Source organism: Triticum urartu, chromosome 4 (assembly GCF_003073215.2).
Source record: "Triticum urartu cultivar G1812 chromosome 4, Tu2.1, whole genome shotgun sequence".
Taxonomy (NCBI): Eukaryota; Viridiplantae; Streptophyta; class Magnoliopsida; order Poales; family Poaceae; genus Triticum; species Triticum urartu.
In genome coordinates, this window is record NC_053025.1 from 529,057,017 (window position 1) to 529,129,105 (window position 72,089).

General features: G+C 45.6%; 2 protein-coding genes across 2 annotated transcripts; one reads left to right on the plus strand and one right to left on the minus strand.

Moving 5' to 3' along the window:
- Positions 1-16,688: 16,688 nt before the first annotated feature.
- On the minus strand, positions 16,689-19,384 carry LOC125552465 (peroxygenase-like). Its single transcript, XM_048716025.1, has 7 exons — positions 19,241-19,384; positions 18,902-19,041; positions 18,165-18,314; positions 17,844-17,929; positions 17,561-17,655; positions 17,306-17,431; positions 16,689-17,095 (listed from the first exon to the last, which is right to left on the minus strand). The coding sequence occupies exons 1-7, from the start codon at positions 19,324-19,326 to the stop codon at positions 16,957-16,959; spliced, it is 822 nt and encodes a 273-aa protein (XP_048571982.1). The 5' UTR covers positions 19,327-19,384; the 3' UTR covers positions 16,689-16,956.
- Positions 19,385-57,284: 37,900 nt separating this feature from the next.
- Positions 57,285-65,059, plus strand: LOC125554844 (MA3 DOMAIN-CONTAINING TRANSLATION REGULATORY FACTOR 2-like). Its single transcript, XM_048718244.1, is given in 4 exon segments — positions 57,285-57,515; positions 62,688-62,771; positions 62,773-62,847; positions 62,936-65,059. Coding segments are annotated over 4 exon segments (2,256 nt in total). The 3' UTR covers positions 64,802-65,059.
- The last annotated feature ends 7,030 nt before the right edge of the window (positions 65,060-72,089 follow it).

Consider the following 72,089-nt stretch of genomic DNA (forward strand, 5'->3'; position numbering starts at 1 on the left):
TAATACTTCTGTTGTAGTTGCGGATGCTTGCAATAGGGGTTAATCATAAGTGGGATGCTTGTCCAAGTAAGGGTAGTACCCAAGCACCGGTCCACCCACATATCAAATTATCAAAGCACCGAACGCGAATCATATGAGCGGGATGAAAACTAGCTTGACGATAATTCACATGTGTCCTCGGGAGTGCTTTACTTCATATAAGAGTTTGCCCAGGCTTGTCCTTTTCCACAAAAAGGATTGGGCCATCTTGCTGCACCTTATTTACTTGCATTAATTGTTACTCGTTAGAAATTACCTTATCACAAAACTATCTGTTACCGATAATTTCAATGCTTGCAGAGAATACCTTGCTGAAAACCGCTTATCATTTCCATCTGCTCCTCCTTGGGTTCGACACTCTTACTTATCAAAAAGGCTATGATAGATCCCCTACACTTGTGGGTCATCAGATGCAAGGGTGCATATGAATAAATTGTCTTTCAAGTTCAACTATGAGCAAAGATATAGCATCCGCAAAACTACTAGTTCTATGAAGAGTAGACCCTCCCATAGTGGGTAAAGCACCGGCACAAGTAAAGAAACCTTGAATAACTCCTTTTCCAATAATATTACCACTACCGATTCAAAACTTTTTAGTGTGCAAAATAGTAGGTTCTTCATGAGGATAATCAAAAGCATCAACGTTTTCCATGTTATTACCACTATCCTTATCAACGATAACCTCCCCAATTTCAAACATGATGGAAACAAATTGAAAAAGAACGGGCACACAAAAATCAAGAAGAAGAGGCGAACGGAAAAGAGGCGAACAGAAAAGAGGGTGAATAAAATGGCAAGGGTGAAGTGGGGAAGAGGAAAACGAGAGGCAAATGGCTAATAATGTAATGCGAGGGGTAAGAGTTTGTGATGGGTACTTGGTATGTCTTGACTTGTGTGTAGATCTTCCCGACAATGGCGCCAGAAATGGCTTGTTGACGGGAGATCAAATCTTGACTTGACTTGGTGCAACCTCCCCGGCAACGGTGCCATAAATCCTTCTTTCTACCTCTTGAGCATGCGTTGGTTTTCCCTTGAAGAGGAAAGGGTGATGAAGCAAAGTAGCGTAAGTATTTCCCTCAGTTTTTTAGAACCAAGGTATCAATCTAGTAGGAGGTAACATGCAAGTCCCTAGTACCTGCACAAACAAACAAGAACCACGCAACCAAGGCGATAAAGGGGTTGCCAATCCCTTCACGGTGACTTACGAAAGTGAGATCTGACAGAGATAATAAGATAAATATTTTTGGTATTTTTATTGTATAGATTGGAAAATAAAGATCACAAAATAAACAACGAGAGAAATAGCAAGTAGATAGGAAAATAATATAATGGAAAATAGACCCGGGGGCCATAGGTTTCACTAGTGGCTTCTCTCAAGATAGAAAATTCTATGGTGGGTGAACAAATTACTGTCGAGCAATTGATAGAAAAGCGCATAGTTATGAGAATATCTAGGCATGATCATGTATATAGGCATCACGTCCACGACAAGTAGACCGAAACGATTCTGCATCTACTACTATTACTCCACACATCGACCGCTATCCAGCATGCATCTAGAGTATTAAGTTCATAAGAACAAAGTAACGCATTAGGCAAGATGATATGATGTAGAGGGATAAACTCAAGCAATATGACATAAACCACATCTTTTTATCCTCGATGGCAACAATACAATACGTGCCTTGCCGCCCCTGCTGTCACTGGGAAAGGACACCGCAAGATTGAACCCAAAGGTAAGCACTTCTCCCATTGCAAGAAAGATCAATCTAGTAGGTCAAACCAAACTGATAATTCAAAGAGACTTGCAAAGATATTAAATCATGCATAAAAGAATTTAGAGAAGAATCAAATATTTTTCATAGATAATCTTGATCATAAACCCACAATTCATCGGATCTCGACAAACACAACGCAAAAAGAATTACATCAAATAGATCTCCAAGGGAATCGAGGAGAACTTTGTATTGAGATCCAAAGAGAGAGAAGAAGCCATCTAGCTAATAACTATGGACCCGAAGGTCTGCGGTAAACTACTCACACATCATCGGAGAGGCTATGGTGTTGATGTAGAAGCCCTCCGTGATCGATTCCCCCTCCGGCGGAGCGCCGGAAAAGGCCCCAAGATGGGATATCATGGGTACAGAAGGTTGCGGCGGTGGAAATAGGGTTTCGTGGTGCTCTCGGATGTTTTGGGGTATATGAGTATATATAGGCGAAAGAAGTAGATCGGCAGAGCCAGAAGGGGCCCACGAGGGTGGGAGGCGCGCCTACCCCCTGGGCGCGCCCTCCTACCTCGTGGTCGCCTCGTTTCTTCCTTGACGTCCACTCCAAGTCTCCTGGATTGCGTTTGTTCCTAAAATAGCTCTCCCGGAGGTTTCATTCCGTTTGGATTCTGTTTGGTATTCCTTTTCTGCAGAACACTAAAATAGGCAAAAAACAGCAATTTGCACTGGGCCTTTGGTTAGTATGTTAGTCCCAAAAATAATATGAAAGTGCATAACAAAGCCCATTGAACATCCAGAACAGATAATATAATAGCATGGAACAATCAAAAATTATAGATACGTTGGAGACATATCAATCCGCGATCATGTCAAGGAGGGAGACATAGAGATTTGCAAGATACATACTGATCTGAATGTTGCAGACCCGTTGACTAAGCCTCTCTCACGAGCAGAACATGATCAGCACCAAGACTCCATGGGTGTTAGAATCATTACAATGTAATCTAGATTATTGACTCTAGTGCAAGTGGGAGACTGAAGGAAATATGCCCTAGAGGCAATAATAAAGTTGTTATTTATATTTCCTTATATCATGATAAATGTTTATTATTCATGCTAGAATTGTATTAACCAGAAACTTAGTACATGTGTGAATACATAGACAAACATAGTGTCACTAGTATGCCTCTAGTTGACTAGCTCGCTAATCAAAGATGGTTAAGTTTCCTAGCCATAGACATGAGTTGTCATTTGATGAACGGGATCACATCATTAGAGAATGATGTGATTGACTTGACCCATCCGTTAGCTTAGCACTATGATCGTTTAGTTTATTGTTATTGCTTTCTCCATAACTTATACATGTTTCTATGACTATGAGATTATGCAACTCCCGAATACCGGAGGAACACTTAGTGTGCTATCAAACAACACAATGTAACTAGGTGACTATAAAGATGCTCTACAGGTGTCTCCGATGGTGTTTGTTGAGTTGGCGTAGATCGAGATTAGAATTTGTCACTCCGATTGTCGGAGAGGTATCTCTGGGCCCTCTCGGTAATGCACATCACTATAAGCCTTGCAAGCAATGTGACTAATGAGTTACTTGCGGGATGTTGCATTACGGAACGAGTAAAGAGACTTGTCGGTGACGAGATTGAACTAGGTATGATGATACCGACGATCGAATCTCGGGCAAGTAACATACTGATGGCAAAGTGAACAGCGTATGTTGTTATGCGGTTTGACCGATAAAGATCTTTGTAGAATATGTAGGAACCAATATGAGCATCCAGGTTCCGCTATTGGTTATTGATTGGAGATGAGTCTCGGTCATGTCTACATAGTTCTCAAACCCGTAGGGTCCGCACGCTTAACGTTCGATGATGATCGGTATTGTGAGTTTATGTGTTTTGATGTATCAAAGGTAGTTCAGAGTCTCGGATGTGATCACGAACATGACGAGGAGTATCGAAATGGTCGAGACATGAAGATTGATATATTGGAAGGTTATGTTTGGACACCGGAATGGTTTCGGATGAGTTCGGGCATATACCGGAGTACCGGGGGGTTACCGGAACCCCCCGGGGGCTTAATGGGCCTACATGGGCTTTAGTGGAAGAGAGAGGAGGCGGCCAAGAGGTGGGGGCGCGCCCCCCAAGCCCAATCCAAATTGGGAAGGGGGTCGCCCCCCTTTCCTTCTTCTTCTCTCCCCCTTCCTTCCCCCTCCTATTAGGACTAGGAAAGGGGGAAACCTACTCCTAGTAGGAGTAGGAATCCCCCCTTGGGGCGCACCATGTGCGCCGGCCGGCCCCCTCCTACCCTCCTTTATATACGGGGGGAGGGCACGCCATAGACACAAGTTGACAATTGTTTTAGCTGTGTGCGGTGCCCCCCTCCACAGATACATACCTCAGTCATATCGTCGTAGTGCTTGGGCGAAGCCCTACGCCGGTAACTTCATCATCACCGTCAACACACCGTCGTGCTGACGAAACTCTCCCTCGGCCTCAACTTGATCAAGAGTACGAGGGACGTCACCGAGCTGAACGTGTGCAGATCATGGAGGTGTCGTGCGTTCGGTACTTGATCGGTTGGATCGCGAAGACGTTCGACTACATCAACCGCATTTCTTAATGCTTCCGCTTTTGGTCTATGAGGTTACATAGACATGCTCTCCCTCCTTGTTGCTATGCATCCCAAGATAGATCTTGGGTGATCGTAGGAATTTTTTTGAAATACTGTGTTCCCCGACAATATCATGTCACATATTTTGATTGCATGTGATGTTTATGTTTTTATGCATCTTGTTTTGCTTAGTACGACGGTAGCATTATAAGATGATCCCTCACTAAAATTTCAAGGTATAAGTGTTCTCCCTAAGTATGCACCGTTGCGACAGTTTGTCGTGCTGAGACACCACGTGATGATTGGGTGTGATAATCTCTACGTTCACATACAACGGGTGCAAGACGGTTTTGCACATGCGGAATACTCGGGTTACACTTGACGAGCCTAGCATGTACAGACATGGCCTCGGAACACTGGAGACCGAAAGGTCAACGTGAATCATATAGTATATATGATCAACATAGAGATGTTCACCACTGAAAACTACTACATCTCACGTGATGATCGGGCATGGTTTAGTTGATATGGATCATGTGATCATTTAGATGACTCGAGGGATGTCTATCTAAGTGGGAGTTCTTAAGTAATGTGATTAATTGAACCTTAATTTATCATGAACTTAGTCCTGATAGTATTTGCATATCTATTTTATAGATCAATAGCTCGTGTTGTAGCTCCCCTATATGTTTTTGATATGTTCCTAGAGAAAACTAAGTTGAAAGATGATAGTAGCAATGATGCGGACTGGGTCCGTGATATGAGGATTATCCTCATTGTTGCACAAAAGAATTATGTCCTTGATGCACCGCTAGGTGACAGACCTATTGCAGGAGCAAATGCAGACATTATGAACGTTTGACAAGCTCGGTATGATGACTACTTGATAGTTTAGTGCACCATGCTTTACGGCTTAGCAGCGGGACTTCAAAAGCGTTTTGAATGCCACGGAGCATATGAGATGTTCCAAGAGCTGAAATTGGTATTTCAGACTCATGCCCCTGTCGGGAGGTATGAGACCTCTGACAAGTACTTTGCCTACAAGATGGAGGAGAATAGCTCAGCCGGTGATCACGTGATTAGAATGTTTGGGTACTACAATCACTTGAATCAAGTGGGAGTTAATCTTCCAGATAATATAGTGATTGATAGAGTTCTCTAGTCAACATCACCAAGTTACTAGAACTTCGTGATGAACTATAATATGCAAGTGATGACAAAAACGATTCCCAAGCTCTTCGCGATGCTGAAATCGGCAAAGGTAGAAATCAAGAAAGAACATCAAGTGTGGATGATTAACAAGGCCACTAGTTTCGAGTAAAAGGGCAAGGGAAAGAAAGGGAACTTCAAGAAGAATGACAAGCAAGTTGTCACTCCCATGAAGATGCCCAAAGCTAGACCCAAGCCTGAAACTGAGTGCTTCCACTGCAAATGAAATGGTCACTGGAAGCGAAACTGCCCCAAATACGTGGCGGATAAGAAGGATAGCAAAGTGAACAAAGGTATATTTGGTGTACATGTTATTGATGTGTACTTTACTAGTATTCTTAGTAGCCCCTGGGTATTTGATACCGGTTCAGTTGCTGAGATTAGTAGCTCGAAACAGGAGTTACAAAATGAACAGAGACTAGTTGAGGGCGAAGTGATGATGTGTGTTGGAAGAAATTCCAAGGTTGATAAGATCACCATCACATACTCCCTCTACCTTCGGGATTAGTGTTGAACCTAAATAAATATTGTTTGATGTTTGCATTGAGCATGAATATGATTGGATCATGTTTATTGCAATACGATTATTCATTTAAATCAGAGAATAATTGTTGTTTTGTTTACATGAATAAAACCTTCTATGGTCATACACCCAATGTAAATGGTTTATTGAATCTAGATCATAGTAATACACATATTCATAATATTGATGCCAAAAGATGCAAAGTTGATAATGATAGTGTTGGAAATATGCCCTAGAGGCAATAATAAAAGGATTATTATTATATTTCCTTGTTCATGATAATTGTCTTTTATTCATGCTATAATTGTGTTATCCGGAAATCGTAATACATGTGTGAATACATAGACACCAACATGTCCCTAGTAAGCCTCTAGTTGACTAGCTCGTTGATCAACAGATAGTCATGGTTTCCTGACTATGGACATTGGATGTCATTGATAACAAGATCACATCATTAGGAGAATGATGTGATGGACAAGACCCAATCCTAAACATAGCACAAGATCGTATAGTTCGTTTGCTAGAGTTTTCCCAATGTCAAGTATCTTTCCCTTAGACCATGAGACCGTGTAACTCCCGGATACCGTAGGAGTGCTTTGGGTGTACCAAACGTCACAACGTAACTGGGTGACTATAAAGGTATACTACAGGTATCTCCAAAAGTGTCTGTTGGGTTGACACGGATCAAGACTGGGATTTGTCACTCCATATGACGAAGAGGTATCTCTGGGCCCACTCGGTAATGCATCATCATAATGAGCTCAAAGTGACCAAGTGTCTGGTCAAGGGATCATGCATTACGGTAAGAGTAAAGTGACTTGCCGGTAACGAGATTGAACAAGGTATTGGGATACCGACGATTGAATCTCGGGCAAGTAACGTACCGATTGACAAAGGGAATTGTATACGGGGTTGCTTGAATCCTCGACATCGTGGTTCATCCGATGAGATCATCGAGGAGCATGTGGGAGCCAACATGGGTATCCAGATCCCGCTGTTGGTTATTGACCGGAGAGCCGTCTCGGTCATGTCTACATGTCTCCCGAACCCGTAGGGTCTACACACTTAAGGTTCGGTGACGCTAGGGTTGTATGGATATGAGTATGCAGTAACCCGAAAGTTGTTCAGAGTCCCGGATGAGATCCCGGACGTCACGAGGAGTTCCGGAATGGTTTGGAGGTGAAGAATTATATATAGGAAGTGCAGTTTCGGCCATCGGGAGAGTTTCGGGGGTCACCGGTATTGTACCGGGACCACCGGAAGGGTCCCGGGGGTCCACCGGGTGGGGCCACCCATCCCGGAGGGCCCCATGGGCTAAAGTGGGGAGGGGAACCAGCCCATAGTGGGCTGGTGCGCCCCCCTTGGCCCATCCCATGCGCCTAGGGTTGGGAACCCTAGGGTGGGGGGGCGCCCCACCTGGCTTGGGGGGCACTCCACCCCTTGGCCGCCCCCTCCCCCCTAGGAGATCCCATCTCCTAGGGCCGGCGCACCCCCTAGGGGGCCTATATAAAGGGGGGAGGGAGGGGCAGCCGCACCCTTGAGTCTTGGCGCCTCCCTCTCCCCTGCTACACCTCTCCCTCTCACAGAAGAACGGCGAAGCCCTGCTGCGGTGACTGCTGCATCCACCACCACGCCGTCGTGCTACTGGATCTTCATCAACCTCTCCTTCCCCCTTGCTGGATCAAGAAGGAGGAGACGTCACGCTGACCGTACGTGTGTTGAACATGGAGGTGCCGTCCGTTCGGCGCTAGGATCTCCGATGATTTGGATCACGTCGAGTACGACTTCCTCATCCCCGTTCTTTGAACGCTTCCGCGCGTGATCTACAAAGGTATGTAGATGCAATCCGATCACTCGTTGCTAGATGAACTCATAGATGGATCTTGGTGAAACCGTAGGAAAAATTTTGTTTTCTGCAACGTTCCCCAACAGATAGTGCAACATATTTGTGGCACCATTGTTTAGGTCATATTGGTGTAAAGCGCATGAAGAAACTCCATGCGGATGGACTTTTGGAATCACTTGATTATGAATCATTTGATGCTTGCGAACCATACCTCATGGACAAGATGACTAAGACTGTGTTCTCCGGAACAATGGAGCGAGCCACTGACTTATTGGAAATAATACATACCGATGTATGCAGTCCGATGAGTGTTCAGGCTTGTGGCGGGTATCGTTATTTTCTAACCTTCATAGATGATTTGAGCAGATATGGGTATATCTACTTAATGAAAGTCTAAAACATTTGAAAAGTTTAAAGAATTTCAGAGTGAAGTGGAAAATCATCATAACAAGAAAATAAAGTTTCGATGACCTGGTCATGGATGCGAATATTTGAGTTACGAGTTTGGCCTTCATTTAAAACAATGTGGAATAGTTTTACAACTCACGCCACCTAGAACACCATAGTGAAATGGTGTGTCCGAACGTCGTAACCATACTTTATTAGATATGGTGCGATCTATGATGTCTCTTGCCGATTTACCACTATCATTTTGGGGTTATGCATTAGAGACAAGTGCATTCACTTTAAATAGGGCACCGTCTAAATCCGTTGAGATGACATCGTATGAACTATGGTTTGGCAAGAAACCTAAGTTGTCGTTTCTTAAAGTTTGGGGTTGCGATGCTTATGTGAAAAAGGTTTATCCTGATAAGCTCGAACCCAAATCGGAGAAGTGTGTCTTCATAGGATACCCAAAAAGAAACTGTTGGGTACACCTTCTACCACAGATCCGAAGGCAAGATCTTTGTTGCTAAGAATGGATCCTTTCTAGAGAAGTTTCTCTCCAAAGAAGTGAGTGGGAGGAAAGTAGAACTTGATGAGATAATTGTACCTTCTCTTGAATTGGAAAGTATCTCATCATACAAAACCGTTCTCATGATGCCTACACCAACTAGAGAGGAAGCTAATGATAATGATCATGAAACTTCAGATCAAGTTACTACCGAACCTCGTAGGTCAACCAGAGCACGATCCGCACCAGAGTAGGACGGTAATTCAGTTCTGGAAGTCATGTTACTAGACCATGACGAACCTGTGAACTATGAGGAAGCGATGATGAGCCCAGATTCCGATAAATGGCTTGAGGCCATGAAATCTAAGATAGTATCCATGTATGAGAACAAAGCGTGGACTTTGGTGGACTTGCCCGATGATCGGCAAGCCATTGAGAATAAATGGATCTTCAAGAGGAAGATGGACGCTGATGGAAGTGTTACTATCTACAAAGCTCGACTTGTCGCAAAAAGTTTTTCGACAAGTTCAAGGTGTTGACTACGACGAAATTTTCTCACTCGTAGCGATGCTTAAGTCTGACTGAATCATGTTAGCAATTGCCACAGTTTATGAAATTTGGCAAATGGATATCAAAACTGCATTCCTTAATGGATTTCTTAAAGAAGATTTGCATATGATGCAACCAAAAGGTTTTCTCGATCCTAAAGGTGCTAACAAAGTGTGCAAACTCCAGCGATCCATCTATGGACTGGTGCAAGCATCTCAGAGTTGGAATATATGCTTTGATAAGGTGATCAAAGCATATGGTTTTATACATACTTATGGTGAAGCCTGTATTTACAAGAAAGTGAGTGGGAGCTCTGTAGCATTTCTGATAGTATATGTGGATGACATATTGTTGATCAAAATTGATATAGAATTTCTGGATAGCATAAAAGGATACTTGAATAAGAATTTTTCAATAAAAGACCTCGGTAAATCTACTTATGTATTGGGCATCAAGATCTATAGAGATAGATCGAGACGCTTAATAATACTTCCACGAAGCACACACCTTGACAAGATTTTGAAGGAGTTCAAAATGGAACAGTCAAAGAAGGAGTTCTAGCCTGTAGTATAAAGTGTGAAGTTGAGTAAGACTCAAAACTCGACCACGGCAGAAAATAGAAAGAGAATGAAAGTCATTCCCTATGCCTCAGCCATAGGTTCTATAAAGTATGCTATTGTAGGGGAACATAGTAATTTCAAAAAAATTCCTACGCACATGCACAATCATGGTGATGCATAGCAACAAGAGGGGAGAGTGTGTCCACGTACCCTCGTAGACCGAAAGCGGAAGCGTTAGCACAACGTGGTTGATGTATTCGTACGTCTTCATGATCCGACCGATCAAGTACCGAACGCACTGCACCTCCGAGTTCTGCACACGTTCAACTAGATGACGTCCCTCGAACTGCGATCCAGCCGAGCTTTGAGGGAGAGTTCCTTCAGCACGACGGCGTGGTGACGATGTTGATGTTCTACTGTCGCAGGGCTTCGCCTAAGCACCGCTACAATATTATCGAGGTGGACTATGGTGGAGAGGGGCACCGTACACGGCTAAAAGATCCAAGAGATCAATTGTTGTATCTATGGGGTGCCCCTCTCCTCCGTATATAAAGGACGGGAGGAGAGGGCCGGCCAAGGGGAGGAGGCGCGCCAAAGGGGGGAGTCCTACTCCCACCGGGAGTAGGACTCCTCCTTTTCCTATTTGGAGAGAGAGAGGGAAGGAAGAGGAAGGAGGGAGGAAGGAAAGGGGGGCTCCCAATTCGGATTGGGCTTGGGGGGCGCCCCCTCCCTTGCTCCTTTCCCCTCCTTTCCACTAAAGCCCATTAAGGCCCATATACCTCCCAGGGGTTCCGATAACCTCCCGGTGCTCCGGTATTATCCCGATCTCACCCGGAACCATTCCGGTATCCAAATATAGTCGTCCAATATATCGATCTTTATCTCTCGAACATTTCGAGACTCCTCGTCATGTCCATGATCACATCCGGGACTCTAAACTACCTTCGGTAAATCAAAAACCATAAACTCATAATATAACCGTCATCGAACTTTAAGCGTGCGGACCCTACGGGTTCGAGAACTATGTAGACATGACCGAGACACGTCTCCGGTTAATAACCAATAGCGAAACCTGGATGCTCATATTGGCTCCTACATATTCTACGAAGATCTTTATCGGTCAAACCGCATAACAACATACGTTGTTCCTTTTGTCATCGGTATGTTACTTGCTCGAGATTCGATCGTCGGTATCTCAATACCTAGTTCAATCTCGTTACCGGAAAGTCTCTTTACTCGTTCGGTAACACATCATCACGCAACTAACTCATTAGTTGCAATGCTTGCAAGGCTTAAGTGATGTGTATTACCGAATGGGCCCAGAGATACCTCTCCGACAATCGGAGTGACAAATCCTAATCTCGAAATACGCCAACCCAACAAGTACCTTCGGAGACACCTATAGAGCACCTTTATAATCACCCAGTTATGTTGTGACGTTTAGTAGCACACAAAGTGTTCCTCCGGTAAACGGGAGTTGCATAATCTCATAGTCATAGGAACATGTATAAGTCATAAAGAAAGCAATAGCAACAAACTAAACTAGTGCTAAGCTAATGGAATGGGTCAAGTCAATCACATCATTCTCCTAATGATGTGACCCCGTTAATCAAATGACAACTCTTTGTATATGGCTAGGAAACATAACCATCTTTGATTAACGAGCTAGTCAAGTAGAGGCATACTAGTGACGCTCTGTTTGTCTATGTATTCACACATGTATCATGTTTCTGGTTAATACAATTCTAGCATGAATAATAAACATTTATCATGATATAAGGAAATAAATAATAACTTTATTATTGCCTCTAGGGCATATTTCCTTCAGCTATGTTATGTACCAGACCTATTGTGCACCTTCCCGTGAGTTTAGCAAGGGGGTACGATAGTGATACAGGAGTGGATCACTGGACAGCGATCAAAGTTATCCTTAGTTACCTAAGAGGACTAAGGAAATATTTCTCGGTTATGGAGGTGATAAAGAGTTCATCGTAAAGAGTTACATCAATGCAAGATTTTACACCGATCCAGATGACTCTGAGTCTCAATCTGGATACATATTGAATGTGGGAGCAATTAGCTAGAGTAGCTCCATGCAGAGCATTGTAGACATAGAAATTTGCGAAATACATAAGGATCTGAATGTGGCAGACCTGTTGACTAAATTTCTCTCACAAGCAAAACATGATCACACCTTAGTACTCTTTGGTGTTAATCACATAGCGATGTGAACTAGATTATTGACTCTAGTAAACCCTTTGGGTGTTGGTCACATGGCGATGTGAACTATGGGTGTTAATCACATAAAGATGTGAACTATTAGTGTTAAATCACATGGCGATGTGAACTAGATTATTGACTCTAGTGCAAGTGGGAGACTCAAGGAAATATGCCCTACAGGCAATAATAAAGTTGTTATTTTATATTTCCTTATATCATGATAAATGTTTATTATTCATGCTAGAATTGTATTAATCGGAAACTTGATACATGTGTGGATACATAGACAAAACACCATGTCCCTAGTAAGCCTCTACTAAACTAGCTCGTTAATCAAAGATGGTTAAGTTTCCTAACCATGGGCATGTGTTGTCATTTGATGAACGTGATCACATCATTAGGAGAATGATGTGATGGACAAGAACCATCCGTTAGCTTAGCATATTGATCGTTCAGTTTTATTGCTATTGCTTTCTTCATGTCATATACATATTCCTTTGACTATGAGATTATGCAAGTCCCGAATACCGGAGGAATACCTTGTGTGCTATCAAACGTCACAATGTAACTAGGTGATTATAAAGATGCTCTACAGGTATCTCCAAAGGTGTTTGTTGGGTTGGCATAGATCGAGATTACGATTTGTCACTCTGAGTATAGGAGAGGTATCTCTAGGCCCTCTCGGTAATGGACATCATAATAAGCCTTGCAAGCAATGTGACTAATGAGTTAGTTACGGGATGATGCATTACAGAACGAGTAAAGAGACTTGCCAGTAACGAGATTGAACTAGGTATGAAGATACCGACGATCGAATCTCGGGCAAGTAACATACCGATAGACAAAGGGAATTACGTATGTTGTCATAAGGCTCGACCGATAAAGATCTTCGTAGAATATGTAGGAGCCAATATGGGCATCCAGGTCCCTCTATTGGTTATTGATCAGAGAGGTGTCTTGGTCATGTCTACATAGTTCTCGAACCCATAGGGTCCGCACGCTTAACGTTCGTTGACGATATAGTACTATATGAGTTATGTATGTTGGTGACGGAATGTTGTTTGGAGTCTCGGATGAGATCACGGACATGAAGAGGAGCTCTGAAATGGTCCGGAGGTAAAGATTGATATATATGATGATATGGTTCGGCCAAGGGGTGAAGCCCACGGGGCTTTAGGTCGGTGCAAAAGGAGTTTTGCGGAGGCCAGGGGCCAAACGCCGGAGACCCTGGTGTCTGGACCTGGGCGAGAAGCCGAGGCCCATGGCGTCTGGGCCAGACGCCAAGGACCGTGGCGTGTAGTCCTGGAAGTCCGAGAAGGACTCTTCCTTGCGGGCAAAACCGACTTTGAGGAGTCTTTTACTCCAAGTTTCGACCCCAGGGCTCAACATATAAATAGAGGGGCAGGGCTAGCACCTGGAACACATCAAGAAACACCAAGTCGTGTGTCGGCAACCCCGTCCCTCTAGTTTATCCTCCATCATAGTTTCCGTTGTGCTTGGCGAAGCCCTGCGGAGATTGTTCTTCACCAACACCGTCACCACACTGTCGTGCTGCTGGAACTCATCTACTACTTCGCCCTTCTTGCTGGATCAAGAAGGCGAGGAAGTTATCGAGCTGAACGTGTACTGAACACGGAGGTGCCGTACTTTCGGTACTTGATCGGGACGGGTCGTGAAGGTGTACGACTACATCAACCGCGTTGATAAACGCTTCTGCTTTACGATCTTCAAGGGTATGAAGATGCTCTCCCCCTCTCGTTGCTATGCATCTCCTAGATAGATCTTGCATGAGCGTAGGAAATTTTTTGAAATTGCATGCAACGTTCCCCTATAGGGAGGAGGAGGCCGACCCTAGGGGGCGCTCCATGGGGGGAAACCGAATAGGACTCCAAGTCCTATTCGGCCCCCTTCCTTTCTTACAGAGGGGAAGAGAAGAAGGGAGAGGGAGGAGGAGAAGGAAAGGGGAGGGCGCCCCCTCCCCTAGTCCAATTCGGACTCCCCATGGGAGGGGGCGCGACCACCCCTTGTGGGCCGCCTCTTCTCTCCCCTATGGCCCATGTAGGCCCATTACTTCCCCGGGGGGTTCCGGTAACCCCTCGGTGCTCCGAAAAATACTCGAACCATTCTAAAACCATTTCGGTGTCCCAATACCATCTTCCAATATATCAATCTTTACCTCTTGACCATTTCAAGACTCCTCGTCATGTCTGTGATCTCATTCGGGACTCCGAACAATCTTCGGTCACCAAAACACATAACTCATAATACAAATCGTCATCGAACGTTAAGCGTGCAGACCCTACGGGTTCAAGAACTATGTAGACATGACCGAGACACATCTGCGGTCAATAACCAATAGCGGAACATGGATGCTCATATTGGTTCCTACATATTCTACGAAGATCTTTATCGGTCAAACCACAATGACAACATACGTAATTCCCTTTGTCATCGGTATGTTACTTGCCCGAGATTCGATCGTCGGTATCCTCATACCTAGTTCAATCTCGTTATTGGCAAGTCTCTTTACTCGTTTACGTAATGCATCATCCCGCAACTAACTCATTAGTCACATTACTTGCAAGGCTTATCATGATGTGCATTACCGAGAGGGCCCAGAGATACCTCTCCGATATTCGGAGTGATAAATCCTAATCTCGATCTATGCCAACCCAATAAATACCTTCGGAGACACATGTAGAGCATCTTTATAATAACCCAGTTACGTTGTGATGTTTGATATCACACAAGGTGTTCCTCCGATATTCAGGAGTTGCACAATCTCATAGTCAAAGGAATATGTATAAGTCGTGAATAAAGCAATAGCAATAAAACTTAACGATCATTATGCTAAGCTAACGGATGGGTCTTGTCAATCACATCATTCTCCTAATAATGTGATCCCGTTCATCAAATGACAACACATGTCTATGGTCAGGAAACTTAACCATCTTTGATTAACGAGCTAGTCAAGTAGAGGTATACTAGGGACACTTTGTTTTGTCTATGTATTCACACATTTATCAAGTTTTCGGTTAATACAATTCTAGCATGAATAATAAACATTTATCGTGATATAAGGAAATATAAATAACAACTTTATTATTGCCTCTAGGGCATATTTCGTTCACTTGCTAGATCGAGAAGGCGAGGACGTCATCGAGCTGAACGTGTATTGAACACGGAGGTGCCGTACGTTTGGTTCTTGATCGGGACGGATCATGAAGGTGTACGACTACATCAACCGCGTTGATAAACGCTTCCGCTTAGCGATCTACAAGGGTATGTAGATGCTCTCCCCCTCTCGTAGCTATGCATCTCCATGGATAGATCTTGCATGTGCGTAGAAATATTTTTGTTTTCCATGCAACGTTCCCCAACAGGGGCCCCACCACGGCTTAGGATCCTCGCCATGACAGTGGGCCTCCTCCTGAAGGAGACCTCTTACTTGTACTATTAAGACATGTATTAGTACAAAAGTTGGGCAACAAGCCATGTAACCATACCCCTCATTTACCTATATCAGGGGAGGTAAGGGCCTCCCAAGGAGGCATCCAACAAATCTAATCTCTCAAACAAGACCAACACATCAATACAATAAGACATGCATGATGTAGAGTATTACCTTATCATGAGGGCATGAACCTGGGTAAAATCCGTGTTTTGTGTATACCCTATTCTGATCCTCTATGCATGCTCCGCCCCATGAGTAACACTATGTAGGAATTTATCGGTTTCTGCACCGACAAATAATTAGTTTCCTCCGAATCTCCCATTGAATTGATGGTTCTCTCGAATGTTGTTTTTGGGTTTGGGAAGCGGTGCATGCGTCGTCTCAGGTTATTCAGACATGATGGGCAATTCACGTGAATGGTCCATGGTCAGCCCTTGGGGATCGGGACGATGTTCCCCCGGTTGTTTTTCCGATGCTGACGATGTTGTCAAATCTTTTCCCCCCCTTGGGTGACTCCTTGACTCGATAGAACACTCCTTGGTGGTTCATTCCTCCTCTTTGTGACAACAACGTTATCTCCTCGTCGTTGCGAACCTTGCCGATGTTTTATACCGAAGATGGCTCGATTTTGAATCTTGGATCTACTCAAAGCTTCTATGATGGCTTGTTCTAGAGGGCATTGGTCCATCCGGACCTTAGCACGAGAACTTCCCGTCGCGGTGGCGCATGTTTGGCTCATGCTAGAGGTTGAGTTTGTTTGGCTCTCTGAAGTCACGGCTGTAATTTTTTTGCTTTCTTTGATGTTATATATCATTGAATACCTTTAATACAAAATAGACATAGGGCCTTATTTGCAGAAAAAAAACAATTACTACCCTTGTTCCTAGGATATTTTAGCGTATCAAATTTGAGGGCAATCCAAGAAATCACATCTCTCAAAGTTGAACCGGAAATGATTAAGTTTCTTACAATAGTGATGGCCCCAGTTTAAGAAAGTCTTCACACGATCCCTCAGAAAAAAACGCCTTCACACGACAATAAAAAGACAACACACGCCTATATTATGCAAGGTAATGATGATTCAAGAGTGCACATTACAAAGTCCCACTGTACACCTTCCGTCTGCTACCAATAACAGTACAAATTCCAGTTCAAAATGACAATACAAATGAAGATGTTTAGGCCGCCGTAGACAGGCCAAACACTTCTTATTTCACGTACACAATTCAAACTGCAATGCAGGGAGGCTTTCCAAATTTCCAGTGCAGATGTTTTATAGACGACTCCACGCGGCTCACTGCCACATTCAGGTAGATTTCTTGCTCTCCTGCAGGCGCTCGAACAGGCTGCCATCGAAGGCGCCCCTCACGATTTCTCGCTGCAAAAAGCCTTCTTTATCCTTTGCCACTTTGTGCAGCAGCTTCCATTCGAGGTTGGCTGCGGCCCTGCGTGGAGAAGATCATTGACATTGAGTGACAAAGTATTCAGAAATTACTTTCCGAAGGACAGATAGGCTCGGAATGGAACATACTTGGAATGAAATTATCAGAGCATATTATATTCCAGTCTAGTCTTGTGTACTGATTAGGTATGCCTGTCTAGAGTAACTCAAAAATAAGTGAAGAACATGATTGCCAGTTCGGTGCTGCACTTACCAGCCCAGGAAATCATACATATTGCGGTTGTGTTTAAGCATGGCCTTAATCTCATCTTCTGACAAAGCATTTGGCCGAGTTTTGCCAAACTTGCTGAATATAGCATCGAATTTCGCTGGTTCAAACCTACACGCACAGTAAGAAAAACTGGTTAGAAAATTCATTTCCGGAAGTGATCTTTTTTTTTTTTGAGGAACATTTCCGGAAGTGATCTTTTTACAGAAGGACGGGCATAGGTGCGTTTTGCAAACATACCTCCCTTCTGTGTCATACGTCTCAGAGTCGCTCCCGTGCTTGCCCCTGTGGATGTTCTTTATATGGATCGACAGCAGAGGGGAAGGCATCCATCCCTGCGTCCAAAGAAACAGAGGATAAATTCGTATGTGCCTTTGGAAAAGTGAGATATTCTTGTCACTTGCAAAAGAGAGTGACGTGATATTCAGATAAAAGGAAAACTACTCCCTCCGTAAAGAAATATAAGCACGTCTAGATCACACTCTTTACAGTGGGATTACAAATGATAACACGACATTTTTACCGGTTGAGTAGGATAAGTGAGGACGAGGTGGAGGAGTATGGATGTTCCGAAGGCTGAAGGGGACCCGAGCCCGATTGCTCGGAGGCCTGAAATAATTAACACAAAAAAAGGTCTTACTCCAGCTGCAGAGGCAACCATGACTGGAGAAGAAAATGTGTCTACTACTTTAATTGAAAGGCAAATCAAATCTCTTTTGCGAATGGCGAATCTAATCTCGTTTGGTGGATCGGGATTAAACAAATCGTGATTCTGACGGCTTGCCCAACACGGGTGCCACGAGACCGACACAGAATCGGCAAGGACAGCGAGATGCGCGCGTACTTTGGAAGGTCTCCCATGGGTAGATGACCCCGTCGCCGTTGCGGTCGAAGAAGGCGGCGTGCTGCTGGAGCACGCTCATGCCCTTGCTGTCCCGACCCTTGCTGCCCTCCGGGTGGCTCGGGTCAACCGCCGACATTGCTCTGGCCAGATCTGCACAAAACAAACGGGAGCTCAGCTCAGAGAAAAGAGAACAGCAGAGTTTATGGAGGAAACGTAGATTGCACTTGTTCTGGTGGCTAATTCATTGAAGGTGAGGCTGAGAGTACACAAAATTAATACAACATGGTCCTGGCGACGAAACGCCTCATCAGAGAACGAAACGCGGCCGAGTTTATTACTCCCTAGAATGTTAGAATACGGTTCTTGGATCAGAGAGACGACGACGGTACGGCTTGCTTGACTAGTCTAAGCTTTCATGGTAGTAGCAAATGGAGTGACAGTACCAGAGTGCAGAGGCGTCGATCATGGAGGACGACAGTCTAGCTATGTTGTTAACACCTGCTGGAAATCTATCCCTTCCTCCGTATCTAATGGAAATGCTATTGCCGGGTGGAGCACTCATGCGCCCGCGCAGCGACCGGAGAAGCGGGAAGCGCCGTCGCGCGAAGCTGCTAACGGCCAGCCGCTCCGACGGCCCCCTCGCTAGCCAAACCGACGAGAAGGAACGGGGGAGAAGCATTGGATCTCGGATTTGGAACAGCGGGAGCAAGGCGAACGGAGAAGGAATAGATACGTACATGGCTTGGCGAGCTGCTCCTGGAGGTCGGGGTTGAGCCTCCGCTCGCCGGTGACGGCCGCCTGGGGCGCCTCGGTGGCCAGCGACGGATCGGACGACGACATGGCGGCGGTTACTCGCGACGAGCCGAGCTTGCAGGATCTGCAGATCGAACAAGCAAATGAATCTGTGAACTGTGGGTTACTGTGAGCCCGTGAGTGAACCGGAACCCCAGGAGAAGGGAGCTCCGTCCGGAGCAGTGCTGCAGAGAGAGAGAGGGAATCCAACACTGCTGGCTCAGCGGCACAAGACGCGACGCACTCACTCAAAAAAAGAAACATTCGATGAGGAGGAGGATTACCTTTGGAGAAAGGCCGGGTGACGGGAGCGCAGAGCCGGGGGCCTCGCGGCAGTTGGTGGTGGTACGAGCAGTGCTACGGTCGACATGGGAAGAAGGCCCGCGCGCTCTTTATAAACGCTCGTGCGGAACGTTCGTAACCACGACGCTGGCCAATATAATACTACTACCACTGCCTCTTGCACCGACCATGAAGCAAACTGGAAGACCGAAACAGTGCGCACGAGGTAGGGCTACTGTGAGCAAAGCGATTCTGTTGAGACGAACTCGTACTACGGTACTAGGGCTAACGGTAGTGGAGGAGCAGTCCGAGTGTGTCAGTGTGTGAGCGTTACTTTAATATTTCCTCATATCCATATTACTTACAGCAAGCCAACGGGCGACCCAAACGGACGACGATTTTGTTCGTTTTTTATTCGTTTAGGTTCGCTCGGCGGACACAAACGTCCGGCGCTATGTTTCGGTCGACGCGAGCATCCAACGTTGGCCCGACCCATTTCGTTGGCGCGTCATAAAAAATATTACGAGCAGTTTGAAAATAAATATATGCATTTAATTAAACATAAAAGCCGGCCACGAAGACCGGCGAAAGTCCACATTACATTAATGAAAACACTAAAAACAAGACGACACGCTGCCCTAGGCGTCCTCGGCGGCGGCGTCTGCGTCGGGACCGGTGAGGTCGAACAATGTCGGCGCAGGGCCGGCCCAGGGGAACGTCGTGTTCCAGACAGCGGCGATGTCAGGTTTTGCCGCCGCCGCCTCGGCCTGGCGCGCCTCCTCGTCGGCCTTGCGCTCGAGCATCTGCAGACACTCGCCCTCCCGGCGCTCCTCGGCCAGCCGAACGCGGTGGTGCCCCGAGCCAGATCGGCGGAGCGCTGACCCACTCGCGCACTACTCTGGTCCAGGAGTAGCGCTTGCGGTAGGCCGACTCCTCCGGCTCGGCATTGGGCGGGGACGACGGGGCCACCAGCGACACGACGCAGTCGCCCGCCGCGGAGAGGGCCATGGCCTTCGCCATGGCAGCCTCGAAAGCCGCCTCGTCCGCCTCCCTCCACCACCCCTCCTCTTCGCTCTCCTTGCTGGCCGCCTGGTCCTCGTCGCAGACGACGAGCGCGGGGCGGCGGCAGGCTGTGGTCGATGTCACGGACGCCGCGTCGCCTCGCCTCCTCGTGCTCGAAGGCGAACCATCGAGCCCAGTTGGGCGAGTTGGCGCGCTGCTCCGACGTCAGCAACGCGCGCCGGCGCCGCACCTCCTCCGCATGGGCCCTCGCCGTCTGCGGCGCCGCCGGCACTGGGATCCTCTCCGGATCAGAATGCCAGTCATGCGGCAGCGTCACGTCCGGATACGGCAGAGGCACGCGGTGGTGCCAGTGCCACTCAGCTTGGTGCAACGGCACGTTGATGCGCTGCCTCTGCCGGGGAGCGCTCCGGCGCGGGGAGGTGGGGAGGAAGGGGAATGACGGGCAGGGGCTTTGCCCTTGCGGCTGCTGCCGATGCCGGAGAAGAAACCCATGCTGGCGGTGGCTAGGGTTGTCGCCGGCGTGGGGGCAGGGGTGGCCAGAAGGGGACGTGGGGCGAGTGGTAAGTGGATGAGGACGGCCCCGCCGCACGCCCCGCTTAAAAAAGGACGACCGCCGTCGCTGACGCGTGGGCCCAAGGCGGGCGGTCGTCATAAATTATGTTGACCGTGGCGGTTGGGTGGCCGCCAGGTGGGGACGCGGCGGAAGGCGAGGAGACGCGCGGCGCGTCCGCGCCGACGCATTCCAGGCGTAATTTTGGGCCGAAAATGGGTCGGCGCGAACGCCGGGCAGACATGATTTAAGTTTGAGTCAGCACGTTGGGCCGCCATTTTTGTCCGTGTCGATCTAAACAGACACGGGCGGACGAAATGGGTCGTCCCATTGAAGTTGCTCTTAACATTGAAACGTATGTACTTAAATACTTCCTCCGCCTTATAGTGTAGTGTAATAATGTAAGGACATTTTTTGATACTGTACTAATGTCAAAAAAATTACATTATAAGACGATGCGAGTATTTTTAACGTTCCATACATCTGTTTAAATGTTCTACATTATGAAAAGGAGGAAGTGTATGTGTATTTCAAGTTAGATACATTCATTTGAGCAATAACACATGTAAATCGAAGGGAGCAAGGTTTAAGGGTTTAAGTTGTGTGGACGTGCATCGTCAACGTCTTTCTGTATTTGCGTCGTGCGCCGATCGACGCTATTAACCGAAGCTAGGTGTTCTGATAATGCGGCAGACCGCGCGCCGTCGAGGCGTGTAACATGTTCCAGCTCGACTCGATCACGTTTGAACTGATCTCGAAACTGAAAACAGACGAATATGCAAACCATGGCGACCCACGGGGTGGAAGATCACCGAACGTAGACAGTAATGCTACGTGCTCAGCTAGATCGGATAAAACGGCGACAGACCGCGTGGTATGCGTGATGATCACGTGTTTCTCTTTCTTGGAAGATGCGTACTTGCACGCACAAATGATACGGCGGTGATGCCACCGTCGATCCCAACGCTCGGAAGTAGGAGCCCATCCATGCCACACACACACCGATCATGGTCAATGGCGTGTGTGCGTGCATCGGTGCGTGTACGTACTTTGCCATGCGAATTGATAAATCCGGCACGTAGTACCATCCAGACCGATGGAGAGAGAGGCCATGACCAACCCGGACAGCTACAAAGAAAAAGAGGAAAGGAGTAGGCGAAAACACTGAGCATCTCCAACAGCTTAAAAAGAAAACATCCCAATAAACACTTTTCAACCACAAGTTCGACGGGCTACAATGGGTGTCTTACATGTTTGAGTCCTCCAAACGGGCCTCCAGGATCGTCAAAGCAACGGTTCAGACGAGCCATGCGCGCAGTAGGAACGGCAAACGGGAAAAGGATGCAGTCTACAATAATGCTGGTGGCCTGGCATATATGGCTGGAGAGGAATGCAAGAACCTTCAGAGATCGCTAGCGTCAGAGTGCTGAAATCCTTGCAACAATCAGGCAAGACATGGATTCCTGGAGGTTTGCCGGAGCCAAATGCCTGGAAACACCACTTGGTGACCCAGGCTGATCTCTGTTCAATTTTTAGGCAAATGGCGACCCCTCTAGCGGCGCCAACTCTGTAACCCCCACCATAATCACTTGATCATGAATTTTTTTCCGCATGCTCCCTGCTTAATCAATGAAAAGCCAGCAGTGCTGGATCTTTTAAAAAAAACATGTTTGAGTCCAAGAATGTGTGCGCTAGTGGTATTTAGAGACACCGATGTAGTAGATGGATGGCATCCAGTAGGATCATGACAACTCGGCGGTGGCGGCGGCGTGTGCTTCTATCTCATTCCCCCTCTGTCCCCTTCCTCTCGCCAGATCGCCTCTGCAACGGCATTGCTACCAAATTACCTTGTGATTGAGAGAGATAGTTGCATGTAGCTATCATTGTTCACATGCTTAGTATTTTTTTCAATACTAAATCTGGCTTTGAGGTCCCACTTGTCAATGGGAGGTTGTTCTCTCTCTGGTGGTGGCTAGGTGGATTCGCGCAGCAATTGAGCGACGGGCGATGACGAGTGGGCGAGTGGCAACGGCGGTTGGCGATGCAGTGGCCTCCAGCGGTAGCACGGTGGCCTTCGACGACGACACACAGACGTGGTATTATTAGAAATACCAAAAATTCTTATTTTATTGGGAAAAAAAGAAGGAGCTAATTATTGGGACGTCTTAATAATTTATCGGATAATGAGAGTCCGTCGAAATGAAGGGGCTAATTGTCGAGAGTGAACAGGTTGATTATGGGCCAAAAATTTCCATTTCAATGGGAGTTTTTGGGAGTGAAGGGTATTTTGATCAGCATCCCTTTCCCAAATAAATTATGCAATATTCCTACATCTATGAACGACTACGAAAAGGCTACGTAAACCTTCCTTCCCTAATTCTCTGCCCTTTCCCTCCGGATTTTCAGTGGGGGTGGGCCCCGCCTCCCCTTAACACCAATCAAAATCTGCCAACTGCCTAATTACGTAACATTATGTTAACTTCTTTTGTAAGTGTAGCATTACTCTAAATTACGTATGTGAATAGTTGAGACTGAAAAATGTGCTCCAACCGACTCTCAGATATCACATTGGCAAGTGGGACCTTAAAACCATATTTTGTATTGGGAAGAGATTATTTGGGCTCTCACCTCTCGAAAAGCACCTCCCTTGCAAACCGTGGATAAATTATTTTGACCGACGGGAAAGCCATTATTGTTTTTTTTAAGGCTGAGGAGGCGATGGAGTGCACATTTGAAAACACTCCAACGTCTCGCTGGACCGTGCGACTGCATGCAGCGGAGACAGCACGGAATGCGTCATGGTGCTCTGTGCACACGTGGTGGTTAGTGGAATGAACCGGAAGCACCCGAGTGGCGCCACCGTGTGGAGATTTTGAGATCCAATACTGCCTTCGCTCGACAAATAAGAATAAAAATCAGCCAAAAAAGAGTCCCAATCTTCGAGTGTTTTCCGAGATGCTTGCGAGTGTGAAATACTACCACTTGCAGCGGGCTTGTACCGGCAAACTTTGCATGTCATTAACGGAATATTATACTGGTCTCGAATCGGTTGCAGGAAGCATCATCCAAGAAATTACATAAGATAACATCCATGCATCCTGCATGGGTTGACAGCTCAACTCCACGCGGGCATCGAAGACTACGGTGACAGACGGCGGAAGCCGCAGAAATGATGAACTGAAGAATGCGTATGCTGAAAAATAAATGAGGCTGTGTTTGATAGCGAAGTAATAAAAAACTAAAGTATTGAAAACTACAGTCATTTAACAAGTAGGTACAAAATACCACAATTTTGACATTACAAAGAATTTTGAAGTATTGAGAATACCGTGGACCTGTTTGGGAAAAGCTTGTATACGCTGCAGTTCCAAACACGCTCATTGCTAGCTAGCTAGAAGTGGCAAGCTGATGAAAAACGGACATGCACAAGCTCGATGTTACACTGATAAAAAGGAGCTGGTTGTCGACTATCACACATGTCATCACGTGCAGCAAGGACATGATCAGTAGTCCAGCATACATAGAAAAAACAAAATCAAATGCCCCCACACCTTTGCTAGACGAGGATCTGGAAATGTAGGGAACACAGATTGGGATGAGATGACTTCAATAGGGAAAATCGAAAGCAGCGGCAATCGGAAGTAGCAAGCATGAAGATGCAATGAAGACAGTGTACTAACCATTTTCCTCCCCTTTGTTTTTTTTTATTTGTTCATGGACGCCGACCAAGAGGACAGGCGGTGGTGATGGACTGATGGGTTGAGGGTGAGTCCAAGATAACACTCGTTCTTTCATCTTCTCTGTTTTTTAAAAAGAGGTTGGATGTTCTTTTTTATATGCAGAGAAATACCATGATTTTGAAAAAACTGTGGTATCAATATTACAGTTTTTTGTTCTCATCAAACAACTTACAATAATTAAAACCATGGTATTCCTGAAAACTAAAGTATTCGTAAAATACATAGAAAATACTTTGCTATTAAACTGGGCCTTAGCTGAGGATAATTCGATCAACTGCCTGTCCCAGCGGGAGCATGGTGGGCATGCTGCCAATGAACTCCTGAAAACGACCGCGACCTAGATGCCACTAGATGGAAGACATGGATTGGCTCCTCGATCGTGCCGTCGTGTGCTCTTGGCACTTGAGGTGAGGTCGAGGCGTGGTTGATTGACCCGTTCTGGCAAGCTTCATGCACCGTGCAACCACAAAGGAGAGACAATCGAGTGGGTATTGACCATCGTCACCCTACCTCAAAGTCAGAAGAAAAAAAATACCGACCAGCAACACCTCTCTTTTTCTGAGGGGTCCAACCGCCAGCACCCGAAAACAGGTTCCGGCGAATCCTGCCGTACGTGGCCCGTGCTTCGGGATGGGCCACCAGCTCTCTGGCTCGTACCTTTTTCTTTTCTTATATACTGCTGGGCTGCTGCAAGGAGGCCCGCTTGCTCGGTTGTGTCGGTACAGTGGCCCACTGGTCTACTCCTTAGCTTATACTCCATTCGTTTTTATCTACCCTCTCGCTTAGGGTTTTCGTCTCTGGCGGCGATCTCATCGCCGCCTAGATTATCTTCCTTCTACCGCCGGCCGATCCCGTCGCTGACGTCTCTCCTCTCCGGCTTGAGGCAGAAAGACGGATCGGCGTCTCTCAGGTGGTTTCTCGGCTGCTGCGGGTGAAACCCTAGATGGCGACACCGGCAGGATCTTCTTCGACGGGTTGGATGGGGGAGAACCTGGATGAGATGCTGCAACACCTGGACCTCCAGGACGACGAGCTAGACGATGTGGTTGTTGGGGCAGAGGAGGTGAAGAAGTTTGAAGCAGATGCAAGATGGCTGGCGATTGGGAAGGTCAATACGACACGCATCTTCAGTTCTTCGGCGATGTTCGAGACTCTGAAGTCGGTCTGGGGATTAGCTCATGTACCAAAGTACAGGGAAGCGGGGGAGAACCTTTTTATTTTTCAGATGTTTTGCTTAGGGGATTGGAAGAAGGTGGTGCATGGAGGCCCATGGCTGTTCAGGGGTATGGGCATGCTGATTGAAGACTATGATGGCAAGAAGGATCCAACACCTTTCGAGTTTGACGGCTTATATGTTTGGGCTCAGATCCACAATATCTCAGAATTGTATCGAAAAGCAGAAGTGGTGGATCAGCTAGCTCGCCGCATTGGTCGAGTAAAGGAAATCCAACTTGCGCCTCGCCTCTTTTATGAGGGGGATTACGTTAGGGTTCGTGCAAGAGTGCTGGTGAATAAGCCCCTCACAAGGGTGACGCCTCTGAATGTAGAGGGCGAAGGAAGACGCCGCCTCCTTGTTAAGTACGAGAAAATCCCCTACTTCTGTAAAGTTTGTGGGTTCATGGGCCACAATCATGAGGAATGTGGTGATGGGGTCTGGGAAGAGAAGCACAAGCAATGGGGAAGCTGGATGCTTGCTCAGAGGAGAGATACAGCTCCAGAACAGCAGAGTGACCGAGCCTCACGCGGGGTTCGCACCGGAGGGCGGGGAAGAGGAAGAGCAGGCAGAGGTTCGACCTACCGCCAGAGAACACCTCCACGCAAGCGTTCATCCGAAGAGACCGGACTAGAGACGGGAATGGAAGACGGAGAAGTTACAAGTTCTCTGAAGCAGGGGCTGAGGGAGAATGAGGCCCACGATACACCTACAGCACGCAAGAATCTTAACCCTGTACTCAGTTTGGAGAAGGTGGTCAATCCACCTGCTGTTGACGGCCTGGAGCGAACCAGTGGGAGCGGCATGGCCGTCGGGGCTGCTCTGGACGTCCCACCACTGCCTCTACCCTACGCCTCACCCCGGGACGCAAAGAAAGCGATGAAGGCAGGGTCACCTTTGAAGAACGATAAGGAGAAGATGGCATTATTGGCGGGCTCCAGCTCGGAGCACCGCCAGGCCCAATGAAAATCCTAAGTTGGAATTGTCGTGGGATAGGCGATCCCGCGACAGTTCAAGAACTCCGCGATCTTGTGGAGCTTAGTTCGCCTTCTATTCTTTGTTTAGTCGAAACTCAATTACAGAAGAGTCGTGTTGAAGGTCTTCGCTTTTCGTTAGGGTTTGATTTCAGTTTTGGTGTTGGTAGCAATGGTAGGAGTGGTGGTCTTTGTATCTTTTGGAAGAATTCGGTGGATGTTGCAATAAAAAACTTTTCAGAGTATCATGTCAATGCATGGGTGCAAGAACAGGGGAAAGAACAGTGGCGTTTATCTTGTTTCTATGGAGAAGCAACGAGGAGTCTCCGTTATAAAACTTGGAATAAAATGATGAGATTGAGAGGGGAGAGCACCCTCCCCTGGTTATGTATTGGTGACTTCAACGAGATACTGAGACCTGAGGAGCAACATGGTCCCAATGCTCGTGATAGTGCTCAGATAGAGGCTTTCAGAGAGGCCGTTGGTGTTTGTGGACTTGCCGATTTGGGCTATCGTGGCTTGGACTGGACATGGGAGAAGAAGGTGGCTGGTGGTCAATTTTGTCGAGTACGCTTGGATCGAGCCTTGGGATCGGCCTGCTGGTCGACGCTCTTTCCTTTCGCTTCTCTTGAACACTTAACTGCGGCAAAATCCGATCGTTGTCCCATATTGTTAGAGATGGAGCTGGTAGCGACAAGTGTTCGGGCCAACCAAAAACAATTCCGGTACGAGTGCATGTGGGAAAGGGAACCTAGCTTTGGAGATATCTTGGCCGAGGGGTGGAACGATGCGGGCAGGGCCCAAACTGTATCGGGACTGTCTGCAAAACTTGCCAGCGTTGCCGGTGTGCTACAAAGATGGGGCCGAAACAAGTTTGGTGCAGTTCGTGCGGAACTGCGCTCCCTGCGCCTTTGGCTGGGCGAGCTGCGCGCACTTCAGGATCGTGTAGGTCCTTCGGCGGAGGGGGAAAGCATTGAAGCTCGAATGGTTGAACTCTACCTCCGAGAAGAAATCATGTGGCGCCAAAGAGCTAGGGTCCAGTGGCTAGCCGAAGGTGACAATAACACAAAGTTTTTTCACCGAAAGGCGAGTGCCCGCAAAGTGCGTAACCGCATCTCTGAGCTTTAGCGAGTTGATGGAACAGTTTGCAAGGATGAGCAAGAGATGGCGAATATGGCATCCATTTTCTATGGAAATCTGTATGCATCCGAAAACACAGTGGGCATTGAAGTGGTTTTATCCCATATACCACCACGAGTTGATGAGGCCATGAACAACTCGCTGGATGCTCAGTATACGAAATCAGAGGTAAAAACTGCATTGTTTCAGATGTTCCCGACAAAAGCACCAGGACCGGACGGCTTCCCTGCACACTTTTTCCAGCGGCATTGGGATCTATGCGGTGACGAGGTAACTGATATGGTGTTGCGAGTTCTTAAAGGAGAAGATTCCCCGGAGGAGATCAACAAAACGTTCATAGTTTTAATTCCTAAGATTGCAAGTCGAAAAAATTTAGGACAGTTTCGACCAATTAGCCTCTGCAATGTGATCTTCAAGATCGCATCCAAGGTTTTGGCTAACCGGCTCAAGCTTATTCTCCCCGACATCATATCTGAGGAGCAGTCAGCATTTGTGCCAGGACGCCTTATTACTCATAACTTTATCTCGGCCTATGAGTGCTTGCACTACATGAAAACAAGGAAGTTAAAAAGTAACAGATTCTGCGCTTTGAAACTTGACATGATGAAAGCTTATGATAGAATTGAATGGAATTATCTGGAGAAGGTCATGCTAAAACTTGGGATCAGTCCGCGTTTCACTGAGATTGTAATGAGGTGTGTTATATCAGTATCCTTCTCTGTTATTTTCAACAGAGGGAAGCAGGAGGAGTTCATACCTTCGCGAGGCCTCAGGCAGGGTGATCCGATATCCCCCTACCTCTTTCTGCTAGTGGCGGAGGGATTATCTTGTTTATTGAAATCTTCTAACCCAGCTGAGGGTGTCCGTGGTATTACGGTGGCAACATGAGCTCCTGAGGTAAACCATTTACTTTTTGCAGATGATAGTCTCTTATTTTTCAATGCTACGCCTGTGATGGCAGCCAGAGTTGATGCTCTCCTGCAACTTTACTGCGGCGCTTCTGGCCAGCGCATAAATAAGGAGAAGTCCTCAATCTTCTTTAGTAAAGGCTGTGCCGAGTCTCTGAGACAAGTAATCAAAGAATCCTTGCAAGTTCAGAATGAGCAGCTATCCGATCGATATCTTGGACTACCTGCTGATGTGGGGAGAGCCAAGGAAGGGTCCTTTAAATATCTGAAGGATAGGATTTGGAAGCATGTGCAGGGTTGGATGGAAAAGGCCCTATCTGCAGGGGGTAAGGAGGTACTTATCAAATCCGTTGCTCAAGCTATCCCCACTTACTCTATGGCTTGCTTCAAATTGCCACGGGGTTTATGTCAGCATATTAACGGTATTTTGAGGAAGTTTTGGTGGGGTTCTAAGAATGGCGAGAGGAAAACAGCATGGGTGTCATGGGAAGCTATGTCACGGCCTAAGTCCATGGGGGGGATGGGCTTCAGAGATATCGAGCTCTTCATCCTGGCTTTGCTGGCCCGACAAGCACGGAGGCTCCTTACCGAGCCAAACACTCTTAGTGCCCGGATTTTGAAGGCTGTTTACTTCCCTGCGTCCACAATCCTTGAGGCAGAGGTGGGAAAGAATCCATCTCAAGTGTGGCGATCCATTATTGAAGGCCGAGATGATACGTCTTCGTCGTATCTATAATTTTTTATTGTTCCATGCCAATATTATTCAACTTTCATATACTTTTTGGCAACTTTTTATATTATTTTTGGGACTAACATATTGATCCAGTGCCCAGTGCCAGTTCCTATCTGTTGCATGTTTTTGGTTTCGCAGAATATCCATATCAAACGGAGTCCAAACGGGATAAAAACGGACGGAGCTTATTTTTGGAAAATATGGAAAATTTGGAAGGAAAATCAACGCGACCCAGTGCCCGAGGTGGTCACGAGGCAGGGGGGTGCGCCTGCCCCCCTGGGCGCACCCCCTACCCTCGTGAGCCCACCATAAGGCAGTTGACGCTCTTCTTTTGCCGCAAGAAAGCTAATATTCGGAAAAAAATCACGACGAAGGTTTCAGGCCAATCAGAGCTATGGATCTCCATATATATACGAAACGGTGAAACAGAGCCAGAAGAGAATGCAGAACCAGAGAGAGACAGAGAGATAGATCTAATCTCGGAGGGGCTCTCGCCCCTCCCACGCCATGGAAGCCAAGGACCAGAGGGGAAACCCTTCTCCCATCTAGGGAGGAGGTCAAGGAAGAAGAAGAAGGAGGGGGGCTCTCTCCCCCTCGCTTCCGGTGGCGCCGGAGTGCCACCGGGGGCCATCATCATCACCGTCATCTTCACCAACAACTTCACCACCATCATCACCAACTCTTCCCCCCTCTATGCAGCGGTGTAACCTCTCTCTTACCCGCTGTAATCTCTACTTAAACATGGTGCTTGATACGTCTCCAACGTATCTATAATTTTTGATTGCTCCATGCTATATTATCTACTGTTTTGGGCAATATTGGGCTTTATTATCCACTTTTATATTATTTTTGGGACTAACCTATTAACCGAAGGCCCAGCCCAGATTTGCTGTTTTATGCCTATTTCAGTGTTTTGAAGAAGAGGAATATCAGACGGAGTCGAAACGGAACGAAATCAACTAGAGAAGTTATTTTTGGAAGGAAACACACCTGATGGACTTGGACCCCACGTCAGAAGATACGGGAGCTGCCCACGAGGGTGGGGGGCGCGCCCACCCCCCTAGGGCGCGCCCCCTGCCTCGTGGGGCCCCCGTGGCTCCCCTGACGTGCTTCTTCTGCCTATATAACTCCATATACCCTAAAACTTCCAGAATGCACAATAGATTGGGAGTTCCGCCGCCAGAAGCCTCCGTAGCCACCAAAAGTCAATCGGGACCCTGTTCCGGCACCCTGCCGGAGGGGGGAACCCTCACCTGTGGCCATCTTCATCATCCCCGTGCTCTCCATGACGAGGAGGGAGTAGTTCTCCCTCGGGGCCGAGGGTATGTACCAGTAGCTATGTGCTTGATCTCTCTCTCTCTCTCTCGTGTTGTTGATTTGGCACGATCTTGATGTATCGCAAGCTTTGCTATTATAGTTGGATCTTATGTTTCTCCTCCCCCTCTTCTCTCTTGTAATGAATTGAGTTTCCCCTTTGAAGTAATCTTATTGGATTGAGTCTTTAAAGATTTGAGAACACTTGATGTATGTCTTGCCGTGGATATCTGTGGTGACAATGGGATACCACGTGCCACTTGATGTATGTTGAGGTGATCAACTTGCGGGTTTCGTGACATTGGGAACCTATGCATAGGGGTTGGCACACGTTTTCGTCGTGATTCTCCGGTAGAAACTTTGGGGTACTCCTTGAGGTCCTTTGTGTTGGTTGAATAGATGAATCTGAGATTGTGTGATGCATATCGTATAATCATACCCACGGATACTTGAGGTGACATTGGAGTATCTAGGTGACATTAGGGTTTTGGTTGATTTGTGTCTTCAGGTGTTATTCTAGTACGAATTCTAGGGCTGTTTGTGACACTTATAGGAATAGCCCAACGGATTGATTGGAAATAATAACTTTGAGGTGGTTTCGTACCCTACCATAATATCTTCGTTCGTTCTCTGCTATTAGTGACTTTGGAGTGACTCTTTGTTGCATGTCGAGGGATAGTTATGTGATCCAATTATGTTAGTATTGTTGAGGGAACTTACGCTAGCGAAAGTATGAACCCTAGGCCTTGTTTCCTATCATTGCAATACCATTTATGCTCACTTTTATCACTTGCTACCTTGCTGTTTTTATTATTTCAGATTACAAAACTATTATCTACTATCCATATACCACTTGTATCACCATCTCTTCACCGAACTAGTGCACCTATACAATTTACCATTGTATTGGGTGTGTTGGGGACACAAGAGACTCTTTGTTATTTGGTTGCAGGGTTGCTTGAGAGAGACCATCTTCATCCTATGCTTCCTACGGATTGATAAACCTTAGGTCATCCACTTGAGGGAAATTTGCTAGTTTACTACAAACCTCTGCACTTGGAGGCCCAACAACGTCTACAAGAAGAAGGTTGTGTAGTAGACATCAAGCTCTTTTCTGGCGCCGTTGCCAGGGAGGTTAGCGCTTGAAGGTATATCTTTAGATCTTGCAATCGAGTGTTTTAGTTTCTTGTTTTATCACTAGTTTAGTTTATAAAAGAAAACTATAAAAATGGAATTGAGTTTGTCTCATACGCTTCACCTTTTTAATATCTTTCGTGAGTATGATGGAAAGGATAATTGTGCTCAAGTGATAGAAGAAGAAATCTATAAAATGTTTGGCACTAAATATTTGGATGATGAGCATGATTGCAATGTTGTTAGTATGAATTCCTTGAATATCCATGATGCTAATGATATGCAAAGCCACAAGCTTGGGGAAGCTATGTTTGATGAAGATGATATTTTTTGTCCCCCAAGTTTTGTTGAGTAAATTTATTATGATGAAATCATGCCTCCTATTTATGATGATTATATTGATGAAAGTGGATTTGGAGAGTTCATGACTTTATTTTGTGATGAATCCACTATTCCGGAAGAGGTTCCAATTGATTAGGAGAACAATTTTGCTATCTATGATGATTATTGTGATGACTTGTATGCTATAAAGAATAATTATATCCATGAAACTTGTCATCATGATTTTATTTTTCAATTGGATTATGCCTCACATGATAATTATTTTGTTGAGTTTGCTCCCACTATTATTCATGAGAAGAATTTTGCTTATGTGGAGAGTGATAAAATTTCTATGCTTATGCATCATGAAAAAACTGCTTTAGGTGCTGGTTATATTGTTGAATTCATTCATGATGCTACTGAAAATTATTATGAGGGAGGAACATATGCTTGTAGGAATTGCAATAATATCAAGTTTCCTCTCTATGTGCTTAAAATCTTGAAGTTATGCTTATTTTGCTTTCCTATGCTAGTTGATTATTGTTCCCATAAATTGTTTGCTCACAAAATCCCTATGCATGGGAAGTGGGTTAGGCTTAAATGTGCTAGTCATATTCTTCATGATGCTCTCTTTATGTTTCAATTCTTATCTTTTATGTGAGCATCGTTGAAATCATCATGCCTAGCTAGGGGCGTTAAACGATAGCACTTGTTGGGAGGCAACCCAACTTTATTTTTGTTCCTGTTTAGTAATAAATAATTCATCTAGCCTCTGTTTAGATGTGGTTTTATGTGTTTAATTAGTGTTTGTGCCAAGTAGAACCTTTGGGAAGACTTGGGGAAAGTCTTGTTGATCATGCTGTCAAAAACAGAAACTTTAGCGCTCACGAGAATTGCTGCCATTTTTATTTGAAGAGTGATATTTAGTTAATTCTTTTTTCAGATGATTAATAGATAAATTGCTCAGGTCCAGAAATTTATTTGAGAATTTTATGAGTTCCAGAAGTATACGTTTGATCCAGATTACTACAGAATGTTCTGTTTTTGACAGATTCTGTTTTTCGTGTGTTGTTTGCTTATTTTGATGAATCTATGGCTAGTAAAATAGTTTATAAACCACAGATGTGACGCCCTCGATTCAATCGTACACTAATCATACACGCAAATGTGTACGATCAAGATCAAGGACTCACTGGAAGATATCACAACACAACTCTAGACACAAATTAAAATAATACAAGCTTTATATTACAAACCAGGGGCCTCGAGGGCTCGAATACATAAACTCGAAAACACAAGAGTCAGCGGAAGCAAAAATATCTGAGTACATACATGAGTTAAAAAAATTTGCCTTAAGAAGGCTAGCACAAAAGCAACAATGATCGAAAAGGCAAGGCCTCCTGCCTTGGAGCCTCCCAACTACTCCTAGTCGTCGACGGTCTTCACGTAGTAGTAGGCATCCTCCGGGCAGTAGTAGTCATCGGTGGCGTCGTCTGGCACCTGGGATCCATCTTCTGGTCGCAACAATCGGGTATGGGGGAAAAGAAGTAGCAAAGAAACTGTGAGTACTCATCCAAAGTACTCGCAAGACTTACATCAGATCTAAACTAAGTATGCATCTGTATCAAAGGAATGGGTTGTATCTGTGGACTAAACTGCAGAATGCCAGAAGGGGAGGGGAAAGGCCTAGCCTATCGAAGACTAGCATCTTCAAGCATCTTCAAGCATATAGAAGAGTACAGATCAACATAATGTAAAGTAGTAGTATTATCAACCTCGGCCAGAGATCCTTTCTCGACTCCCTGCGAGAAAGCAATCCCAGAGCCATACTATCCATTCATCAAATCCATTTCTCATATCCATCTATTTCTCATCACAAGTATTCAGTTCTAGTTGTATCGATCGGGATACAACTCCAAGTGTCCGTTACCGTAGGACAGGCTATCGATAGATGTTTTCTTCCCTGCAGGGGTGCACCAACTTACCCACCACGCTCGATTAACTCCGGTCGGACACACTTTCCTTGGTCATGCCCGGCCTCGGCCAAACAATACGCCGCAACCCGACCTAGGCTTAATAGAGAGGCCAGCATGCCGGACTAAACCTATGCCCCCAAGGGTCATGGGCCATCTCCCGGGAACTCCTGCACGTTGCGTGGGCGGCGGGTGAGCAGACCTAGCTACCTCCTTCAACAAGGCAGGAGCTTACGCAGTCCAACTCGGCACGTGCCGCTCGGTCGCTGACGTCTATTAAGCTTCGGCTGATGTATACGACGCAGAACGCCCATACTATGCCCACGTGATGGTTAGTGCTATCAGGCCAGAGGCCCCTCAGATCAAATATCCAAATCGTAGTGGATTAGAAGCATGCGGTAACGAGCATAGACTCACGATCGATGTGACCTCGTCGCCCCGTCTCGAGTACTTGCGGCAAGGGTTAAGAATGCCCGGCCACGCCTCGTAAGTATCTCGCGGGCACCTTCCAGGTCAACCCGACTCCACATCACTCGCTATTAAGCTCGCGCGGGTACCCCTCAGGGCCGACCCGTCTTTAGTAACATGGCTCAGTGCAAAGTCATAGTAACCATAGTAACTGTGTGTGTAATACCAAGGGGAAAACCCGAGGAATCACCCCTCCACTCGATGTTATCATCAAGGTGAACGTAAGAGGATCCACCCTCGAGGTTCACACTTGAGGGGTTGCATGACAGAGCCGTAACGGAAGTGGTTAAGGAGGAAATCACCCTCGATGACTACGATCGTATAGCTACACTACAGAGGTCTCATCCGGAGTGATGTAAGAGGTTCCACCCTCGGCACTCGATGGTAGCTCTGCAGAGTCGTATAACTAGGGGGGTGATGTGAAGTGTCGGGGCCTGGACGTCAATCGTGTTGATCGAGTCATCAAACATAAAGCGAGGCAACTGGGACAAGGTGGGGGTCACTGATGGATCACTAACCATCCTATACTAAGCAGTTTAGGATAAGCAGGTAAGGTATGAAAGCAGGTAACAACAACAGGCAATGCATCAGAGTAGGACCATACAGAAAGCAGTAGCAGTTCTAATGCAAGCATGAGAGGGAAAGAAATGGGCGATATCGGAATGCTCAAGGAGGGTTTGCTTGCCTGGTTGCTCTGTTGAAAAGGAAGAAGGGTCGTCGTCGACGTAGTCGATCACAGGGGCAACATCGGTCTCAGGGTCTACCAGAGAGAAGAGGGGGAAGAAACAGTAAATATAAAGCAAACATAGCACCACAAAGCATAACATGGCAATAAGATGTGTTGGGTGTGACCTAACGTATGGCTACACAATAAAGGTGAAGGGGGAATTCAACCGGGAATGTATTCCCGGTTCTGGACCTGTGTCAGATAGATGACCGAAGGGGGAATGTTCCAGATTCAGATAGTTTTGTGGCATCTGACAGGTAAACGGACCACGTATCCGGATTTGTTGGATTTTTCTGAGCAACTTTCATGTAGAAAACATTTTCATCCGAGATACAAATTAATTCCTACGAATTTCCGAAGTTTAAACAATATTCTGAAATTATTATTAAAACTAAAAAAGGGGGTTATTGCATCAGCATGACGTCATCATGACGTCAGCAATCAACAGAGTTGACCAAAGTCAACCCTGACGTGTGGGACCGTTCTGTCATAGACTATCAACTAATTAACAGTTTTAATCAACTAATCAAGTTAATTAGGTTAATTAATAGGATTAATTAAGTTAATTAATTAATTAATTTTAATAAGAATAATTATTATATATATTTTTAAAACTTTTTTTAAAAGGGGCCGGTGGGGCCTACTGGGAAGTGGCCCATAGGCCTTAGCGGGGCGTGGGCGAAGCGGGGCGCGGGCGCCCGTCAGGGCTGACCCACGGAGCGTAGATCGCTCGGGCGTGGAGGGGCGAGGCCGTGCCCCGGCGAGGCGCCGGCGGCCAGGGTTAACAGGTCGTGCGGGAGGCCGAGGGAAGCATGTGGCGCATGTGGGGAGGCCACGCAGCGGGGTCTCAAGGCCCGGCTCCTCCAGCAGCGACGGGAGTTGGCCGGCGACCACAGCGGGAAGCAGGCGGGGCTGGGCTCGGCGGGGACCGCGTCTGCGGGCGAAGACGCGGGGAGTGGCGGGGCGGCCAGGGCGAGTGAGCGAGGGCGCGGCGACGAGTGCCAGCGCGGGCGTGTGGGCGCGCGCAGGGGGGCGGGGCTCCGACCATGGCTGTCAGCGGCGGCGGCGCTAGCAAGCAATGACGAGTGCAGACGACACAGATGGTTGTGCGGGACGTGGCGGCAGAAGCTGTGGCCATTGTCGGTAGCTGCGGCAGCAGAGCAAGAAAGCAGCAGCAGGCGAGGGGGACAACGCGAGCGGAGGCGCGGCCACGGGCGGGACGCCGCGCGGGCGAGTGCCCGATGAGGCAGGGGAAAAAAGGGGCGGCGGTGACGGCTAACGACGAGTGCAGGCGCGGGCGAGCGCGCACACGGTAGCGGAGCCACGCACATGCGCGCGGGCAGGGGCGCACCGGGCGCAGCGGTCGTGGCCAAAGGCCGGTGAGCATGGCCAGGGGCGCGACGGGCGTAGCTACGGGTGGTGCACAACGACGGGAGCAAAGGAGAAGGTGGGAAAACGAACGGCGAAGCTCACCGGGCCCTGTAGGTGTGCACAAGTGGGCTCGAGGAGGAGTCGGGAAGGCGTCGGAGCGGCCGGAGACGAGTCGGAGAGGCGGGTCGACGTAGGTCGACGGTGGTGTTGTCGCGATGCCGAGGACAAGACGGTCGTGGGCGGCGCAGGGGAAGCTCCCCGGCATCGATCTCGGGGTGGGGGTCGACGAAGCGAAGCACGGCGGTCCCCGGGGACACGACCACGCGACACAGGGAGGCCGGTGGCCGCGACGGTGGTGCGGCGAGGGTGAGGGATCTGGAGGAGGGAGGCGAGCGTGAGGGAGAGAGAGGATGAGAGGGAGTGGGTGGGGAGGAGCAAGTGGGAGAGGTGGCAGGGGAGAGGCCGAGGCGTCGGCCTTATCCTCTCACTCGACGCCGACGAGGTGGTCTGGCGGAACCCGCGCCCTGTAGCGGTCAGGGACCGAGGAACAGGAAGGAGCAGGGGAAGCGACCAGGGTGGGGCTTAGTGGGCTGGCTGGGCCGACCGGGTGGGTCTGGTGGCCAAGCGGCCCAGGGTGAGGAGGGAGGTTTCTTTTCTTTTATTATTTTCTATTTCTTTTTGTTTGCAATTTGTTTGGCTGCCAAAACATTTGTGAAAAATGTCCAACCAGGCCAAATAATTATGATGCATTATACTTCATTGCTACAAAAGAGTTTGGGAGCAACATAATCTCATTTGAATTTTGCATTGCACTAAAAGAGTCAAAAGGGGTTGTTGGCTCGGTTTAAGGAGATGTTAGAGTCATCTAGGGACTTTAGATGATGTTGATCCCCTGAACATAATTCACAATGGATTATTTCCAAAATTATGAACTTTTTAGTTCCTGGATTGGGACAACTTCTTATTTTCACCTCATATTTGAATTTCAATTGGAGCTGGAATTGAAATGAGATATTATTCCAATATGATCAAGCACTGTTTAGCAACATGATTAGCTTAATCACTAAGGGTTACTGAAGCTTAATTATCCGGGCGCCACAATTCTCCTGCACTACAAGAAATCTCGTCCCGAGATTTAAGGGATGGAGTAAGGGGGAAAGACTCGAGAAGGACGGAGCTCAACACATGATAGGCAACTAGGGGCTATCTCAGTGGACGTGGCATAGAGGCATCTCTCGAGTTGAAATTCAAGAGTCATTTGAGAGCAAGGTAAGGAGGAGCAAAAAGAAGCTTCAACCGAGTAGGCAATCGTTCATTTCTTGAAACAAAGGGTGAAAGGGGCTCGGAGCAATGGGAATAAGTATTGCGTATGATACCAGAATAGATCGCTAGGAAGGTGGCTCGTGATTTACATACGAAGCCAAGTGCGAGGAACAATTTTGGAAAATAGGGGGGTGTACAGGAGAGTCAGGTTTAGATCCTGTGGAACTGTGGGTTATGGGCCCACCATATGGGTTAAAAGCAAGAAGGGTGCTAACATTTGCACAGCCATGATAGCAATGCAGGACAAAGGACAACCTGTCAGTTATGTTGGTAACAACGCTGGTACTAAGGGCAAGGGACGAAGAGAACCATTTCCCTTCTCGTTGAACGAGGCGGACCAATAGGCAAAGTTCTCGTCCATCGGTGGCTGCCGGAATGTCATCAACAATAGTAACAAGGTCTTACTGATAGAGTTTGTACATCGAGGTGTTTACGTAAGCAGGGAAATATCACTGCTCAGATATGTTAGGTTACAAGAAAGGTTAAACAAACCAATGGAAAGGAAAAATATGATTATCGAATCAAACAACCCAAAGGAAAGGCAGATGTGTTCACACATAAGAGTTGGGAGTATATCCTTCCCAAGGAATAGCGGAGCAGGGTATACATGATAGGACAGCAAGTTCAAAAGCATTTAGATAATGGGGGGAGGGAAGAATCAGGATATTACCCATACAATGTGTGAGGGTAATTGAACGAGAAACATTTTGTATTATGCTTCTGATGTTCTTAATGATGTTCGGAGTACCACAATCATGCTTCGGGATAGCATTGACATGGTGTTTCAAGCAAGATTGAATCTGAAGGTCACAAGAAGCACAAAGGAACAATTCCAAGAATGTCAAGGAATGTAAGATATAACCAAAACATGACCAATTCTGTATTGGCAGGAAGTCAAGGATGGTGTCGATGTCAACACGAATCATCGATGGGCAAGGATGGTATTTCTCCTCAAGAATTCGATTGATGTCATAGAACAAGGCCGTATTTTGATGGTGATCACAACAAATTTTGTCGAGAGGCTCTATGAAGATGCCATCGAGCAACAATGACCTCAAGCAAAAGGAATGATGAAGTGAAAGGCTATGAGAACCACTGATTTGACACAAGCTCGAAATCAAGCTTGTTGTTCGAGGTGAAATGATTAGATTAGGAAGATCGACTTAGGCTTAGCTCGTCGACGGAAGTTGCTCCGGGCATAAGGACCAGGTAGCACAATTAGAATTAGCACGACAATGATTTAGTCGATCAGGCTAGGAATGACTTGAAGGATTATTAAACTCGTAAGCAACAAAAATTACTTAGAGTTGTTGAATCGGAGTGAGAAATCGATTCACTTATCGGTGTTCTTGATTGACAAACAACCTAGAACCCTTGAAGTGACAAAGACAGGGTAAGGTACTCCATCAAAAGTTCATAAGATGTAGTGCAATGGCATGATATCCTCGAGATACCATGAGGCAATACTTGAAGGTGGATCAAATTAGAGGTTGGACAGGTGAAATGACTTGTAGGAGACAAGTATTTTAACTTGTCCGGTAAATGGAATTAAGGAGAAACTATGATCGGAACCACGATTATGAATGATTAAACCACCGATACAAGATGAACTTATAACAAGGGGTAATTATTTTTACGAGCAGCTTCCATGATAAGTTCTACATCGGTTCCATGGGCATGAACACAAAGGTTCAAGGTCGACTCCCACTTCTTCAATGCATAACCTTTTATTCACTCCTCGTTTTCGAAGAATTTGTAGTGCAAAAGATTTATCTGGTGAAGCACCAGAAGAGTAAGACTCACATCTCTTTTGAGTTCACACGGATTAGGGAAGGCATAGGTTCAATCCGTAGGGGTATCTTAGGAACCTATTCCTCAAACTTCAGAAGTAAAAAAACACAAGCTCGAAAGCAGAGCATGGTTGACAAAAGGAGAGGATACAATTACCAAAGGCATTCTGTATTAGGGAAAGAACTTCATGAGGTTCTTTGAATATGAAGGACACTGTCGGATGATAATCCAATAATGGATCCGACGATCCACAACGGAGCTGTTGTGAGTATCGATATTAAATCAGAAGAAGAAATAATGCAGAGGCATCGGATTTTGGAAATATCTGATAATTCCAAAACTTAAATGCACAGGAATTATGATTTCCTATTCGGGGGATCAGAAGTAGACGCTTTGATCAAGGATGGATAAGTAGAATAGACCTAGGGGCACAATCGACAGCAATTTGATTGGTCGATAAACAGCTCTTGGTCAAATGACGTCCAAGCCGGAAGGATGAATTCTATGATCCGATTGAGGATTGCGAGTATCCGCAACATATTGAATCAACAGACTCTAAAGGATAGTGACAAAGGATGCCAATAAGATTACCAGACTTATGGGATTATCCATAATGCAAACGAGCAAGAATTTTAAGAACAGGATGTTGAGGATTACCGAAAGATCGAATAGTATTTCAAAGACTTTTGTGAAACATATGAACAACTAGGGAAAACAAATCCTCGATATGTGTGAGTATTAATTTGTCGGTGTATTCAGGTGACAAGGAACTGCAAGGCAGTAGGCACAAAAAGATTCTCGAAACAACGACAAGTATTTCGGGGTATCTTGTAATAACAAAAGCAACTGGGGATGAAGTATGAGCGACAAGGATATGCAGTTAGTCATAGGGGCTTATTGATGGTAGGGAATTGCAAATGTGATGAGCACAAGTTATCGGGATAACATCGGAGAGTATCTTCGGAATCTTCTGGTCCAGCAGGCGATCATCTCTAATAAGGGGCTCTCTGGGAGGAAGTAGTTACGAGATCCTAATGTTAGAGTTAGCAAAATCGTTTAACCCGAATGGAAGAGATATCAGAGACCCAGAGTATAGATGGGGAATAAAAGATCCTAATACCACCCAATTGGCGACGTGGGCCCGTAAGCCACACAGCCAAGTTAGTAAAACGGTTTTCGATTTCTAGACTCAACTTCGGCCAAGGAGTTGGAAAGGGAGCTACCTACAGGCAGTCGGCTCTGATACCAACTTGTGACGCCCTCGATTCAATCGTACACTAATCATACACGCAAATGTGTACGATCAAGATCAAGGACTCACGGGAAGATATCACAACACAACTCTAGACACAAATTAAAATAATACAAGCTTTATATTACAAGCCAGGGGCCTCGAGGGTTCGAATACATAAACTCGAAAACACAAGAGTCAGCGGAAGCAACAATATCTGAGTACAGACATGAGTTAAACAAATTTTCCTTAAGAAGGCTAGCACAAAAGCAACAATGATCGAAAAGGCAAGGCCTCCTGACTCGGAGCCTCCTAACTACTCGTAGTCGTCGGTGGTCTTCACGTACTAGTAGGCATCCTCCGGGCAGTAGTAGTCATCGGTGGCGTCGTCTGGCTCCTAGGATCCGTCTTCTGGTCGCAACAATCGGGTATGGGGGAAAAGAAGTAGCAAAGCAACCGTGAGTAGTCATCCAAAGTACTCGCAAGACTTACATCAGATCTAAACTAAGTATGCATCTGTATCAAAGGAATGGGTTGTATCTGTGGACTAAACTGCAGAATGCCAGAAGGGAAGGGGAAAGGCCTAGCCTATCGAAGACTAGCATCTTCAAGCATCTTGCAGCATATAGAAGAGTACAGATCAACATAATGTAAAGTAGTAGTATTATCAACCTCGGCCAGAGATCCTTTCTCCACTCCCTGCGAGAAAGCAATCCCAGAGCCATACTATCCATTCATCAAATCCATTTCTCATATCCATCCATTTCTCATCACAAGTATTCAGTTCTAGTTGTATCGATCGGGATACAACTCCAAGTGTCCGTTACCGTAGGACATGCTATCGATAAATGTTTTCTTCCCTGCAGGGGTGCACCAACTTACCCACCATGCTCGATTAACTCCGGCAGGACACACTTTCCTTGGTCATGCCCGGCCTCGGCCAAACAATACGCCGCAACCCGATCTAGGCTTAATAGAGAGTCCAGTACACCGGACTAAACCTATGCCCCCAGGGGTCATGGGCCATCTGCCCGGGAACTCCTGCATGTTGCGTGGGCGGCCGGTGAGCAGACCTAGCTACCTCCTTCAACAAGGCAGGAGCTTACGCAGTCCAACCCGCCACGCGCCGCTCAGTCGCTGACATCTATTAAGCTTCGGCTGATGTATACGACGCAGAACGCCCATACTATGCCCACGTGATGGTTAGTGCTATCAGGCCAGAGGCCCCTCAGATCAAATATCCAAATCGTAGTGGATTAGAAGCATGCGGTAACGAGCATAGACTCACGATCGATGTGACCTCGTCGCCCCGTCTCGAGTACTTGCGGCAAGGGTTAAGAATGCCCGGCCACGCCTCGTAAGTATCTCGCGGGCACCTTCCAGGTCAACCCGACTCCACATCACTCGCTATTAAGCTCACGCGGGTACCCCTCAGGGCCGACCCGTCTTTAGTAACATGGCTCAGTGCAAAGTCATAGTAACCATAGTAACTGTGTGTCTAACACCAAGGTTAAAACCCGAGGAATCACCCACGGTGAAATCCACTCGATGTTATCATCAAGGTGAACGTAAGAGGATCCACCCTCGAGGTTCACACTTGAGGGGTTGCACGACAGAGCCGTAACGGAAGTGGTTAAGGAGGAAATCACCCTCGATGACCACGATCGTATAGCTACACTACAGAGGTCTCATCCGGAGTGATGTAAGAGGTTCCACCCTCGGCACTCGATGATAGCTCTGCAGAGTCGTACAACTAGGGGGGTGATGTGAAGTTTCGGGGCCTGGACGTCGATCGTGTTGATTGAGTCATCAAACATAAAGCGAGGCAACTGGGACAAGGTGGGGGTCACTGATGGATCACTAACCATCCTATACTAAGCAGTTTAGGATAAGCAGGTAAGGTATGAAAGCAGGTAACAACAATAGGCAATGCATCAGAGTAGGATCATACAGAAAGCAGTAGCAGTTCTAATGCAAGCATGTGAGGGAAAGAAATGGGCGATATCAGAGTGCTCAAGGAGGGTTTGCTTGCGTGGTTGCTCTGTTGAAAAGGAAGCAGGGTCGTCGTCGACGTAGTCGATCACAGGGGCAACATCGGTCTCGGGGTCTACCAGAGAGAAGAGGGGAAGAAACAGTAAATATAAAGCAAACATAGCACCACAAAGCATAACATGGCAATAAGATGTGCCGGGTGTGACCTAACGTATGGCTACACAATAAAGGTGAAGGGGCAATTCAACCGGGAATGTATTCTCGGTTCCGGACCTGTGTCAGACAGATGACCGGAGGGGGAATGTTCCAGGTTCAGATAGTTTAGTGGCATTTGACAGGTAAACGGACCACGTATCCGGATTCATTGGATTTTTTTGAGCAACTTTCTTGTACAAAACATTTTCATCCGAGATACGCATTAATTCCTACGAATTTCCGAAGTTTAAACAATATTCTAAAATTATTATTAAAACAAAAAAGGGGGTTATTGCATCAGCATGACGTCATCATGACGTCAGCAATCAACAGAGTTGACCAAAGTCAACCCTGACGTGTGGGACCGTTCTGTCATAGACTATCAACTAATTAACAGTTTTAATTAACTAATCAAGTTAATTAGGTTAATTAACAGGATTAATTAAGTTAATTAATTTTAATTAATATATATATATATATTTTTAAAAAATTTAAAAGGGGCCGGTGGGGCCTACTGGGCAGTGGCCCATAGGCCTTAGCGGGGCGTGGGCGAAGCGGGCGTGGGCGCCCGTCAGGGCTGACCCAACGGAGCGTAGATCGCTCGACCGTGGAGGGGCGAGGCCGTGCCCCGGTGAGGCACCGGCGGCCAGGGTCAGCAGGCCGTGCGGGAGGTCGGGAGAAGCGGGTGGCGCGTGTGGGGAGGCCACGCAGCGGGGGCTCAAGGCCCGGCGGCCGCCGCGGCGACGGGAGTTGGCCGGCGACCACCGCGGGAAGCAGGCGGGACTGGGCTAGGCGGGGACCGCGGCTGCGGGCGGAGACGCGGGGAGCGGCGGGGCGGCCAGGGCGAGTGAGCGAGGGCGCGGCGACGAGCGCCAGCGCGGGCGTGTGGGCGCGCGCAGGGGAGCGGGGCTCCGACCATGGCTGTCAGCGGCGGCAGCGCTGGCAAGCAACGACGAGTGCAGACAGCATGGATAGTTGCGGGACGTGGCGGCAGAAGCTGTGGCCATTGCCGGTAGCAGCGGCAGCAGAGCAAGAAAGCAGCAGCAGGCGAGGGGCACAACGCGAGCGGAGGCGCGGCCACAGGCGGGACGCGGCGCGGGCGAGCGCCCGATGAGGCAGGGGAAAACAAGGGGCGGGGTGGGCTACGACGAGTGCAGGCGGGCGAGCGCGCACACGGTAGCGGAGCCACGCACAGGCGCGCGGGCAGGGGCGCACCGGGCACAGCGGTCGCAGCCAAAGGCCGGTGAGCATGGCCAGGGGCGCGACGGGCGCAGCTACGGGTGGTGCACAACGACGGGAGTAAAGGAGAAGGTGGGAAAACGAACGGCGAAGCTCACCTGGCCCTGTAGGTGTGCACAAGTGGGCTCGAGGAGAAGTCGGGGAGGCGTCGGAGCGGCCGGAGACGAGTTGGAGAGGCGGGTCGACGCAGGTCAACGGTGGTGTTGTCGCGATGCCGAGGACGAGACGGTCGTGGGCGGCGCAGGCGAAGCTCCCCGGCGTCGATCTAGGGGTGGGGGTCGACGAAGCGAAGCATGGCGGTCCCCGGGGACACAACCACGCGACAAGAGGAGGCCGTTGGCCGCGATGGTTGTGCGGCGAGGGTGAGGGATCCTGGAGGAGGGAAGGCGAAGCGTGAGGGAGAGAAGAGGATGAGAGGGAGTGGGTGGGGAGGAGCAAGTGGGAGAGGTGGCAGGGAGAGGCCGAGGGCGTCGGCCTTATCCTCTTCACTCGACGCCGACGAGGTGGTCGGCGGAAACCCGCGCCCTAATAGCGGTCCAGGGAACCGAGGAACAGGAAGGTGCGGGGAAGCGACCGGGGGGGGCTTAAGTGGGCCCGGCTGGGAGGACCGGTGGGTCTGGTGGCCAAGCGGCCAGGGTGAGTAGGAAAGGTTTCCTTTTATTTTATTATTTTCTATTCCTTTTTGTTGGCAATTTGTTTGGCTGCAAAACATTTGTGAAAAATGTCCAACCAGGCCAAATAATTATGATGCATTAATAACTGCATTGCTACAAAAGAGTTTGGGAGCAACATATCTCATTTGATTTTGCATTGCAACTAGAGTCAAAGGGGTTGTTGGCTCGGTTTAAAGAAAGATGTTAGAGTCATCTAGGGACTTTAGATGATGTTGATCCCTTGAACATAATTCACAATGGATTATTTCCAAAATTATGAACTTTTTAGTTCCTAGATTGGGACAACTTCTTATTTTCACCTCATATTTGAATTTCAATTGGAGCTGGAATTGAAATGAGATATTATTCCAATATGATCAAGCACTGTTTAGCAACATGATTAGCTTAATCACTGAGGGTTACTGAAGCTTAATTATCCGGGCGCCACAATAGAGAAGTTGGAATACAGTAGGTTTAACACCAATATAATTAAAGAATGAGTTCATTATAGTACCTTGAAGTGGTGATTTATTTTCTTATACTAACGGAGCTTACGAGTTTTATGTTAAGTTTTGTGTTGTGAAGTTTTCAAGTTTTGGGTAAGGATTCGATGGACTATGGAATAAGGAGTGGAAAGAGCCTAAGCTTGGGGATGCCCAAGGCACCCCAAGGTAATATTCAAGGACAATCAAAAGCCTAAGCTTGGGGATGCCCCGGAAGGCATCCCCTCTTTCGTCTTCCTTCATCGGTAACCTTACTTGAAGCTATATTTTTATTCGACACATGATATGTGTTTTGCTTGGAGCGTCAATTTATTTTGTTAGGATTTGCTTGCTGTTATTTAGAACAATGTTTTGCATCTTTTATTTCAATAAAAGTGGCATTGATAGCCTTTACTATGCCTATGTTACAAGTATTCATGTTGCTGTTTGAAAACAGAAAGTTTACCGTTGTTGCAATAATTCCCTAGAAAAGTCAGAATCTGATAAAATGTTGAAACCTTTTGCATATTAAGCTCTGATAAATTTACTACAGTGGAAATTTTATTTCATAATTTTTGGAGCTAGTGAAGTATGGATGTTGCAGCATTCTTTACAGACTATCCTGTTTAGGCAGATTGCTATTATGTTTGCATTGTTTGCATATGGTTGCTTCTTTAATGATTCTATTTGAGGATAGGACTTTTAAATATGCAGATGCATTTAGTATGCAATTTTGAATAATAATTTTAGGTATCTGCTACAGTAGAGTATGATAAGGTTTTGGCAATGGTTTATACTAACTTATCTCACGAGTCCTTGTTGAGTTTTGTGTGGATGAAGCTTTTGAGATTTAGGGAGACCGTGATATGAGAGGAATTAAGGAGACACAAAAGCTCAAGCTTGGGGATGCCCAAGGCACCCCAAGATAATATTTCAAGAAGTCTCAAGCATCTAAGCTTGGGGATGCCCCGGTTGGCATCCCACCTTTCTTTTTCAACAATTATCGGTTAGTATCGGTTGATCCTAAGTTTTTGCTTCTTCACATGATGTTTGCTATTCTTAGAATGTCATTTTATTTTGCTTTGCTTACTGTTTGAATAGAATACCAAGATCTGAAATTATTAAATGTTAGAGAGTCTTCACATAGTTGCATAATTATTCGACTACTCATTGATCTTCATTTATATCTTTCGGAGTAGTTTGTCGTTTGCTCTAGTGCTTCACTTATATATTTTAGAGCACGGTGGAGGTTTTATTTTATAGAAACGAATGAACTCTCATGCTTCACTTAGACTATTTTGAGAGTCTTGATAGCATGGTAATTTGCTTTAAAACCTAATATGCTAGGTATTCTCTTATGAGTGTGTTGAATACTAAGAGAAGTTTGATACTTGATGATTGTTTTGAGATATGAGGATGGTGATAGTAGAGTCATGCTAGTTGAGTAGTTGTGAATTTGAGAGATACTTGTGTTGAAGTTTGTGATTCCCGTAGCATGCACGTATGGTGAACCGTTATGTAACGAAGTCGGAGCATGCCTTATTTATTGATTGTCTTCCTTATGAGTGGCGGTCGGGGACGAGCGATGGTCTTTTCCTACCAATCTATCCCCCTAGGAGCATGCGCGTAATACTTTGCTTTGATAACTTCTAGATTTTTGCAATAAGTATGTGAGTTCTTTATGACTAATGTTGAGTCCATGGATTATACGCACTCTAACCCTTCCACCATTGCTAGCCTCTCTAGTACCGTGCAAATTTCGCCGGTATCATACACCTACCATATACCTTCCTCAAAACAGCCACCATACCTACCTATTATGGCATTTTCATAGCCATTTCGAGATATATTGCCATGCAACTTTCCACCATCTAGTTCATCATGACACATTCATTATTGTCATATTGCTTAGCATGATCATGTAGTTGACATAGTATTTGTGGCAAAGCCACTGTTCATAATTCTTTCATACTTGTCACTCTTGATTCATTGCATATCCCGATATACCGCCGGAGGCATTCATATAGAGTCATCTTTGTTCTAGTATCGAGTTGTATCATCGAGTTGTAAATAAATAGAAGTGTGATGATCATCATTCAATAGAGCATTGTCCAAAAAAAAGAGAAAGGCCATAAAAAAAGAAAGGCCAAATAAAAAAGTAAAGGCCAAATAAAAAAAGGAAAGGCCAAAAAAAGGGGGGACAATGCTACTATCCTTTTACCACACTTGTGCTTCAAAGTGGCACATAATCTTCATGATAGAGAGTCTCCTATGTTGTCACTTTCATATACTAGTGGGAATCTTTCATTATAGAACTTAGCTTGTATATTCCAATGATGGGCTTCCTCAAAATGCCCTAGGTCTTCGTGAGCAAGCAAGTTGGATGCACACCCACTTAGTTTCTTTTTGAGCTTTCATACACTTATAGCTCTAGTGCATCCGTTGCATGGCAATCCCTACTCACTCACATTGATATCTATTGATGGGCATCTCCATAGCCCATTGATACGCCTAGTTGATGTGAGACTATCTTCTCCCTTTTTGTCTTTTCCACAACCACCATTCTATTCCACCTATAGTGCTATATCCATGGCTCACGCTCATGTATTGCGTGAAGATTGAAAAAGTTTGAGAACATCAAAAGTATGAAACAATTGCTTGGCTTGTCATCGGGGTTGTGCATGATTTAAATATTTTGTGTGGTGAAGATGGAGCATAGCCAGACTATATGATTTTGTAGGGATAACTTTCTTTGGCCATGTTATTTTGAGAAGACATGATTGCTTTGTTAGTATGCTTGAAGTATTATTATTTTTATGTCAATATGAACTTTTGTCTTGAATCTTATGGATCTGAATATTCATGCCACAATTAAGAAGAATTACATTGAAATTATGCCAACTAGCATTCCACATCAAAAATTATCTTTTTTATCATTTACCTACTCGAGGACGAGCAGGAATTAAACTTGGGGATGCTTGATACGTCTCCAACGTATCTATAATTTTTGATTGGTCCATGCTATATTATCTACTATTTTGGGCAATATTGGGCTTTAGTATCCACTTTTATATTATTTTTGGGACTAACCTATTAACTGGAGGCCCAGCCCAGATTTGTTGTTTTATGCCTATTTCAGTGTTTTGAAGAAAAGGAATATCAGACGGAGTCGAAACGGAACGAAATCAACTGGAGAAGTTATTTTTGGAACGAAACACACCTGATGGACTTGGACCCCACGTCAGAATATACGGGAGCTGCCCACGAGGGTGGGGGCGCGCCCACCCCCTAGGGTGCGCCCCCCTGCCTCGTGGGGCCCCATGGCTCCCCTGACGTGCTTCTTCTGCCTATATAACTCCATATACCCTAAAACTTCCAGAATGCACAATAGATTGGGAGTTCCGCCGCCAGAAGCCTCCGTAGCCACAAAAAGTCAATCAGGACCCTGTTCCGGCACCCTGCCGGAGGGGGGAACCCTCACCGGTGGCCATCTTCATCATCCCGGTGCTCTCCATGACGAGGAGGGAGTAGTTCTCCCTCGGGGCTGAGGGTATGTACCAGTAGCTATGTGTTTGATCTCTCTCTCTCTCGTGTTCTTGATTTGGCACTATCGTGATGTATCGCGAGCTTTGCTATTATAGTTGGATCTTATGTTTCTCCTCCCCCTCTTCTCTCTTGTAATGAATTGAGTTTCCCCTTTGAAGTAATCTTATCGGATTGAGTCTTTAAATATTTGAGAACACTTGATGTATGTCTTGCCGTGGGTATCTATGGTGACAATGGGATACCACGTGCCACTTGATGTATGTTGAGGTGATCAACTTGCGGGTTCCGTGACATTGGGAACCTATGCATAGGGGTTGGCACACGTTTTCGTCGTGATTCTCTGGTAGAAACTTTGGGGCACTCCTTGAGGTCCTTTGTGTTGGTTGAATAGATGAATCTGAGATTGTGTGATGCATATCGTATAATCATACCCACGGATACTTGAGGTGACACTGGAGTATCTAGGTGACATTAGGGTTTTGGTTGATTTGTGTCTTAAGGTGTTATTCTAGTACGAACTCTAGGGCTGTTTGTGACACTTATAGGAATAGCCCAACGGATTGATTGGAAAGAATAACTTTAAGGTGGTTTCGTACCCTACCATAATCTCTTCGTTCGTTCTCTGCTATTAGTGACTTTGGAGTGACTCTTTGTTGCATGTTGAGGGATAGTTATGTGATCCAATTATGTTAGTATTGTTGAGGGAACTTACACTAGCGAAAGTATGAACCCTAGGCCTTGTTTCCTATCATTGCAATACCGTTTACGCTCACTTTTATCACTTGCTACCTTGCTGTTTTTATTATTTCAGATTACAAAAACTATTATCTACTATCCATATACCACTTGTATCACCATCTCTTCGCCGAACTAGTGCACCTATACAATTTACCATTGTATTGGGTGTGTTGGGGACACAAGAGACTCTTTGTTATTTGGTTGCAGGGTTGCTTGAGAGAGACCATCTTCATCCTACGCCTCCTATGGATTAATAAACCTTAGGTCATCCACTTGAGGGAAATTTGCTACTGTCCTACAAACGTCTGCACTTGGAGGCCCAACAACGTCTACAAGAAGAAGGTTGTGTAGTAGACATCAGTGCTCAACGCTATATATTAATTCCCAATGATGTATGGCTACCCTATGATGTTTGAGTAGATCTGTTTTGTCCTAATGGCTATTTGATGATTGTGATTGGTTTGAGTTGTATGTTTTATTATTGGTGCTGTCCGATGGTGCTCTCCGTGTCGCGCAAGCGTGAGGGATTCCCGCTGTAGGGTTTGCAATATGCTTATGATTTTCTTATGGTGGGTGGCGTGAGTGACAGAAGCACGGACCCGAGTAAGTAGGTTGTTTGCGTATGGGATAAAGGGGACTTGATGCTTTAATGCTATGGTTGGGTTTTACCTTAATGAATCTTTAGTAGTTGCGGATGCTTGCTAGAGTTCCAATCATAAGTGCATATGATCCAAGTAGAGAAAGTATGTTAGCTTATGCCTCTCCCTCAAATAAAATTGCAATAATGATTACCGGTCTAGTTATCAATTGCCTAGGGACAAATAACTTTCTTGTTGACAAAAGCTCTTTACTAAAACTAATTTAGTTGTGTCTTTATCTAAACATCCCCTAGTCTTTATTTACTTGCTCTTTACTTTCTTGCAAGCTTACCCAAAAACATCTACAAAGTACTTCCAGTTTCATACTTGTTTCCGGTAAAGCGAACGCCAAGCGTGCGTAGAGTTGTATCGGTGGTCGATAGAACTTGAGGGAATATTTGTTCTACCTTTAGCTCCTCGTTGGGTTCGACACTCTTACTTATCGAAAGAGGCTACAATTGATCCCCTATACTTGTGGGTTATCAAGACCTTTTTCTGGCACCGTTGCCGGGGAGCAATAGCGTGGGGTGAATATTCTCATGTGTGCTTGTTTGCTTTATCACTAAGTAATTTTTATTTGCTGTTCTAAGTTGTTCTCTATCTTTATTTATGGATATGGAACGCAAAATACCAAAAAAATTAGATGTACTCGCTACTCATGGAGATGGGGTAACTCCTAAAACCCTCGATTCTCATTATGTGAAAGATATTAAGTACTACTTTGATAATCCTGAGAAAACCCCATTCAACTTTATAATGGGAGACATGTTGGATCAACGTGAATACTTTAGGTATTATCGCTTGACACAAAAAGGGAAACTATTATGGGACCAATTTATTATGTTGCGTTGGTATGCTTGGCAACTATGCTTGAGATATGATATTACTTGTTGCTCTAGGATGAAGGCTCCACACCTTCCCTTTCATGCAAATTTAATGTTAATGAAACCTTAGCTTCTTATGCTAATGGTATATATGGTTACTATGATGCGGAACAAATAGAAGAATTTGTTGCTTTTAAGGCTGCTTATGAAATTGAATCTTTGTTTGAAAAGTATGAAGCTTTAGATGATGATGTTTATAGGCCTGAAAATCTTGCTATACTTAGATATTGCTATGAAAATTATGAATACAATTACTATATTAATGCATTTATTGAGAAAGTCTCCGTTGTCCAAGAAGAGACTAATAATTTGCAAGAAGCTATGGAAGAAGAAATTGATGAAGCTGTGAGCTCATTGGATGAAAAAGATGATGAGGAGAGCGAAGAGCAAAAGGAGGAAGAGCGGATTGATCACCCGTGCCCACCTTCTAATGAGAGTAACTCTTCAACTCATACATTGTTTAATTCCCCTTCGTGCTTACCGAAGGATGATTGCTATGATGATTGTTATGATCCCATTGATTCTCTTGAAATATCCCTTTTTGATGATTCTTGCTATGCTTGTGGCCAAGATGCCAATATGAATTATGCTTATGGAGATGAACTTGCTATAGTTCCTTATGTTAAACATGAAATTGTTGCTATTGCACCCACGCATGATAGTCCTATTATCTTTTTGAATTCTCGAAACTACACTATATCGGAGAAGTTTGCGCTTATTAAGGATTACATTGATGGGTTGCCTTTTACCGATGCACATGATGATTTTGATGAGTATAATATGCATGTGCTTGCTGCTCCTACTTGCAAATATTATGAGAGAGGAACTATATCTCCACCTCTCTATGTTTCCAATATGATAGAATTGCAAGAAACTGTTTATACTATGCATTGGCCTTTACTATGTGTGCATAGTTGTTCTTTTATGACATGCCGATGCATAGGAAGAGAGTTAGACTTCGTCATTGCTTGATATATGTTACTTTGTGCTCACTACTAAATGCCAAATCATTGTTAATTAAAATTGGCTTTTATATACCTTGGGATCTGGGTGGATTCATTACTTGAGCACTACATGCCTAGCTTAATGGCTTTAAAGAAAGCGCTGCCAGGGAGACAATCCAGAAGTTTTAGAGAGTCATTTATTTATTTTGAGTGCTTTTATATAGTTTAAAAACAACAAAAATAAAGAGGGGAACCCAAAACTTTTTCAAAAAGGAAAGTGAAAGTGATAGAGACAAGCATTGTTGAAGTGGGAGCTAGCCTTGAACTTTGTTCATGCTCACGGCAACTTTGTGAATCTTGATTACAGAAACTTTTCAACAAAAATAATTATCCCTTGTACAATTCCATTGTATTATAAAAATAATGTGCCAAGGTTTGCCTTTAGGATGGTTACAATGCTTGTTGGTTTGTGCGGTGCAGGACAGAACCTTTGGCTGTAGTGCATGATTTTTAATTTTTTACTGGAACATCAAATAGTTCTGATTCTTTTTGCACTATCTTTCTGTAAAAATTGTTTATTTTTCCTAATTTTGGCAGAATTTTTAAAGTATCAGAAGTATGGTGAATGTTCAGATTGCTACAGACTGTTCAGTTTTAGACAGATTCTGTTTTTGATGCATAGTTTGCTTGTTTTGATGAACCTATCAATTTATATCCGTGGATTAAGCCATGAAAAAGTTATATTACAGTAGACACAATGCAAAAACAAAATATTAATTGGTTTGCAACAGTACTTAGAGTAGTGATTTGCTTTATTATACTAACGGATCTTACCGAGTTTTCTGTTGGAGTTTTGTGTGGATGAAGTGTTCGATGATCGAGAAGGTCTCGATGTGAGAAGAAGGAAGAGAGGCAAGAGCTCAAGCTTGGGGATGCCCGAGGCACCCCAAGTAAATATTCAAGGAGACTCAAGCGTCTAAGCTTGGGGATGCTGGGGAGGCATCCCCTCTTTCTTCAACAAGTATCGGTATGTTTTCAGATTCGTTTCGTTCATGCGATATGTGCAATCTTGGAGCATCTTTTGCATTTAGTTTTCATTTTTCTTTTATACACCATGCTGGTATGAGATAGTCCTTGGTTGATTTATAGAATGCTCTTTGCACTTCACTTATATCTTTTGAGTATGGCTTTATAGAATGCTTCATGTGCTTCACTTATATCATTTGAAGTTTGGATTGCATGTTTCTCTTTACTTAGACAACCGCCATTTGCAGAATGCTCTTTTGCTTCACTTATATTTGTTAGAGCACGGGCATATCTTTTGTAGAAAGAATTAAACTCTCTTGCTTCACTTATATCTATTTAGAGAGATGACAGGAACTGGTCATTCACATGGTTAGTCATAAAATCCTACATAAACTTGTAGATCACTGAATATGATATGTTTGATTCCTTGCAATAGTTTTGCGATATAAAAATGGTGATACTAGAGTCGTGCGAGTCGAGTAATTGTGAAATTGAGAAATACTTGTGTTGAGGTTTGCAAGTCTCGTAGGATGCACGTATGGTGAAGCGTTATGTAACGAAGTCGGATCATGAGGTGTTTATTGATTGTCTTCCTTATGAGTGGCGGTCGGGGATGAGTGATGGTCTTTTCCTACCAATCTATCCCCCTAGGAGCATGCGCGTAGTACTTTGTTTCGATGACTAATAGATTTTTGCAATAAGTATGTGAGTTCTTTATGACTAATGTTGAGTCCATGGATTATACGCACTCTCACCCTTCCATCATTGCTAGCCTCTTCTATACCGTGCATTGCCCTTTCTCACCTCGAGAGTTGGTGCACACTTCGCCGGTGCATCCAAACCCCGTGATACGATACGCTCTATCACACATAAACCTCCTTATATCTTCCTCAAAACAGCCACCATACCTACCTATCATGGCATTTCCATAGCCATTCCGAGATATATTGCCATGCAACTTCCATCATCATCATATACATGACTTGAGCATTTATTGTCATATTGCTTTGCATGATCGTAAGATAGCTAGCATGATGTTTTCATGGCTTGTCCGTTTTTTTGATGTCATTGCTACGCTAGATCATTGCACATCCCGGTACACCGCCGGAGGCATTTATATAGAGTCATATCTTTGTTCTAATATCCAGTTGTAATATTGAGTTGTACGTAAATAAAAGTGTGATGATCATCATTACTAGAGCATTGCCCCAAAAAAAAGAGGCCAAAGAAGCCTAAATAAAAAAAGGGGGGCAAAGAAGCCCGCAAAAAAAGAAAAAAAAGAAAAAGGGGCAATGTTACTATCCTTTTACCACACTTGTGCTTCAAAGTAGCACCATGTTCTTCATATAGAGAGTCTCTTGAGTTATCACTTTCATATACTAGTGGGAATTTTCATTATAGAACTTGGCTTGTATATTCCAACGATGGGCTTCCTCAAATGCCCTAGGTCTTCATGAGCAAGCAAGTTGGATGCACACCCACTTAGTTTCTTTTTGAGCTTTCATACACTTATAGCTCTAGTGCATCCGTTGCATGGCAATCCCTACTCCTCACATTAACATGAATTGATGGGCATCTCCATAGCCCGTTGATTAGACGCGTCGATGTGAGACTTTCTCCTTTTTTGTCTTCTCCACATAACCCCCACCATCATATTCTATTCCACCTATAGTGCTATGTCCATGGCTCACGCTCATGTATTGCGTGAAAGTTGAAAAGGTTTGAGAACGTCAAAAGTATGAAACAATTGCTTGGCTTGTCATCAGGGTTGTGCATGATGTGAATGCTTTGTGTGGTGAAGATGGAGCATAGCCAGACTATATGATTTTGTAGGGATGAGCTTTCTTTGGCTATGTTATTTCAATAAGACATAATTGCTTGGTTGTTATGCTTGAAGTATTATTATTTTTATGTCAAATGATAGATTATTGCTTTGAATCACTCGTGTCTTAATATTCATGCCATGATTAGACATATGATCAAGGTTATGCTAGGTAGCATTCCACATCATTTTTTTATCATTTACCTACTCGAGGACGAGCAGGAATTAAGCTTGGGGATGCTGATACGTCTCTGTCATATCTATAATTTTTTATTGTTCCATGCCAATATTATTCAACTTTCATATACTTTTTGGCAACTTTTTATATTATTTTTGGGACTAACATATTGATCCGGTGCCCAGTGCCAGTTCCTGTCTGTTGCATGTTTTTGGTTTCGCAGAATATCCATATCAAACGGAGTCCAAACGGGATAAAAACGGACGGAGCTTATTTTGGAAAATATGGAAAATTTGGAAGGAAAATCAACGCGAACCAGTGCCTGAGGTGGTCACGAGGCAGGGGGGCGCGCCCCCTACCCTCGTGAGCCCACCATAAGGAAGTTGACACTCTTCTTTTTCCGCAAGAAAGCTAATATTCGGAAAAAAAATCACGGCGAAGGTTTCAGGCCAATCGGAGTTACGGATCTCCATATATATACGAAACGGTGAAACAGAGCCAGAAGAGAACGCAAAACCAGAGAGAGACAGAGAGATAGATCCAATCTCGGAGCGGCTCTCGCCCCTCCCATGCCATGGGAGCCAAGGACCAGAGGGGAAACCCTCTCCATCTATGGAGGAGGTCAAGGAAGAAGAAGAAGGAGGGGGGCTGTCTCCCCCTTGCTTCCGGTGGCGCCGGAGTGCCACCGGGGGCCATCATCATCACCGCCATCTTCATCAACAACTTCACCACCATCATCACCAACTCTTCCCTCCTCTATGCAGTGGTGTAACCTCTCTCTTACTCCCTATAATCTCTACTTAAACATGGTGCTCAACGCTATATATTATTTCCCAATGATGTATGGCTATCCTATGATGTTTGAGTAGATCTGTTTTGTCCTAATGGCTATTTGATGATCGTGATTGGTTTGAGTTGTATGTTTTATTATTGGTGCTATCCTATGGTGCTCTCCGTGTCGCGCAAGCGTGAGGGATTCCCGCTGTAGGGTTTGCAATATGCTTATGATTTGCTTATGGTGGGTGGCGTGAGTGACAGAAGCACAAACCCGAGTAAGTAGGTTGTTTGCGTATGGGATAAAGGGGACTTGATGCTTTAATGCTATGGTTGGGTTTTACCTTAATGAATCTTTAGTAGTTGCGGATGCTTGCTAGAGTTCCAAACATAAGTGCATATGATCCAAGTAGAGAAAGTATGTTAGCTTATGCCTCTCCCTCAAATAAAATTGCAATAATGATTACCGGTGTAGTTACCGATTGCCTAGGGAAAAATAAATTTCTTGTTGACAAAAGCTCTTTACTAAAACTAATTTAGTTGTGTCTTTATCTAAACCTCCCCTAGTCTTTATTTACTTGCTCTTTACTTTCTGCAATATTACCCAAAAACACCCACAAAGTACTTCCAGTTTCATACTTGTTTCTGGTAAAGCGAACGTCAAGCGTGCGTATAGTTGTATCGGTGGTCGATAGAACTTGAGGGAATATTTGTTCTACCTTTAGCTCCTCGTTGGGTTCGACACTCTTACTTATCGAAAGAGGCTACAATTGATCCCCTATACTTGTGGGTTATCACGAGACTCTCTCAAGCTCGGCTTAATCAAGAGAATTGGTCCGGGCAACGACACAAATATATGGAATGATAACTGGATCCCCAGGGACTTTAAACTTCGACCTGTATGTCCAAAAACTACAAACCCTCCCGAGCTGGTCTCCGAGCTCATAAACCCTATTACAGCTTCTTGGAACCGGGCCATCCTGGATGAGCATTTCTACGCGATGGACATAGAAGCAATCCTGAACATCCCTCTCAGTAATCGAGTCCACGAGGACTTCTGGTCATGGCATTATGCACGGAAGGGCACCTTAACGGTGCGGTCAGCCTACCGGCTCATGTCCTCAATCAAACAGCAAAGAACCGACTGGCTCGAGCACAATGAGGGCCACTCCAATGGCGCAGCGGACAGCAGGTCTTGGGCAAAACTATGGGGTGCTCCGGTCCCTTCCAAGGTCCGTGTTTTTGCTTGGAGGCTCGCTAGAACCTCAATCCCTACAGGAGACGTCCGAAAGCACAGGAAAATGACGGACTCTACGGAATGCTCAATCTGCCATGCAGCGATGGACTCTTGGCGCCACTCTCTCTTCGACTTCCACATGGCACGCTACGTCTGGGCTCTTGCGGACGAATAACTGACAGAGACAGTTATCTCCAACCGGACGGAAGATGCCAGGCTTTGGATGTTTTGGCTGGTGGATACTTTACCTACAGCAGAGTTAGCGCGCGTGCTTGTCATGATGTGGGCAGTTTGGTGGGCGAGAAGACAGGCCATCCACGATAATCAGTTCCAGAGCCCTCTCAGCACTCATGTTTTCATCAATAAATTCATTGCAGAACTTGATCAAATTCCTGAGAAGGCCGCACGTACGAGGGACCCGCATGCAAGGTCCAAGGACCTGCATGTAAGAGACAGGGACCGACATGTAACTAGTGTGGAGGATGAAGGACCCACGAGCAGGACAGGGTGGCTACCACCTGAAGCGCATGCGTACAAAATGAACACGGATGCTGGCTTCTCTAAGATCGGAGACAGCGGGGCTGCTGCTGTGATTTTCCGCGACACTAATGGTAATTATCTCGGGGCATCAGCGATCATCTCAGTTGGCTTAATGGACCCAACCATCTTGGAGGCTCGGGCGTGTAGTGAGGCGCTTTCCCTGGCAAGTGACCTCCACATCCAGTCCGTTTGCGTGGCATCGGATTGCCTGGAAGTCGTAAACCGGATAGAGAATGTCTCTCCCTGCAATTATTTCTCAATCTTGCAAGACATTCAACACCAGAAAAGGCTTTTCAATGATGTAAAATTTATCCATGAGAGTAGGAAGAATAATAGGGAGGCTCATGCTTTGGCGAAGGCAGCAGCCTCTCTACCTCCCGGGCGCCACGTGTGGCTTATTAGCACGCCCGATATCATTTGTATCCCTATGTGTGTGAACTTTTAATAAAGGATGCAGTTTGCTCAAAAAAACTCCATTCGTTTTTATTTACTTTGCATATAATATTTGGCTAAAATCAAACTTTGTAAAGTTCGACCATATTTATATAAAAAAATATAAACATTTATCATAACAAATCTGTATGATGTGAAAGTACATTCAATAATGAATCTAATGATATTGATTGTTATTGTGTATGTTTATATTTTCGTTTATGAACTTTGTCAAACTTTATAAAGTTTGGATTTGACCAAAGCTAATACGCAAACTAAATAAGAACGGAGGATGTACTCCCTTTGTTTAAAAAAAGTGTCTTGTTTTAGTTTAATAAAAAATTGAACTAAAGTTTGTTTACGTTACGCAGAACACCAAGTCACGAGGCCGCCTTCTAACTTAGGCCGCCGCCGCTGCCACTACATCTATCACCACAGCTTTGGTCCTCCTCCCTTCGCCCGGCGACCTCATTGGCGGAGAGAGGAGTGGGGACCCGTCCATTTTTTTGGGGTTAGGTTTTTACTTCTCCGGTGATATCGACGAGGTGGTGGTGACGATGGCTTGTTGGAATAAGGTCTCTCTGGGTTTTCCCTGCCTTGACGACATCCGATCTGACACGACAAACTGTGGGAGTTTATGTCCCCAGATCTGTCGGTTCTCCTCAGATCTTGATAGTTCGTGTGTCTTTCAAGGAGAGCTTATGGCTAGCTGTTTGTGTGACGACTTCGACATCTTCTTATGTGTTGTTCTGTGGCTTGGTCCGTTTTCTCCAAGACTTCGTGTTGATGGTAATGGAACCTAAAAAATAGGTAAGGTTTTGTCTCCCCTCTTACGTCCATTCTCTCGTCAAACCCCACCTCCCCGACCAACGCTGCCGCTGGTAAAGAAATTTTATCCAAGGAAACCGCAGCCACGCAGATTTCCTATTTGTAAATATCCAGCATACTACCGCGCCTTCGCCTTCCACTACGCCGTGATCCCCTCGCCCCTTCTCCTCCCTCGCAATGCGTTGCCAGCCCTCCATGTTGTTTCTCATGGCTGCCCCCAAGTAGCTCCTCCTCTACGAGGGCTCCTCAAGGCCTTGCCCAATTATGTGCTCCTTGGCCACCTGCCATCGAGCTCTTGGTTAGCCTCATCCTTGTCGCCATGGCCAACCCCCTGTTCTCGTTCACCGTCGACGTCCCCTACTCACCTTAGTAGTGCTCCACGTCCGCCTCTGTGACGACATGGATCCTGCATCCGACAAGGAGGAGACGAGGACGAGAAGGCCAACGGGGTCGTGGTGGAGAAGGAGGATGGTGATGTTGACCGGGGTCGAGGCATGATACATCCATTTTGCATCATGATTTCCTACGGTTATTTATAGTGTTTTTACTCAATATAACACTTGTGGAGTAATTCTAATGCCTTTTCTCTTATAATATGCAAGGTTTACATAAAGCGGGAGATTACCAGCAGCTGGAATTCTGGACCTGAAAAAGCTATATCAGAGATACCTATTCTGCACATCTCCAAATGAGTTGAAATTTTATGAAGATTTAATTTTAAATATATAAAAAATATTGGAGAAAAGAAATACCAGAGGGGGCCACCTAGGTGCCCACTAGGCACCATGGTGCGCCTACCCCCCTGGCGCCCTGGTGGGTAGTGGGCCCCCTGGGTAGCCTCCGGTGCCAATCTTCTGGTATATAAGGTAAGTTGCCTAAAAATAAGGGGAGGACTTTCGAGACGGAGCGCCGCCGTCTCGAGGCGGAACTTGGGCAGGAGCAGTTTTGCTCTCCCGTGGAGCGATTCCGCCAAGGATACTTCCCTCCGGGAGGGGAAAATCAAAGCCATCATCGTCACCAACAACCCTCTCATCGTGGGAGGGCCAATCTTCATCAACATCTTCAACATCACCATCTCATATCAAAACTCTAGTTAATCTCTTGTGTTTAATATTTGTATAAAAACCTCATATTGGTACCTGCGGGTGACTAGTAGAGTTGATTACATCTTATAGTTGATGCTAGTTGGTTTATTTGGTTGAAGATCATATGTTCAGATATATTATGCTATACAATAACGCTCTGATCTTGAGCATGAATATGTTTTGTGAGTAGTTATTTTTGTTCTTGATGACATGGGAGAAGTCTTGTCATAAGTAATCATGTGAATTTGATATTTGTTCGATATTTTGATGGTCTGTATGTTGTGATTTCCTTAGTGGTGTTATGTGAACGTCGACTACATGACACTTCATCATCTTTGGGCCTAAGAAAATGCATTGTGTAGTAGTTATTAGATGATGGGTTGCTAGTGTGACAGAAGTTTTAGTCTGACTGATCCGTTAGAACAATATTTGCTAGACCATGAAAATGATATGCACTTGCATGAACGAAATGAGATAGATAAATTATTCTTTGATCAACAACCTATTCTTAAACAAAATTTGCATCTTGAAACTCTAGGAGGTCATCCTTCACCTAAAGGCGATCCTGTGTTTGAATTAAAACAATTGCTTGATACTTTGAAATATGCTTATGTTGATGAAAAGAAGATATATCATGTTATTATTAGTGCTAACCTTACAGAGCATGAAGAAAAAATATTAGTAAAATTTTTGAGGAAGCATCGTGCTGCTATTGGATATACTCTTGATGATCTTAAGGGCGTTAGTCCCACTCTCTGTCAGCACAAGATTAATATAGAATCCGATGCGAAACCAGTTATTGATCATCAACAACGATTGAATCATAATATGAAGGAAGTGGTAAGAACTGAAATACTAAAGCTTCTGGAAGCATGTACAGTCTATCCCATAGCTGACAGTAGATGGGTAAATCTTGTTCATTGTGTTCCAAAGAAAAGAGGCATTACTGTTGTTCACAATGATAAAAATGAATTTATTTTACAAAGAATTATGACTGGCTATAGAATGTTAATTAGTTTTAGAAAATTAAACAAAGCCATCAGAAAAAATCATTACCTTTTGCCTTTTATTAATCAAATGCTAGAAAGATTGTCAAAGCACACACACTTTTGTTTTCTCGATGGATATTCCGGTTTCTCTCAAATACCTGTATCACAACCTTATCAAGAGAAACCACCTTCACTTGTCCTTTTGAAACTTATGCTTATAGACGTATGCCTTTTGGTTTATGCAATGCACCTACTATCTTTCAAAGATGTATGACTGTTATATTCTCTGACTTTTGTGAAAAGGTTGTTGAGGTTTTCATGGATGATTTTTTCGTTTGCGGATCTTCTTTTGATGATTGCTTAAGCAATCTTGTTCGAGTTTTGCAGAGATGTGAACAAACTAATTTTATCTTGAATTGAGAGAATTGTCACTTTATGATGAATGAAGGTATTGTCTTGGGGCATAAAATTTCTGAAATATTCCGCTATGACAGAAAATAAGTAGGAGGGGAGAGTTCAACAGGAAAAGAAAAGAGTGTGTCGTGGGGTGTGATTTTTGTGTTGGGATCGCGTGTTGAAGATACATGACGGATAGTCTGGACAACCATATTTTTTCCTCACATATAGATTGGATTTGAGGAAACTCGAACTGTCCAAACGGTTGAAATTTGAGGAACCCACCGAGCGCCCGTTTGACATCCAAACATAACCAAAATGTATGACGGAAAAATAAGCTTCAAGTTTGAAGACGGCTTTAATCATTTATTTGATTTATTTAAATATATTGTAACCAATAGCAATGCACGGACATTCTTTATAGAAATTATCGTGTGTGGAATAGTTCCGGAATCAAAACCCCGTGTCTTGGCTTTGCAAATTTGTGGTGACCCATTCTGCTCCCTCTGCTCGGTTCGGCGCTATCTCAACGCACGTCCACCAGTTCACCTCCGACCCAACTGCCTGTTGCCCCACGCAACGCGTGTCGTTCATCTCCGCGTACGCATGCACCCTGCCCTGGACCGTCGTCTTCCAGTGATGCGGCCATGCCACCCCTCCCGCTCCTCCCTCCTGTTTCCCGGGGAGGAGGCATGCATGAGGAGATAAAAAGCGCCCCATCCTTCGCGCTTGCTCTTCACAGCTCTCTCTCAATCGCTCCCTGAGGCAGAGCTGTCCCTACGGAAGGCAGCCAGAATAATACGGGAGCTCCTCAACATTTTCGTTCCATGTTGATTGATTGATTCCTTCTAACCGATCGTACCTGTACATGTAACCGGCCGGAGCTCTGTGTCCAAGGCGCCTCCATCTGGTGAGGCCATCTGCACCTCACGGCGCCTAATTGGACGGTATAATAACGGACTTGCAGAGGGTTGATCCCCGATCGATGATGGAGGACGGCCTCGCTCCGCCCGCGCGCCGGGCGCCGATCAAATGCCCCGCCGTCGCCGCCGCCGAGGTAACGAACCAGAGCTCTCTTGATCGGCGCATGCATTTTCGTCTTGCGGCTCGCGGCGTTTTTCACGGAACGGCGGGGAATGGTTCAGGACGTGGAGCAGCTGCCCACCCCGACGGTGACCTCCCAGGAGTTCCTCCAGTTCAAGAGGAAGGCCACCATGATCGTGGAGGAGTACTTCTCCACGGACGACGTGGCCGCCACGGCGAGCGAGCTGCGGGAGCTGCGCGTGCCCTGCTACCACTACTACTTCGTCAAGAAGCTCGTCTCGGTGGCCATGGACCGCCACGACAGGGAGAAGGAGATGGCGGCCGTGCTCCTCTCCTCGCTCTACGGCGACGTCATCGACCGCCCGCAGGTCTACAAGGGCTTCTGCAAGCTCGCCGAGGCCTGCGACGACCTCTCCGTCGACACGCCCGACGCCGTCGACATCCTCGCCGTCTTCGTCGCCCGCGCCATCGTCGACGACATACTGCCCCCGGCGTTCCTGGCGAAGCAGCTGCCGTGCCTGCCCGACGGCTGCAAGGGCGCCGAGGTCATCCGCAGGGCGGAGAAGAGCTACCTGTCCGTGCCGCACCACGGGGAGATCATCCTGCAGAGGTGGGGCGGCATCAAGAACATCACCGTGGAGGAGGCCAAGGCCAGGATCGCCGACATCCTGGAGGAGTACCTCGCCGCCGGCGACACGGCCGAGGCCTTCCGGTGCATCAGGGAACTCAACATCCCCTTCTTCCACCACGACGTCGTCAAGCGGGCGCTCGTTCTCGCCATCGAGCGCGGCGGCGCGGTCGAGGGCCACATCCTGGACCTCCTCAAGTCGGCGTCGGACCAAGGTGTCATCAACGAGAGTCAGATCATCAAAGGCTTCAACCGTATGATCGACTCTGTTGACGACTTGACGCTCGACGTGCCAAACGCGAGGTGTCTCCTGAAATCCATAATCCTGAAGGCTTCGTCGGAGGGCTGGCTGTGCGAGTCGTCCCTGAAACCGTTGGGGTCGGAGCCGAAGAAGGTCGTCGAGGACGACCCCGCCGTCAAGAGGTTCAAGGCGAAGGCCGTGGCGAGCATACACGAGTACTTCTTGACAGGGGACATCATCGAGTCGGTGAGCCGGCTGGAGGCTGAGAACAGCTCGTGCTCCTGCTTTTTCAACGCCATCTTCGTCAAGAAGCTCATCAGCTTCGCCATGGACCGGAAGAACCGCGAGAAAGAGATGGCCTCCGTGCTGCTGTCCTCGATCTGCATGCCGCCGGAGCACGTCGTCGCAGGGTTCCACCTCCTGGTCGACTGCGCCGAGGACGCCGCGCTGGACAACCCCGCCATCGTCGAGGACCTGACCATGTTCTTTGCCAGGTCAGTGGTCGACGAGGTTATAGCGCCGTCGGACTTGGAGGCGGTGGAGGAGGAGGCCGGCCGCCGCAAGGCCGCGGGCTCCCCCGGGATGCTGGCTCTGCGCAACGCCCACGCCATGCTCGGAGCAAAGCTCTCCGCGGAGCGGATCCTGCGGTGCTGGGGCGGTGGTGGCACCGGGAAGGCCGGGTGGGAGCTGAGCGAGGTGAAGGACAAGATCGGCAAGCTGCTGCAGGAGTACGACAGCGGCGGCGGCGTCCGGGAGGCGTGCCGGTGCATCAAGGAGCTCGGGATGCCGTTCTTCCACCACGAGGTGGTGAAGAAGGCGCTGGTGGCGATCATCGAGAAGCGGGGCAAGGACGAGCGCCTCTGGGGCCTGCTCAGCGAGTGCTACGGCCGCGGCCTGATCACGCCGAACCAGATGACCAAGGGCTTCCAGAGGGTCGCCGACTGCGTCGACGACCTCGCGCTCGACGTGCCGGACGCCGGGAAGCAGCTCGGCTGCTACGTCGAGCGCGCCAAGAAGGCGGGGTGGCTGGACGCGTCCTTCTCCGCTGCCAAGCCGGGGCAGGCACCGGTCCCGGATGGCATTGCCGTATGTTCGTGAGCACCGGTTACATGCAAACACACTAGTGACATTCCAGGGGAGCTCGTTGGGTTTGCAACAACTTTACGCCATTATATTACGTGTATGTATGATCTGCAGGTATGAGAGAAGACGGTCGATTATGAGTATATAAGGCTCGCACAGGAAATGTGCTATAGGATAGGGAGTATGATCTTCCAAAGTAGGAGGTTTTCATGGCGTTTAGCGCGGAGGATTTGTGCATTGAAGAGTTTGTTTTTGCCATTGTTTTTCTCCTACACTGTCCTGTGGTGTTTTTATCTGGTCAACTGCTCGTTGAGGAAATTACAATGTTACTCCTTATCAATGTATCACACATTTCTCTAGTATATTCCATTTTTTGTTTCCATTTTATTTTCAGTTTTCCTTTCCTTTTTTTAGAGTTGTTGCTTTTTAATCTGCCTGGTTTAGTGTACGGTTTTTCTTAAAACTTATGAACATTTTTAAATACATGTTAACATTTTTTCAAATACACATTGAACACTTTTTAATACATTCTTAATATGCTACTTTTTTCATGAATATTTTCGAAAACATGTGAACATTTATTTAGTGTAACGAACAATTGTTTAAATGGTACGATTTTTTATATGGCATGATTATTTTAAAATGTCAATCATTTTTTGAAAAATCAAATGGTATTTTTTTGAATGGTATGAACTCTTTTGAAGATATGTGAACAAAATTTTACATTGCACGAAGATTTCAAAAAACAATTGTAACGTCTGAACATTTTCTTTTATGAATTGTACCCACATTTTTTCTAAATTTGGTGAATAATATTTTTACATTTCATGAATATTTTTAAAACATAATGAACATTCTCAAAACTAAGTAAAATGTTTTTTCATTGATGTAAAGAGAATAGGACGGAAACTAAAACACACGATAGTATATATATTAAAACATTTCAGAGGTGCAAATATAATTATAATAATATAAAATACTTGTAAAATAGGACGTAACATGTGGTTCAGCATGGATTCGGCTTGCCTGCTCCCTTTCCGTGCTCCCACTTCATCCTATGGTTATCTTTTTTTTCTTTTTCCTTTCTAATCTAATCATCTTCCCCCTGATTTTAAAGGGGTGGGGCCAGGCCTTATTTTGTTTCAATCAAATCAAGTCACTTATGCAGGAGCACGGATGAGCACACGCGCGGGGAGCAGGCAAGTCTCATCCGGTTCAGCATGACAAAAAAACCTGCTAGAGGCGTGTGGTTCTTCCTGCAATGGGCCTGGAACTTTTGGAAGACCGCTTGAAGCGACCCCAACATTTTCTATCTTGTTGCAACCCATATATAGACGCGCCCTCATTTCAGAGAACTCCTAGTCGGCGCTTATGTCGCCGATTGAAAAAGCAGCTCTCGTGGGGAGTCTCTGTGTGCCGCAGCCCAGTGAACTGGCTCGCTTGCTCGCCCGCCGCTCGCTCGGTCGCTTCGAAACTGCTCTCTCGGAAACGCTCGCTCAGTCGATTTGAACCGCTCACTCGGCCTTGCTCCATTTTTTCAGCTCATCTTATATCTATCACACAAAAATACATAGCCGCATCTGAAAACAGTCTGCGGACTTGAAAACTGTTCGTGAATTTGAAAAAAGTTCGCGCACTAAAAAACATTAGTGCATTTGAAAAATATTTACGGATCTAAAAAGAGGTTCACGAATTTTAAAGAAGTTCACGGATTTAAAAAAATCCGGCATCTGAAGAAGTTCATGAGTTAAAAAAACGCATCTGTAAAAAGTTTGGGGATTTAAAAAACTTTTGCAGATTTTAAAAAAAGTTCATGAATTGGAAAAGATCGTTTATTTGAAAAAAATATATGTATTTGAAAAAAGTCCATGGATTTTCAGAAAATTGTGCATCTGAAAAAATTTCATGAATTTGATTTTTTTAAGTATTTCGAAAAAGAAGTTCACAACTTCATAAAAAGTTCATGGATTTTGGAAAAAGTTGGTTGATCTGAAAAACAATAAATAAATAAAAATTTCATGAAGTTTGAATAATAATTGCAAATTTGAATAAAAAATCACGAATTAGGAAAAGTTTCTCGGATCTGAAAAACATTAACACATTTAAATAAGTGTTCGTGAATTTGAAAAATATAAGTTCACATTTTTATGGGAAATGATAAAAGTAAACAAGAAATAAGAAAATGAAAACTAAAGTAAGGAAAAACCAAAAACCAAGACAAACCCGGGTAAAAACAAGAAAAATGGAAAACAAAAAAGGGCTGAAAGATTTTAGAAACATCCTTGGAATCTTCCCATAATTATACACTAAGCTACCGACGGGATCGACCAAATAGAAGCTTAGACCGGTCGGCCCGTTAACAAACGAAAGGATCGAGGGAGTGTGCGCCAACTAGGGAAATGCCCTATATTCCATGTTGTAAACGGGAGCAACTAGTTGACGAACGCTCATTTGGAAGCCTCGCAACGATCACTTGCGGGTGACCCGCTCTTAGCCACTGCCACGTGTCGTGTTCTGGATGTTTCCTTCGGATTTTATTTTATTTTTATTTTTCGTACGCGTTTTCGACTTTTAGATTGGTTTTTTTCGGGGTTTTCGACTTTTTTGTTTTCCACCACTCTTTCTTAGCTTCTGGAACAAAAACAAGTCAAAAAAATGCGCAAAAAATGTGCTTTCTTTTTTTTCGGCGAGAGGCACGGTTTTCCTTTCCTTGAGAGGCATGGTTTTACTTTCGCGAGAGACACGGTCGTGCCACTCGGAAACGGAAAAAAGACAAATTTCCATTTTTTTCGCGAGAGGCACGGCCGTGCCTCTCGGAAACGGAAAAAAAACGCGTTTTCTGTTTTTTTCCTTCCACGAGAGGCACGGCCGTGCCTCTCGAAAACGGAAAAACATGTTTTTGTTTTTTCTTCAGCGAGAGGCGCAGTTGTTCTTTCACGAGAAGCACGGCCGCGCCTTTTTCGGAAAGGAAAAAAACCGTGCTTCCGATTTAGTATTTTCATCATGTTTTTTTCCGTGAAAAAAGTTCGTCAAAACCTAACAACATACAATCTTATTTTGAAGATCTCAACGCGAGGAATCCAACGGTGAAAACATTGACATTTGGACGAACCAATAAAACGTTTTGAATAAACGAATCTAGGAAAAAATGGAAAACTCCAAGTTACGACTAAACCCTAAACCCTAAACCTAATTGGCCACTTGTCACAACCTAGAAAGATAGGGGTGATCTTTGCAAGGAGTATTTCTCAATTAGTGATTTCGGCTGTAAGCGTCATATAGGATTCACACTCATTTTGGGTCTTAAGTGCCGATTAGGAGCTCCTCAAGGGCTCTTCACCAAACAAAAAAACACGCTACGCACTACTGGACCACGGGCCCATTCTACTACCTCAGCCTAAATCCTTAAATCCTTCTGCTAGCCCAAACTGGACAGTAATCCGCGCAAATGTTATATCTCACTATATAGCGACTGTAGCATCCGTCTCGCATGAAGCGCATGCATATGGACCAGCCCAATAGCCCAGGTCGGTCGCTAGGTCGACATACTGGTTTGGTCTTCTTCTTCTTTTTTTTTTTGGGGGGGGGGGGGGGGGTCTTTTATTTTTGGATTTTGTTTGTTTCTTCATCGGTTTTATTTGGTTGCCTGTTTTTCTGTGTTTTGTCACAGGTCTTCTTTGTTTCACTGTATCTTTTCTTCTTCTTTTCTATGTTTTTCTTTGTTTCTTTCTTGGTTCACTGGTTTTCCTTTTGCATTTCTTCTTTGTTTTCTTATTTTCTTCAATATTTCTGTGTTTCTCTCTTGGTTTCACCGCTTTCATTCTTTTGCATTTTTTTTCATTTTATTGTTTTCTTTTCTTTGTTTTCTTTTTTGGATTTTATTGTTTGTCTTAGTTTATTTGCCGATTTTTATTGGTTTCTTTTATCACACATTTCTACTTTTTAAAGTACAGAATGTACATTTTTAGTGTAAACATGAGACTTTTTTTGATACACGTTGAACAATTTTCAAATAGAAAATGCACATTTTTTCTTCAATCCATGTTTTGAACACTTTTTTTTGAATACATGGTGAAAGAATTTAAATACACATTGAACACTTTTTATGGTACTAATAACTAATTTTCAAAAAATACGCAAACATTTTTTTACATTGTATATATATTTTAAAAATATTTTCAGTACACAATATATATTTTTAGTGTCCTTGTGAAACATTTTTTGATATACATTAAACATTTTCAGATACATGATGCACAGTGTTCTTTTGAATATGTCTTTTGAAAACTTTTTTGAATACATGATCAACATATTTTCGAATACATGTTGAACATTTTTATGGTAATAAAAATTTTCAAACTACACAAACATTTGCTTACATTCTATAAAATAATTTAAATATCTTCTGTACAAAATATATACTTTCAGTGTACACATGAAACATTTTTGATACATGTTGAACATTTTTCAAATACATGATGTACATCTTTTTAGTATATGTTTTGAATACTTTTATGAATACATGATCAACACTGGTCCAAATACATGTTGAACAATTATTTATGGTATTATTTTTTTGTGTAAATGCAAAAAAATTAACATTGTACGCACATTTTCTTAAATTCCACATACATTATTTTGAAATGCAAGAATGTTTTTCAAAATCTTGCGTACATTTTTTTATGGGACGAAACATTTTTTTACATTGCGTACCTGATTTTTTAAAATAAAACTTCATATACAATATTTTGAAACGCAGGAACATTTTTCATTGTCAATAGCATTTTTTCTGGATGCTTTCAACAATTTTTTAGTTATGCTCACATTTCATTTATGCTGTGTTAACATTTTTTTTCAAATTAGTGGTTTTAATTTTAAATATAAATTAATTATTTAAAGATGTATCAAATTAAAATATAAAAAATGAAATTAGCGCAACATCAGCTTGATAAAGCCACATTCCTACAGGGCCGACCCAGCATCGGCTCCTATAAGCGAGGCGGAGCCCCCCCCAATGCATGGAGACACGCAGGCAAGGTTGGACCAGCCCCACTGCCCCAGAACATGGCAAACTGTGTATGTTAAAGTGGTCGGCTTTGCCTAGGATACCGTGCCTGATTCGAGCCTCAGACATTTTTTTTTAGCATCAGTTCAGACACAAGCGCTCATATACACGCGCATACACTCACCTCTATGAACGCACGCATGCACACCCTACCCCTATGAGCATCTCCGAAAGACTGAGCCGGCATACCATCTAACCAACTCAACTACGGGTTGATTCGCAGCCTCAGACATTCAAAACGAAGAACATAAGACAAAACGATTTTGACTCCATCTACGCATGCATGATAGCGTGGCGTGTGCTAGAAGGTGGTGCATGCATCAACGTGGGCTGACGACATTTTCTGCGAGAGGACATGTGGTCTGACATGTGACCACCACGCGACGCAGTGGCCCGGAGACATGCTCAAAACATGCCATACCACTCCCTAGTCAACTCAACCGCGTTAGAAAAATGATTATGAAATTCACCGTGGGCCTTACGCTTACAGGAAAAAACGTACTCTAGTTCATAAATACTCTAAGTTGTACTAAATCAGCGACGAGTAATATAAAACGAAAAAAGTACTCTCATAGTGATCTAAACGTTTTTATATTTTTTTTACTGAGGGAGTATGATTCAGTGACCCGCAAAAAAAAAGTATGATTCAGTGAAAATAGGTGTAGTTATTTCTGCATAAACTTGCTCGCTTTTTTTTACAGAAAAGCGAGAGACCGAAGCACCGACTATATACTCGAACAAAATAAAAAGAAGAGAAAAATGCCGAAGCACCTGAGAGCACGGCGCTTGGCCTCTCGCTGCTCCCCCGGCCAGTCGATCTCCCCTGGATCGCCCGCGTCTCGCGGCTGGATCCGAGCAAAGGGCCAAAGCCAGCTGCTGATGGGTGCTCCTGCGCGTGGCAACAAAGGAAGCACAGCTCATCTCCTAAACGCCAAAGGAAGCCATCAGCAGAGGCATCTTCGTGCTGTGATCACTGATCGGTGATCCAAGCCTTCTCTCCACGCATAACTTTGCTTGAGTTTCTTTGCTGCCGAAGACTTTCCTTGTTGAAGAAAAATATCTTAGCGCAACTCTAACTGGAGCGACCAAACGGACGCGCATTTTATATGTTTTTTGTCCGCTTAAATTGGCTGAGCGGACATCTATGTCTGTTTTTTCGTTTAGGTCGGTGCATGCACCTAATACTGGTCCGACATAATTTTTTGCGCGCGGACTTAAGAGAAAAACCACACAAACACATCCAGACTCAACATAATTAAACATTAAACGCCGGCCAAAGACCACTTAAACATTTAAAAAAAGCCTGCGCTCCGCGCGCTGCCTTAGGCGGTGGCGTCCACCCCGTGCCGGTGAGGTCCATTAACTCTCGTGGCGGGCCAACCTAGGGGAATGCCGCCTCCCAGGCCCATGCCGCATCCTGCGCCGGATGCGTCCACGGCTGCACTGCTGCCCCGCGGCGGGCGCGCTCCTCCTCCTCCCGTGCCCAGCGGCTTTCTAGCTCCATCCATCGCTCGTCGGCGGCGCACTCCTCCGCCAGCGCTCGCGCCCTTCATTGTTAGAGGTATGCTGCCTCCTGCTCCGGCGTCGTGCCGAGCCACAAGGACCACTAGTACCACTCCGGCTCGGACTTCGTGGCCGTCGGTGGGGGAATGACGCAGTCACCGGGCACGGACATCGCAAGGGCCTCCTCCAGGCCCTCCCAGTGTGCGTCCTCGTCACACCTGCTCTCCTCCAGAACGTGTTGCAGTGCCGCCTCCAACGCACCCTGGTAGGTCACCTCCGCCTCCTCCTCCTCTAGCTTGACCTCCGGGGGCGGCGGTGGGACGGCGTGGTTGAGCTGCACGCCGCGGCGGCGCTCCTCCTTGTGCTCCATCATGAACCAGATCTTCCAGTTGGGAGAGTCCGACACGTACGGAGGGAGTCGCCGCTGCTCCGACGTCAGAAGCTCGCGGCACCTGCGCACTTCCACGGCGTGCGCCCGTGCCAACTATGGCACCCGTGGCACCGGGATGCGGTGCAGGTCCAGATGCTAACCATGGGGCATGTTGACATCCGAATAGGGCAGCGTCTGCCTGTATTGCCGGTGCCACCTTGCCTGGTGCACCGGGATGTACAACCGCCCCCTTTCCCGCGGCAGTGCTCCGCGTCGAGGAGGTGGCGGTGGCATTCGGGACGAGCTGGCGTCGGGGGTGAACTTCCCTTGCCCTTGCTGAAGAACCACATGGCAAGCTAGGGTTT

Bases quoted from the DNA above. Each gene is read 5' to 3' on its own strand.
- LOC125552465 (XM_048716025.1), bottom strand. From the start codon at position 19,326: ATGTCGACCGTAGCACTGCTCGTACCACCACCAACTGCCGCGAGGCCC. The intron at 19,042-19,240 runs GTAATCCTCCTC...TTCGATCTGCAG, and splicing joins CACCCGGCCTTTCTCCAAAG to ATCCTGCAAGCTCGGCTCGT. The intron at 17,432-17,560 runs GTATGTTTGCAA...CTGTGCGTGTAG, and splicing joins ACGTATGACACAGAAGGGAG to GTTTGAACCAGCGAAATTCG.